Source organism: Embiotoca jacksoni, unplaced genomic scaffold (assembly GCF_022577435.1).
Source record: "Embiotoca jacksoni isolate LCO1_2020_lvr unplaced genomic scaffold, fEmbJac1.0.p SCAF_4, whole genome shotgun sequence".
Lineage (NCBI taxonomy): Eukaryota > Metazoa > Chordata > Actinopteri > Embiotocidae > Embiotoca > Embiotoca jacksoni.
Genome location: NW_027185392.1, coordinates 19,363,329 through 19,432,500, shown reverse-complemented (window position 1 = coordinate 19,432,500; position 69,172 = coordinate 19,363,329). Strand labels below are relative to the sequence as shown.

Here is a 69,172-nt window from a genome sequence, read left to right as displayed (position 1 = left end):
CTATACTTATCAGTTGAAGATGGTTTGAAGTTGTGCTCTCAGTGTCAGCAGCTGCTCAAACTGAAAATACATATGATGACACATACCAGGAGGTTCTGATGTTGTAATTTAGGGTGAAAACGACAATCCAACAATCACACCAGCATTTAACAGTCACCAGCTACGTATGCAGAGACTCAAATTGAAGGAAGGATTTGAAACTATCTCTCGAGCTGTCTTTTTTTTTATTTTTCACACTGCTGTGATCACAATTTGTGTATAAAACTAAAAGCAATAACCTGCATGTCTCTGAGCTGTGTGGCTATTTGAAACTGGTATTGCAAGCACGTGTGTTGTGATAGTGTTGCATTTTAATGAAGTCTAAGTTCTTGTGAAAGGCTGATTTAAAGAAGAATCTGTGTGGAAGAATAGGTTTAATTGGATCTTGCAAGTCACAAAATTTAATTGGATCTTGCAAATCACAAAATGCAAATGTACTTTTGTTGGACCCCCTCCCCCCATACAGGTAAATGGCCACACCTTTCAAATTCAACACTTCAAATCAAACAATTATACATTTTAAATTTCTGGGTGGTGACCCACTGGTTTGTGAACTCCCGATTGAAGCCTTTCTGACTTTTTGCTGTCACCATCTTGGTTTCTTGAAGCCAGAAGTAACCATATTTAAGCTCGGTATAAGATATACTGATAGCATTGCAGATTTTGCCTGCCAGTAGGATGTCATTGTATCATTTTGTGCTAACGAGAACTTATACAACAATAATAATAAACTTTATTTGTATAGCACCTTTCATCCAAGCAATACAGCTCTAAGTGCTTCGCAACAAGAGAATGACATGCAGTGTTTCACATAAAAGCAGATATAAAGGAACATTTAAAATTATAGAAAAGAAATGAGATGCATAAGAAAAGATAAAATGCATAGAACAGATAAAATGCATAAAATTGAACAAATAGAATTAAAATATAAAATAAGCAATATGCATTTTAAAGGCGCAGCAGTTAAAGTGCAGGCAAGTGCAATAGACAACAACCAATACATTAACCATTTAATAGTTTTATCTGAAATCACTCCATATTTATGGAAATTTATTTATGACATTGGGCCTTACAATGTACAACTCTGTAGCAAAAAGAAGCAGTATTCAAGGCATGTCCTCTGTACATATTCTATAGGTGCAGAAAGATGTTTGTGTGACTCTAAAGTTGTCAATAATGTGATTGCTGACAATCCATAAGCATCTGAAATATAGATTCACTGCTCACTGGAAGCTATTTAAAAGCATTGTTAGGGAGTGCTGCATGAGTAAATGAGGGGGTGATTTGACACAGCTAGTGATTGTAGTGCCAATTGCAAATTTTGAGCAGAATTTCTTTTGTCTCAAACAACTATCAACATTTAAAGTGGCAAGATTCTCCAAACATGTTGGCATTGAAGACAAAGTAGGTGAAAAACTTATAGGTGGAATCGGCAGTCATACAGTAATTATTTAGGACATGCAGACATTTACAGTCTTATACTTAAGGTAAATTTATATTCAACAAATGTTTCACATTGGCAATGGCAACATGTATTTCCAGATTTACCTTGTCGGATCTCTTCCTGACTGCAAAGCTCTTCCAAAAGCAATTTGGATCACAGAATAATGTGTTTTTGGAGATAGTAATCTCCAAAACAACGGCAGAGAAAAACAGCCACAGCAGGAGCAGTAACTTATTAGATTTGATTTAACTACCCATTGTGCTAGGCATCTACTGGAAGTGGAACACTGTTATTCCACTTAGTGAATATTTATATTACTGGAGTTGCCAAACAAGAGAAATAACGTGAGGAGAAGGTGAAAGGAAGGTCAGGAAGGTAAAAAAAGAAGAAGGAAATGGGAGGGTGGAGCATCACACAGGAAACAGGGTGGGAAAATGAACACCAACCACCAACAACATGTTGGTTAAAGGATGAATCCCCCTACATTCGCCTATTTCACTAAGGGAGGTGAACAACAACCACTTTATCTAATCTTTCTGTCCAGGGAGTCTCAACCAAAGTTTCCATCAACCATTCCCAAACTCAGTCTGCTCCATCACCAGAGTCTACACTCCCGGCTGGTCCTGCCCTATTGCTCATTTGGGGCATGGCTCTATGAAACCTAGTCTCACGGTTGTAGTCTCAAAGTCACATTTTTTTTTACTCCCAAATGTCCCCTCATTATTGTTGCTGTTGATGGTCCAAAACCTTTTTCTCCGGCACCATCAAAATTCCGCCAAAATTTCAATATGTCCAACACTTGGGTTTACGACCTGCTATTAATAAAAATTAGACAGTCAGCCCAAGTTGTACTTATTTAAATGTTAGCATGATAACACATGAATCTAAGGTAGTGGTAAACAGCTACCCTCCAAATAAAAGCATTATAAGCACTGGCCTTGCGAGCATGGTAGTATTAGCAGTTAGCTCCCAGAACAGATTGGCCCAAGTTGTCACGATGTGTGGTGTGAGCGGACCCAAGTGCAGCACGGACAACAGCAGAACTTCAGGTAAGGATGTTTATTTCCCAAACACAGGTTATCAGGCAGGCTGGACCGTATGGTCCTCTAGACTGGAACAGCACGTCAGGCAGGACCGACTGTGGGGCGCCCGTGGCCAGCAACAGGACAGCAACTGGATCAACTGTGTGGCACCCGAGGTCCGACAAAGGACAGCAGGCAGGATCACAAGATCACAAGATCACAGGCACGCTGGTAGGAACTGCTGCAGTCAGAAAACATACAGGGAGTCAGAACCGGAATTGTAAATATGCAACCAACCTACAAAACCGCAGCGTAGTACCAGGTGAAGGTATTGTATGGACTGACAGAGGTGGAGTGCAGGACCAGGGTTCATATACTGCCAGGACAAAAACAGAGACAGACAGGAACTCCTGACACAAATAGCCTTACAGCGCTGCTAACAGCATATTAATCTATTTTTCTCCATCTCTCCATTTTCTGTCTCCTCTAATTGTAAAAATCACATTATGTCTTTGTACAAAGAACTTGGTGGTTAGTAGTATTCCAACAGTGAAATCTTCATTTTCCCTCCTAACTAAACCTTTGCCAGATGTTTCCTTCGTAGATAAGAATTTGAGAATATTATTCATTGCTGCCTACTGTACCTGTCTTAAATATGAATGTTATCTGGCTCACTTTTATTCAAAGTGGATGTACAACGTGATTTTCAAACACAAACTAGCAAGTGCTTCAAGGTCGTGCAAATAGGTAAAGTGGTCTTTCGGAGTACTTCTATCACAGAGGGACCACACTAGGGGAAGAGTTTTCAGATTCCCTGCCTCACACTGATGGTAGGACAATTCATTGAGACATCTTTGCCTGCTGCCAGCCTTTCTGACCTGCCACCTGCAATTTCCTGCCTTCCTGCCCTTCCTGCCTCGGCCCCTTTGGATTTCTTTGACTTCTGTCCCTGAACAACCTGTGACTGTACAATAGGGCCAAGTATGGACTCAGCAGACCCAGTGTGTCCATAGAAGATGTGACTCAATTAACCTGCTACGTTGAGTGACTCTATATTTAGGTTAAGAGAGGATTGAGCAGCTCCAGCAGATAAGAGTAAGGTCCTTATCATTGGTTCAGACAGTATGGCTTCCAGGGTTTCTCAGACTTGGGTATGTTTCTTGAACTGTGCGGTCCAATCTCAGAAATCTAGGTTACATATTTAATCATGCAATGTACTTTGATCAACGTATAAAATCACTGACCCATACATCTTTCTTACATTTAAGAAACATGATCAAACTCAAGTCTTTTGTATTACAACCTGAGCTTTTACATGCTCCTGGCTAAACTACTATAATTCCCTTTTCAACGGCCTCATGAAGTCAGAACTGAACTGTATACAAATGGTTCAGTTTGCCTGTGCAAGGCTGTTAACCACATCCTTCAAAACAACTCACATTAGACCCATCTTATCTTCTTTATACTGGCTTACCAGCTTCTAGTCCTCACATGTAGAGCTCTGTATGATCAAGCATCTGTCTGTGACCTGCTCCATCCTTACATCATGAACAGGTCACTTAGGTCTTCTGACCAGGATTTACTTATTACTTATTCCTGCTTTGTGCTGTCTAGTATTTATACATTTTGTGTATTTTAGAAATTTTTACTTTTGTGACCTTCCGCTCTAAAAGGTGCGACAGAATATCCAACCCGGTATCACAACAAAGCATGTAATACACCCCCTGTCCATTAAGGGGAAGCATGTCTTTAAAGGTTTCTGTCGGTTACCCATGGTTCTGTTTTCCTAATGCATGTGACACTAAGGCCGGAGATATACTCGCTTTAAACTACGCGTTTGAATGACGGCCGCTTCGCTTATCCCGTGTCTGTTTGGAGCGTTGGTTGTGCACGTCTTCAGAAATTAACCGAACGACTACGCAAGATGCAATATGCACATGAAGGGTAAGGTAGGGGCAGTATGAAGATGTGACAGAGTCAAAGACCCAGAAAACTAAATGGATGCGAGTCCGATACCGTTACGTCCGGAAAATGCTGAAAAATCAGAGTGGGGATGGAGCCGACGACATGTTTTATCCCGTCATACTTGAATCCCCATAGTAGTGACCCCCTCGATTGCCACCATGTTTATTGTTTACAACAGGCAGATCAGGATGTTCTAATGGTATCATTGTTTCACTGGTGTGCCCTCTGGTGGAGTCCTCCAGTAACACGTGTAGTACATAGACAAGTATATAAACAAATATGTTCACCACGCAAACAGTTGTCAACGCGAGCGTGTGGTTCAACAGGTTCACTGGGTTCAACAGGTTCAATGGGTTCAACAGGTTCGGTGCCATGAAACTGAACACTCCAAGTCTCTCCCAGGAAAACCGCCCTTTCCGTGAGCTGCTGCAATCTGCACCAGCAACATGTCACCTGCCTCACAGCTAGCTGGCTTCCTGGCTGTGTCCTCACAACCGCTGTGGCCCTTTTCACTGACTGCCAAACCCCGGTGTATCAGATTCCTCAACACACTTTCCCACATGTCACACTGTCACTGCTTGCTGCTCAACTTGACAGATCTTAGGTGAACCAGTCCGACACCCTGAGTACCGGTTCAGTTCATACTAAGTCTAAATATGTTACAATAACAAACCAGCTGATGTCCAACCATCGACAACATCCCTCTGCTGAGACCTCAAGCAAACCCGCTGATTCTGAATTGCTCTATAATTCATAGCATATAGGAAATAAGTCAAATTGCAAAATGACATATCCTTCCTTTATTTTAAACTCTGCTACTTTGACTCATGGCACCTGTCTGATTCTCAGACTGACATGACTTTGGGCCTTATAATATTCATTATGAGCTTAATTAGATGTAAAACAGGCCGATATGGCAGCAAAGAAGAATGTTCATAATTAAATTGTGGGCAAAGGTTGATTGGATAACATGCTGCGGTTCTGAGGTGCAGAGACACAACAGTGAAAGTGACAGAGTGTCAAACACAGCAGAGCGGGCACATTGACAGACAAATACAAAATGTTCTTCAACAGATAATGCACTTCCTCAAGTTTCCACACAGCGTGCTATACTTATCTGAATATCTCTCTGCTCATCCAGAGAAACCCAACAACCCCAACTCTGACCTGCTACTTTTCCCATCAGTATCCTTGAGCAAGGCTTTAAGCCTCGTCTGGGTTTCCCTGGATGAGAGCACCATCTCAGTGAAAGTGGGAAACGTGTCGGCAGAGGGCTCTTCTTTTTATCAAAGCAAAAACAACGCAGTGAGAGAAGCAGTCCCAGCTCCCATGAGCTAAAAGCATGTCGAACATGATTGTGCTCACGAGACATTGCTGCCTTTTGAGTGGCACCACCAAGTAGCACATTTTTTTCAATCCAGCTTTGCCAAGGTAAAACCAATGACACTGTGTTTTTTAATCACTGAAAAGGAGGAAGGTAATGTTCAAAGCTATCAAACCTGCTTTATCAGGACCATGTGCTTTTTATCCATTTAATTGCCACAGTACTATGTTATGCACTTTGATAAATCAAAGTGTGTGTGTGTGTATTTCCTCGTGTCTATCTCAGTGTAATTGCATTGTTACCTTGCAGCTAAGTTCTATTCTTTCTAATTATTTCAGCCCACAATTTTTTGTTGCCACTTTAAAGCTTACCTGCGCAGGTGCAACACAATATGATCACGTCGGGTCATACCCTCAAAGACAGCTGATTGGAAAAAAAAATATTTATTTGTGAAGTCAGAGAGGAGTCTCTAAAATCCCACAAACAAAGACAGTGATGTTTACAAAATACAAGCAGCGTGTAAAATACAAGTTGACCTGTTTGTATATAAATGTAACAACATTCAAATATCTTTTTGATGAAAATTACGAATACTTTTAAAAGGATATATTTACAGATTTCAATTAATATACATTTGAATCAAGAAATAGTTGTGTGTACTTCAGAAAAAAATTGTGAACCTCATTTTTATATAAAACAAAAACAAGCTTGTGTACATTGAAAAACATTTTTTTGGAGAGTCATTTATATATTAATTCTCCAAGTATATTTGTGCATTCACTCATTATGACACTGATCTGACCCCATATGCAAACATCAGTTAAAGTTTTGCGCACAACAAAACCCTCCAACATAATGTTAGAGAGTGAATTACAGTGTGAGGGATTCATGTCAGTGCCTTGCAGGAAAATGTATGTGTCCCAGAGGAAAAGATCATCACAAAAAAGCTCATTCACACCTGAAAAATCACCATTTACACTTCCATGTGTCCAGAGATTTCAGCTGTATTTTTGGATAGTAAGCTAACAGCATTGTAGTGGTTCCAAAATAACTGTTGTTTTGGATACTGATCTAAAACAAGTTGGATTTCTCCCCAAACTGACAATGAAATGTCTCTTCTCAATATTAACAAAAAAAGCAAAAAAAAGATTCAAATTGGCTGTCAACTCTAATCCATCACTGAATTAACATGCATTTTTTTGGGGTCATTTTTCTAATAATGCATGAGTCCTAGAAAAAAACAAAACAACAACAATATATACACCTAAATACTCAAGAGAATATGGGTGTTTACAATTATGGGCAGGTATCAGTCGCCTACGGTGAGATAAGCAACTTTTAAAGATTCATAACTTCCACAGTTCCCGGGAGAGATTGTTAAAAAGGAATATGAGGGGAATGACTTTGCATTAAAGATGAGGAAAAACTGTCCTGCCAGCAAAGGCAATATCTGAATGTCCTGAGGTTAGTGTGAATGAAATGCAGACACATGAACAAAATGTCAATGCATGGTGGGGACCTGACCGAACCGTGGAGGAGACAGCTGTGCTTTTTAAACCCCACAAACAAAAATGAAAACTCAAAATACATCTTCGTTACCACTTATTGATCCAGTTTAACTTCATAACAAGCTGAAACTGATGCTTTGCATCCAAATGTTGTTCATGAAGAAAAGAAAAAGTTAAAAATTATATGCAAATTCAAAACTTTCCAAACATGACACAATTATTCATGTTGGTGAAATTTATATAAATAGATGAACAAATCATTTGGAATAAAATAAACTTTGGTCTTGGGTTTTGAATAAAGAGTTGGAAAACAATGATACTGTCAGACAGTAAAGAACAAGATGTCTTTTACGTCCTTGAAGGGAAAGGGATATGTTAAGCAGTTAAGTAAATATGTTCTCCTAATGCACCCAATTACCATTAAATATCTCTGATTGGTTAACAGTGCTGATAAATACCCATTGATATTCATTAATTTTGGAAAATTCAGGCTTTGTTCCCCACTCACCGATTTAAAAGAGCACAGAACGATGACAAAAAGACAAGAAGCAGCCAGACAGATAAAGTGTAAACTCTGCTGGGTTTCTGCAGAGAGAAAAGTTGAGCGATACGTTATTTTTCTTATCTCGAGTGAGGTATTCTTGCTCAGCATTGCAAACACACATCGGTGGTGACTACACTAAACACGAAGTGAACCGTACTTAACGCCACCTGCATGAGCTTTCATTTTGAAAAGAAAACGACTCAAACTTTAGGAATAACAATGTAAAACTAATTAAATTGACCTTGCTTTTACATTTTTATTCTTACAACCATTTTTGAATATTGATTACATTTTTTTAATGTTATTTTTGCCAACTAATTGATGAATCCATTTTTATCTATAGTGTCAGATTTTGGAAAAATAACCCGGAACCAAAGGCCACATCTTCAATTTGCTTGTAAAATATACATTTGTCAATATAAAATCCTCACATTAGAGAACAAACACATTCTCAGCTATTTAGTTGAATGAATTAAAGTTATTATTAGAGCTAAATTATTTGTGAGCATGTAGGGAGTGGTGAGACATTTATTCCATTGATGTATGCATACAGACATCTCTAAATGTCCGTAACATTTGGACATGCGTATACACAATAAATCGTTAAAACACCCTTTCATTCCTGAATGCAAAACGTACACGTTCAGCATCAGCAACTTGAATAAGAGTCACTGTCAGATTTAAGGTCTGCATATCTTTCTTGTTTTTTCACATATGCTGCACTGCTGTCGTGTCTGACACCTGTAAATGTGTCAGGTGATCTGTCCCTTAAGGTTTTCTTTGACCTGAAATGAGACCCCAGATTATAACGCAGCACATTTGAGGCTGTGTGGAGCTGTAATGTTCTTCCAGTTACTATTAGCAAAACCTTCAAACAAGAAAAAAAGAAAGCAAGCAAAAATACAAACATGTTATTTCATTAGTTTATTGCTCAGTAAAATATATTGGCCATTTACAGAAAGGCTTTGAATCAATGTACCAACATCAGCAACAATACTCATTTGATGTTCAATTGTCTGAAATAAGAATACAAAATATTTTTAAATATCTCTCTCCACTCTCTCCCTTTTCTCTCAGGGGCTGGTGTTATAAACAGAGAAGTCAGAGGTCATGGTCACAATCAGTTCCCACGGAAACTGATTGACAGGTCTCTTGATTTTGCCTTGCTGACCTTTGGCCTGCTTGATCATCAGCTGCACGCTCTCGTCGTCAAGAATACGGATTAGGTCACCCTCGGCATCGCGGTAGTTCAGGGCAAAATCCTCCACCTTGAAGACGTCGCTGAGAGAGACGAGAAGAGGAGAGTTAGGCGTCGGAGTCATGTCTTCAGATATTTTAAAAACTCAGAGATTAGGCTAAACCATAAAAATTAAGAATTTCCAAAATATAAAGAACATTCAGAAGAAAAATAATAACATTAACATTTAATTTTAATAAACAATCATCACATTCATTCTGAGATAAAATGATTGTAAATACATGATGAACATATGTTTGAAACTTCTATATAAAAATATTACATTACGCTTTGATTAAAATGTTGCTGTATAAATACCAAGACAACAGATATAGTTTAGCTTAAAGAATATGAATCATTTCTGTGCTTTTTGTAGCAATGTAACAAAAGCTGTGGTCAAAAGGTGCAAGTTTTAACTGAATAAAATAATGACACCTATTTGCATCAGGCACTAAACAATTGTTGTTTTTTTTTTTTAATTGCTAAGCCAAAGAGTGCCCCACAAACATGGTTCTGATGTTGACAGATTCTACACAATCTCATCTACACAACTATGAAAAGACATTTCTACTCACAGTATTCTCTGGTGAGATACAAGTCAAAACAAAACAATTTCACAAGACAAAATGTTTTTTTTTTCCTTGATAAAAAGACTAATATGAAAATTATTATCAAATCAAATGATGTAAGATTTGGATATTTTAGACTGTTCTGCTAAAACACAAGATATAGCACGAATGGTTAACCCCTATAATGACCAATATCTTAGCTTAAACGTGAAGGTATTGAAATTACCCTAAAAATGGTATGTTTCATAGTGTTAAAGTAGCTGCAAATCATCATCTTCATTTACTACATTATCTAGTTCTGTTAGTTTAGAAATATTTGTAGATGCTCCACTCCTCCCCAGTTTAATAATCTTTCTCTCCTGAGTTAAGCCATATTAAAACTCAAGACGAGGGTCTCATCCATCCTACTCCAGGGCACAATAGGCCTGAGCACAGAAAAACAATAATGAGCAGATAAGCGGCGGAAATGAACTGATTATGAATGGGGAGGGTTAATCATCTTAGTGCTCAACCAATCTAAATTACCAGATAATGAGAGAAAGGGGGAGAGGCAGAGTGAAAGGCAAAAAGACACAAGAACAGATATGATATTGTAATGAGCATATGGATCCGGTGACGGTGGTGCTGTGGGACGGGGAGGATGGAGGGGAGAGTTGGAGGAGTTGGAGGTCCCACGGGAACTAATTTGAAGACTGGTGACGATTGGCAACTGGAAATGTGCAGGTTTGCAGTGCACGACAACTGAATATGCTGGCCTTCAGGGAAGGCTGGTGAATTAATGATTTTCTACTCAGCCATGTTTATTGTGAAATTTCATTGCAACCTCACATTCAAAATACTGAGCCAGTAAAATGCTGAAAATATGCTGACAAAGGTTGGCAATCAGCTTAGTTCATCAGTACATATCAGGAGGACACATTAGATATGGAAATCTATTGTGCTGTGCATGAACTGGACAACAAAAGCTTTGATTTGTGATTTAAATTGCCATCTTTTAAAGTCTAATTTATAAAAATGGATTGAATTAAACATGTTAAACCCTTGTGACACATAGCAGATGTCAAAATTAACCAGTGAATTATTTTTTCATCAGGAAGATTGGAAATTTTGGATTTGAAATATATAAGTAGGGTCATGTGAGTGGTGAATGTACAGGGGTGCAGGAATTTGGGGATTTACATGCAAAGTTCAAAAATGTAAGGTATGCATTAAGTCATTCTCTCAAATGTTGACACTGTCCAGTGTAAAACACTTCGTACTTACGCCTGTGATCCTAAACCGAAAAAACTCCTTTAAATGGGGGAAAATAGAAGAAAATGGAGGAAGAGCAACTATGGAGGAATATGGCAGACATGCATTAGATGTTGTGTGCAGGATAACAAATGAGATTACAAGATGAAAGAATGTAAACTAATGTTAAACAGGATCCGCTGGGATGTTAAGCAACCTGCAGGTGTTGCTAAACAGACAAGAGGAGGCTTTGTTCTTAAGGTTGTTCAGTTGCTTGTTGGAGTTGTTCAATCACATATTTCAGCTTTGGGTTCAAACACATTGCAGATCTAAGAAGTTGAAATTCTGAGTAAAGAACTGGGAAAATATGTGAATGTTTGTTATATGTTTGTTTTCATAGCATCTGTAATGAAAAGTGGAGATTTCAGAAGATGACCAATCAGAACAGAGCGACCAGGAGGGAGGAGCCTTAAAGAGACAGTAAATGGAATCTTTGCTTTGTTTGAGGAACCGATTTAAAATAAAAAAAAATAATTTGGCCTTAAAGGAAAAGCTTGTTCTATCCCACAGTACAGCTGTGCAGCAATCTGAGCTGAGTGGGCAGGTGGGCTCTTGACAACTACTTTGATAATGAAATCCTGCACTCTGCGTCAATGAATAATGAGGAGGATTCAAACACAGAGTACCCTGGACAGCTCCCGCAGTCATGGTCGTCGCATGATCAGCCCTTCGACAGCAGTTGCGACACTTTATAGATCAAAGTTATTAAAAAGCTCCACCAGTTTAAAATGTACTCTGTACAATTAACTCCATAATCTCTACACATGGTCCTAAAGAGGTCTGTTAATGATACATATCGTCACTGCTCTGTCTTCACGTGTGTGCGTTATGTTAATAGGTCAGTAGAAGATAAATAAGGAGTTTGATGACCTGTACATCAGGCAAATATATAACTCTAACTGTGCACGATGAGCCCGCTTTAAATTTTCCTCACTCCAGGCTTTCGTCAAATATGTCATTATCACATTTTTTTGAAGGTGTGGTAATTGGCTCTCAATTGTGAGGTTGCACATTATAATTTACCACTCCACAACTAAACAACGGTCAGCTGTTAACACCTATGTTAATGTTTCCCATATGGGACTCTGCAAAAGGAAAAAAAAAAAAAAAAACAGGGCATAAAACACACATTAAAGTGTCCATCTATTCTTGTGTCTCTTTCTTAAAATCAGTCTGCAGCACTACAAAACAGGGAAAGCAGATTACAGAGAGGTCAGTTTTTATTTATTTTATTTTTTTTTACCTCATCCGAGACAGCAGGTCCTTGTACGTCGGCTGGATGGTGAGGTCCTCTTGTACACACACATCTCTGTGTAAGAAGGAACACACAATCCTCTGATTGAAGCACATTTATGTAATTGAGAATCAGGTTGCTAGCCTGACAGACACTTTATGTAATACTCATTGGGATAGCAGTGTAATTAGCAGAGAGATGGAACAATAAATTAATTGCTGCAAAGTTTCCTGTTTGATTTCATTACATCTAAAAATATACATGTGGATGAAGGGAATTAAAGTCCTTCCACAAAGTAGAACTGTTGTGTTCAAAGTAGTCATAAAACCTAGGTTTAAAAACCTACGAGTCTGTTGGTCCTAGACCCAAAACCTAACCACTAAATACTCAATTTATGATGCTCTATCAGAGGAGTAAAGGCCACATTTCAGTCTAATGTCAGACTTGTCAATCTAAAGCCCTCAAATTTCACAAAAGTCTCCCAACCAATTTGATGTTCGTTCCGACCCTCAAATACGACCCACAGAAGTGTTTCCTGAAATGGAACCACTGACCAGGTTTAGGAACAAAAACACTTGGTGAGGTAAAGATCATGGTTTGGGTTGAAATGATGACATGCACCGTATTGTGCTTTAAAGTTCCCAACTTCTTTAAACTTATGAAGCCTTTGTCGTCATGGCAACAGTAAATGTGGTTTTAAAAAAAAAAAAACTGTCCCAGCTAGTTGGAAACAGGAAGTGAGCACCATACTCCTGCAGCTAGAGCCATGCACCCTGTTGTCACGACAACAGTAACGCTGTTGTATGAGACCACCCACCCAACCCTTCTCCTCCTGAAAAATAAAACTCACATCATATATGCATCATCTGAACTGCGCTTTCTACATGATTACAAAATATTGCTTAACTTGAGGATAGTCTCAGGATTTCTGCATTAACATATTGTTTTCCAAATGTTATGTCCCACCTTTAGACATCTGACAACAGGAAACACCCCGCTGACCCATTTAACCTAAGACAGACCTGGTTTCGATTCCAGAAGGGGTGAGCAGGCAGCAGCGGAGGCAGCTGTACGTGTGACCTCCACCTTCACCTTCGGAGTCACACTCTGGGAGGGGCTTAATGATCTTCACAAAGGATTCTGGGAAAATACCTGTCCGATTGTTCACTGTGCCCTGAAGAAAAGAAGATGAAGAAGAAAAAGAAGAAGGATAAAGATGTGATGAGAGAACAAATGAATAGCGTCTCAGAGGAGGGAGAGATGAGAGACCGATGATGAGATGAGTTGGTGATTTAAAGGGAAGAAACAAGAAAAAAAGCAGCTCAGAGAATCATCTAGAGAGACGTTTTCTTGACTAATTAGCCTGTTCATAATGCTGCTGATGTTAGAAGCACTCAGCACAATCATACAGTCTTTTTACAACACCCGCGGTGTCTGAGTGTGTTCGTGTGCAGAAACACATGCAGAGACTATTTCATCCAGCACTTTCACACATTTACAGCAGAACAAGGCAGCAGTTTGTCAAAAGACTTTCACTTTAGAAAAAAATAAATTTTACAGTAGATTACAGTTCAACATCCTATAGAGGTTGTGTCTGTAACCAGACCACCTATATTTAAAAAACTCAACAAAAGATGCATCAATAAAAATTGTATAAAAATGTATCCTACCAAATTAATGGATCAAAAAAATCTGACAATTAAAAGCAGACTATTAAATATGAGATCTCTCTGGTCTGAATCTCTGTTAGTAAATGACTTGATAACTGATCATCAGATTGATTTACTCTGTCTCACAGAGACCTGGCTACAACAGGAAGAATATGTTAGTATTAATGAAGCAACTCCTCCCAGTCATATTAATTATCATATTCCTGGAGATTCAGGCCGATGAGGAGGAGGAGGAGGAGGAGGAGTGGCAGCAATCTTCCACTCAAGTTTATCAATTAATCCAAAGCCTAAACTTAGCTATAATTCATTTGAGAGTCTGACTCTTTGTCTCTCACACCCAAACTGGAAAGCAGAGAAACCGATTATATTTGTTGTTGTTGTTTACCTCCCACCTGGTCTTTATTCAGAGTTTCTAACTGAATTCTGACTTTTTATCAGATTTAGTGCTGAGTTCAGATAAAGTGATGACAGTGGGAGACTTTAACATTCATGTTGACGTGGACAACGACAGCCTCAGTTCTACTTTTAGCTCATTATGAGATTTTATAGGCTTTTCTCAGAATATAAATAAGCCCCATCACCGTGGTAACCACACCCTCCATCTGGTTCTGTTGTATTGAAACTGAACATTTAATTGTATTTCCTCAAAACCCTGTTTTGTCGGACCACTTCTTATTAACATTTGAAGTTACAATAATGGACTACACAGCATGTGGGAATAAATCCCACGACAGTAGATGTCTGTCAGATAATGCCGTGGCCAAGTTTAAGGAAGCAGTTACATGCTTATCCTCTTCGATGCCGTGTGTTAAAGCAGTGGAAGACATCTACGTTGATCTTAGTCCCACACAAGTGGATCATCTGGTAGAAAACACTGCAGCATCTCTGCTACAACTCCAGATGATTTCGCCCTTCTGAAGAAGAGAGTAATGAACCAGAGGAAGTTGTCTCTGTGGTACAACTCACAGGTGAAATTCTTCTAAATTAGAGCGCTAGGCAGGCGACTAGAAAGCTGGAAAGGAAGTAGCGTTCCACTAATTTAGAAGAATTTCACCTGGACTGGAAGGATCGTCTAATAATATATAAGAAAGCTCTTTGTAAGGCCAGAACTTTATATTATTCATCATTAATAGAGGACAAGAACAACCCCAGGTTTCTTTTCAGCACTGTAGTAGGCTGACGGAGAGTCACAGCTCTATTCCTTCAGCTTTCAGCAGTAATAACTTCATTAACTTATTTACTAATAAAATTCTTACTATTAGGGAGAGAATCGGGCCGACCCTTCCTGACACCATCACTGATGTGATGTTAAGCACAGCAGCCCTGAAAGCAACTGTAGGACCAGATGTAAACTTGGAAAATGTCTCTCCTGTTGAGCTCTCTGAGTTAACTAGAATCATTTCTTCATCTGGATCCTCTAGCTGTCTGTTAGATCTCATCCCAACTAAACTTTTTAAGGAAGTCTTTCCTTTAATTAATACTTCCATATTAGATCAGATCAACCTATCTATTGTAACCGGCTATGTACCGCAGGCTTTTAAAGTGGCTGTAATTAAACCTTTACTTAAAAAGCCGACTCTTGATCCAGCTGTTTTAGGAAACTACAGACCAATTTCCAACCTGACGTTTATTTCTAAAATCCTTGAAAAAGTTGTTGCAAATCAACTTTTTGATCATTTACAAAGGAATGATCTGTTTGAAGATTTTCAGTTCGGCTTTAGAGTTCATCATAGCACAGAAACAGCTCTGGTGAAAGTTACTAACAACCTTTTGTTAGCCTCAGATAATGGACTCGTCTCTGTACTTGTTCTTCTGGACCTCAGTGCTGCTTTTAATACAATTGATCATATGATCTTATTACAGAGATTAGAAGACGTTACGAGGATTAAAGGAACTGCATTAGACTGGTTCAAATCCTACTTATCAGATAGATTCCAGACAAACAAGAGTTAGTTATGGAGTTTCACAAGGCTCAGTGTTTGGCCCAATACTTTTTACTTTGTACATGCTTCCATTAGGAGATGTCATCAGGAAGCACTGCATAAACTTCCATTATATGCAGATGACACTCAGCTATATCTTTCTATAAAACCAGATGAAACTAATCAGTTAGTAAAACTGTAATAAAATCAGGAAAATCCTTCCTCACCGTGACGCAGAAAAACTCAATTTGTTACTTCCAGGCTAGATTATTGTAATTCCTTGCTGTTAGGATGTCCAAATTACTCATTAAAAACCTTGCATCTGATCCAAAATACTGCAGCAAGAGTACTGACGGGATTTAGCAAGAGAGATCATATTTCTCCTGTTTTAGCTTCTCTTCAATGGCTTCCTGTTAAATCAAGAATATAATTTAAATTTCTCTTGATTACAAAGCCCGACATGACCAGGCTCCATCATGTTTATCAGCCCTCAAAATCTAGGAAGTTGTAAATCTGCAACAGAGACCCTAGAAATACTTGAGAAAGTCTACAACAACAAAGTAGTGAGCTGGACATGGTGTTGTGAGTGACATTTGTGTTTTAGACAAGACCGAAAACATGCATTAGGTCAGGAGCACCATCAGGTGGGTTTTCTCTGGCTTTTGCAGGGTTATGCACGGTATATTGACTGAGTGGCATCTGATTGTCAACACAGAGTTCTACTGTGACGCTCTGAGGCGACCAGAACTGTGGCACAATGTTACTTAGGTTCTCCTACATGACAACCGGCCCACTCAGAGCGGATTACACACACAACCTCCACAATAATTGCCCCCCCACCACCGCTACTCACTGGATTTGGCTCCCTGCATGTACAAGTGCTCACAAAAACACAGGTGCAGATGTTGATCAAGTAATTTGGATTACTTGCCCACGGAAGTTACAGCTCCCCCCGCTCTTTGTGCTTTACTGTGCTGCATTTTGTCCATGTTCAACAGTAACAACCTCTGAACATTTTGATTGCCCCTTGTATGTGGGTGTTTAGTATGTAGTATGGATCATTTTGTCTTATTTCCTCTATACCCGTCATGCACAGACAATGTCCACCTCTTGTGCATGCCTTTAAGATATCCTCTCTATTATGAATTAGTGCATCAAGTTCTCAGATGATCTCATATGAACATTTTTGAGTCATGTTCTTCGACCTGACGAAGCTCCTGCAGAGAAGACATTATTCACTGTGTTCAAATTTGAGTGGTTCTCCGCCAACAAGAGAACCGACTTTGAGCTCCCTTTAAAGGCACAGTGGAAGAAAAGCCTGAGCAGAGAGGCTGATTTCTCTGCACCAACACTTCCCAGCAGCTCACTTCAATCGTTCCCTTTACTGTTGGCCACTGAGCAGCATCACTGCAGTAACTGGTGACAAAGTCTGTTTCTCACTGGCAGCTTTGCAGCCGCTGTATTCCTCCATTTCTGTGGGACTCAAACTGCTACTTTGTTGCTTCACTTTGGTGTGTTTGAAACATTTACCTTGATGCACCAGTATGCCAGTTGGATTGGTCACGTTTTCCACCCACAGCCGCTCTGTCCACTGACTAAATCAGAGGCACTCAGTCAACTTTTCACAAGTTGTAAGTGTTGCATTAACCTCACCCACACCCCCCCCCCCCCCAAAAAAAAAAAAAAAAACACAAAAAAAATGCTTGCTACTAGCATGGAAGCCAAAAAAGAACAAAAAGCATAGCATTTTTCAGTGTTGCATAAGCATTAATAGATAATGTTTGCTGTTAGAATTTTTGGATCTCTCTAGAAAGCCAGGGGCAGGTTAAGTGCATCCTCCTCCTCCATGTTGATTCTCACTCTCTACCTCTCCCACCACATCAGCTTCCACCTCCTTTCTCTCTCTCCCTCCCACTCACCCACTCCCAGCTTCTACAGTATCTCACATTTTTACTGAACACGTTTCCTGACCTTACTTTAAGTACACTGTGACAAAGCAGAATTTCAATGACAAATATTTGCTAACACTCCTATTCAGGTGCTGCATTTTTACATTGATCACCTGGTTAAAATGTCAGTTTTCGGACTGCTTACATGTGACACCTGCAGAATGTAACCAGGACACTTTAATCATTAAGTAATTGTTCCTGTCAACGAAACTAGAGCAAAGCACGGCAGTGAAGGTACTCTGTGGTCACTGTAGTAGGCCGTGTGCCAAGATGGGATGACACCACCCGTCTTTTTTTTCTTTTTATATCTGTATTGGATTCTATAATTAACTCGACTGCTCCAACATGTAAATGTACTATTTGTGTATTTCATCTGCCAATTTAAAACAATTTGGAATGCTAAAAATATCCAATACATTATATTAAAAATAAATTAAATACATTATAAATAAAGTAAAATGAAAATGTACAAGACACTCAATGCCAAAAAGTATGTGGACAGATCAAGATCAAATCCATAATATTTTTTGATTATGTCAGTTTGAAAACCATGAGCATTTATTTGCAGTCAAGAAGATACACAACTGTTCCTGTTGTGAATGTATGGAGAGGAGCGGAGTAATGTGCATGGAGCAGGATGAAGCAATAACCTTTGTGAGTAAGCATTACATGTTACATCGCTATCAGTAACTGAGTTATTCACGAGTTTTTGAACGGTGATACGTGCACATTTGGAATTTAACCATGGACCTGAAGCTTGAGCAAAGTGCTCACATCAAATTCTCTGTTGAACTCAGGAGATTGGCAACAAAGAACCTATGGCAATGAAGAAATGAGCCAGGCGAGGTTTACATTTCATTAGGGGCAGAACGTCACTGTCCAAGAGTGAAGAGGGTGCAACCCGGTGGGTTTTCTTTCTAATGCTCTTCACTATGGCAGAAAAAGATTTAGTATGTCCCAATATGTAGTATGCGAAATGTAGTATGCCAATAATACCACAATTGTGCACAACGATTGTATTTTGCAGTATGCATGTTAGCATGCTTCTCTGGCTATTCTCCTCTGCGCAGTGGAAGATACGTCACATCGACTAAGGAGCCGAGAGAGTTGGTGGCGCTAATGCTCCGCCCACAAAAGGAAGAAGAAGAAGAAGAAGAAGAAGAAGAAGAAGAAGAGGAAGATGAAGAGGCATTAAATAGAAGTGTACTCATTCCAAATTGCATCCGTTTTCTTTTTGCTCCTAATGTCGAGCTACGGATCGCGACAGATATGACTGAGAGGGTCAAAGTTCAAGGTACATTTTTATGATGAGGTAGTATGTCCCAATTGCATACATACTCCATGCAACAGTAATATTTTGTAAGAGTAGCTGCAAAAGTGTACAATTTGGAACGCAGCTTACATTATTCGCATGGTTGTGCACCGAGAGATCATCCCCCAGGATGAGACTGTTAACACCGATACTGTGACGTTGCGAGGCGTCTGAGGGAAAAGTGCAAACGAGCTGAACTGTGGCACGATGGCAGTTGGTTTCTCCAACATGACAATGTGCTTACTTTGTGTGTTGAAATTGCACAAATTTTAGTGCTGATGGGAAGTGACTCACAGTTGCCGATCCAGTTCATCCCACAGGTGTCGGAGTGGGTTGAGGTCAGAGCTCAAATTCTTTCACGCCTAACCAAAAATGGACTTTCTTTACCATTTAACATAACTGACCATAACGCCAGATCAAAAGTGCATCTATGCAGACACAGTCTGACATGCATGTGGTTCTGGTTACAGTTGTGTGTGTGTGTGTGTGTGTGTGTGTGTGTGTGTGTGTGTGTGTGCGCACTGATGTCCTTATACCTTTATTGGCACATGCATTCTGTGCAAAACCTCCGTGGTTATACATTTTAGGTTGCATGAGGACATTTAATGGACATGGGCAAATGACAAAATTTACATCATGTTGACCCTCAATGGAGAACCTGATCTAAACATAAAATATCTATGTCCATGTACTTTTGTCCATATTTCCGAAGAGATGTTGGAAAGCGGATGTGAATGCACTCATTCAGGTTTCATCAAAACCTCCCTCTATTCTTATTTTGTTTAATTTCTCTTTACAGCCTTTCATATCTTCCTCTTCTTCCTTTCCATTTTCCTCCTTCATCCCTGAGTCTCTCCTCTTTCTCTCCCCTTTCCGTGAGAGGATTTTTACATCTCTCACATCATCTTTCCCTCCCTGACTGTTGTGTCTCTCCTTCACCATCATTTTCTCCATCTTTTGCTATCATCTTGTCTCTTACTCCATCACTCTTCTGTTTTTTTTTTCTTCTCTTCACTCCTCCAACGTCCTGATCAAAATACCTCCTTCTCTCTATCTCTTTCTATTTTTTCTCTTCTTGTTTTACATCTCTTCTCCCCCTCCACCTCTTCTATATTTTTTCCCATCCCTCCCTCTCACTCTGCATCCATATTTCTCTTCCTTCCACTCTCCCACTCTTTCCCTGCCTCTCTGCTGCTCTATCTCCCCCCCTCCTCCCTCTCCTGCTCTCCTTCTCTCTCTCCGTTCTTACCTCCAGCCAGTCGGCGTTGACTCGTCGCAGCAGGAAGATCAACTCTCCCGTCTTCAGGTTCAACTCCATCTTGTTGTTGCCGCGAAAGTCAAACATCGCCTGAGACACACATACGCAAGACACACACAGTCACACAGAAGAAAGACGCACACACACACACACACACACACACACACACACACACACACACACAGGACAAAGTCAGTGAGAAGAGAGGAACAAGAGAAGAAAGTGACGGACGGCGTCAACAAAAAGAGTGAGCGATGACGGGTAAGACTTCACACACTTTTTTTTTTAATGGAGAATAATGTGCATAAAAGCCAGAGAGGCTGGCAGAGAGAATGAAGTGATGCTCAAAAGATTATTTTAGGCGGGATGTAGCAAATATATTTTAACAAAAGATAGTTGATGCAAAAAGAAGTGACATTTGAAGCTTTGGAAGACCTGCATGTGTGTGAGAGAGAGGGACAGAGAGAAATGAAGCGAGGGAATGAGGAAAGAAGGTATGCAGGGAAATGATTACTTCATGTGTTCAGTTACAGAGATGTATGCTGATATTGGTGGACCCATGTAAGTGTGTTAAAGTCTGTCTGTATGTATGAGCAAGCTGCAAGTAATGACTATTTCCGTTATCAATTGTGGATCATTTTATGACGTGTTGAAAACAAGAGAGAAAATGCTAAAGTCCAAGGTTACATCGTTTTAGTTTTTTTTGCTCAAAGATGTTAAATTTACAATGATACAAGACACAGAAAAGCAGCTTATCTTTACCTCAGTAATGTTTACTTACTGTATTGTTGACTTAACTGATTGAACAATTACTGAATCTCAGTTGTTGATGTTGATTAACTGTACAAAACACTTGTGCATGCGACTTTTCGGGGTGTAAATACAACAGATGGTGGACCGTGTGTGCTGATACTACAGTATTTGTGCATCTAAGTGAAAGTGTGTGAGAGCGAATGGTAGGTAGGAGAACGTTATAAAAGTCAAAAGTCGCACAGCCTGAGGAGGCGCCGCGCTGCAGTGCTAAAGTGCGTGTGTGTGTGTGTGTGTGTGTGTGTGTGTGTGTGTGTGTGTGTGTGTGTGTGTGTGTGTGTGAGTGTGTGTGTGTGTGTGTGCATTTGAAGGGGTGGTTGGATACTTGACCGTACTGGTTAGCATCAGTGCGTCTGGAATAAAAGCCTGCCAGAGCTTTGATTTGCATTTAAAGTAGAACTCAGTAGAGTCATTAGTGATGCTTTAAACCTTTTCCTGTCCTTTTGTTGAAGAGTCTCCTCGAACAGAAGACAAACAGTCTACTACTCCTACACACACACACACACACACACACACACACACACACACGTAAATGCATACATACACACACACAATAGATAATGCACAACTATTCAAACACTCAAGCTACAATAATCTTTTCAACATACTAATACTGCATAAATCTAAAGTGCACATCCAAAGGCAAATGTATGTCCACAAACTTCCCAGAAAGAAAGAAAGAAAGAGAAAGACAGACAGGAAGAAAGAAAGAAAGAAAGAAAGAAAGAAAGAAAGAAAGAAAGAAAGAAAGAAAGAAAGAAAGAAAGAAAGAAAGAAAGAAAGAAAGAAAGATAGAAAGAAAGAAAGAATAATTGGAGAGAGAATTACAACCAGAGTAAAAAAGCCTTCACAAGAGTCAGTGAAACTAAAAGAGAGTTGGAGAATCAGAGGTGCAGCGTGACCAAAAAAAGAACGGTTAAAGCAGTGGGAGGGAGGTGAAGAAGAGGAGGAGGAGGAGGAGGAGGAGGTGGAAGAAGAGGAGGAAATAAGAAAAGTTAAAGTTAAGCAGAAGTAGAGGGCTGCAGAGAGTTGAGAGATCACTGTTGTCTTTGTGTTGGTTGCTTAACAGTGAGTGACTGTGTGGTCGTCCTTACAGGATTATGAGACCGTGAAAATCTTTCTAAATTCATGACTGTGACAACAGGTGAGATCCATTTAGTGAAAGTTGCTCTCATCAATGTGTTTGACCATGACTCGATGGAAGGCGAGGACCTTTGACCAACATGTAATATCTCAACAACTGCTGCATGAATCACAGAATGACCTACGGGAAAGACATTTTGGTGTTCCCCACATTTTTACATCTTGCACCACAATGAGGTTGACATTAACGGCTCCGAGTCTAATTTCTCCACACTTATAAAATGGATTGTCATGGAAATGTGTACACACTTTAACATCCCTCTCTGGATAAACTATAATCTCACTGATGATCCATTAACTTTTCTTGTAACGCCATCATCAGGTCCAAATTTCCAAATTAGCCTTTGACTAATGTAAGTTTCTGACTCAATACCTTTTAAAACGAATGAGCCTCTGCAGCACTTTGCAATTGAGCAATTAGCAAGACTTGCTAACCTAAAATCATGAACACAGTAAATATAATACCAGTTTAGCCAAACGATATTAGCATTGTTACATGCTGGTATAAAAGAAGTAAGATCATTTCATTTTGCCGTTATGTTTTTACATCCAGGACTTTGCATGTAACGCAGTGATCACAGTTTGGGGGTGATAAGTGCCGTAGATATTTTCCCTTGCTGATACTAGAAATCAAACCAGTGATCCATCAGTCCCAAGTCCTGCTTCTCAAACTGCAGGCCTCTGCACCACCAGCATTTACCAGAAACAGCATTGTACCAAAATACAGTCTCACAACAGCACTTTGGACAACAGTATGTTGTTTTTATATAAACAATGAAAAAAAATCGATCAGGTGGTCATTATGGAGCATTAATCCAGATATTTCTCTTAGAATGGACAGTGAATACATCCACCAGCTTTCCCTGGCTTCCTGACTATAATAACACCCAAGTGCAGCATCTGAGCCTTTATAGCTTCAATATAAAATGTGTTTTACCAATGTTTGGTCATAATTTTTTTTTATAGCATACAGTGCATTTTTAAATTAACATTTTAATGCTAATAATCCCAAATTATAAAAAAAAAAAAGTATATCGTTTTTCATCGAATAACTGCCCACCACTAGCACAAGCTCTCCAAAACCCTCGGAAATACATGTTCATCTGTGTCTGATGGATGCGCAACTACTTGCTGGCATGTTAATTTCAACAGCTTCATAATATCTCTGTTGGGAGTTTAACAGTTTTTGCGATGCCTCAATTGGTCAAAAAATATCAGTGAATGAAGATTGAGGATTTCTGTCGAGGTCGATTTGGTTCTGTGGCAAATACATGTGTACTTGAATGATATAGATTTCAGTGATCCATTTGAAATAACATATATCAACCACTGGGGGCAGCAAACACACCAACAGCCGTTAACAATGGTTAAGTACATACAGCGACAGCTACAAACTGGGAATATATTGGATGACTGTTGCTGAATAGATGCTATAGACCGACGGGATCAGAAACTGGATTTGACATGATGAACATCTTCAAGATTATATGTTCAAGTGTGTGTGTGTGTGTGTGTGTGTGTGTGTGTGTGTGTGTGTGTGTGTGTGTGTGTGTGTGTGTGTGTGTGTGTGCCTCCACATAAAATGAGACACAGACTGGTGGCAGATTAATGAAGCTGGGGAGAGAGGGAGCTGGCTGGATTAACAATCCACTGAGATTACCCTGACCCCGAGGACGGAAACACACTCTCACACACACACACGCAACCCCCCCCCCCCCCCCCCCCCCCCCCCCCCCCACACACTTTGAATCCAGGGCTGCTATTTTTAACACATTATTCCAAACACTTTTATTATAGTGTTGACCCGCTGCTGGCTGTAATTTATAGATGATGTGAAAATGTGTTGGAGGTGATAAGATAGTATCTCCAACACAAACACCAAATATGATGTGACAAAGCAATTCTCCCCCTCTCACCATCTTTGTTCCACCTCTTTATCTTTATATATATACTTGTCGTTTCCCCTTTGTCTTTCTTTCAGTCTGTTTCCTCCAAATACTTCTTTTTTTTGTTTACGTCTCACTCTGTGTCTCCGCTAATGATTTAGCCAACTAATCAGGTGACACTTGACCATTCAACCATTCAAACAGTAAGGAAGTTGACATTTTTGGCCATTTTTGCCAAAAACAACAGGCAGCGGACAAATTGACCCGAACAGACCAGCTCAAACAAATAAACCATCAAACACTTGAGGTGTTTTTATTCATCTCACTTCTCTCTTTGAACACCAGCTGTTCATCCGTTTTTCAGCAATAAAGTTCTGAGCTGCTCAAAATACTTTAAGTGGGTTCAAACTTGAAGACCACACCTGCATCTTAAGGTGCTGTTAAACAAAATAAATGTCCCCTTAGGACTGCAATATTCAGTGGTCCATGCCATTGTAAAAAAAATGTTTTAATAAAATCATGTGTATATGTGATGATCATGTGTATGTGTGTTCTTGTGTTTTAGCTGGCAAAAAAAAATTATGTTTTCCTTGAGGATTATCCTGAAAGGTGTACAAGAGGAAATTAAAATGGTTCATCTCAACCCTCCAAGCACCCATTAGCAGGGCTGAACTGATCTCAGTAGGATCATGTAATACCAACCAACTCAACAAGACTGTTTCCTCGACACAATCATTACAAAAGGAGAAGCTGACTCTTTGTGTAGCCAGTCTAATATATTTTGGAAATTATGTTACATTACTGATAAGGGAGTCAGCTATGATTCGATCTCGACCAAATTCATTCTGGATCATCTTCTGTAAACTAAACATATTGATCTCAAATTTGATGACAATCAGGGGAGATGTTGAGATCTGTAGCTCTTTAGCAAACAAACTACTGCATCCTCAGGCCACTATACTCTCAAAAAATGAAATTGATCAATATAAAAGAACAAAATAAGTTCCAATTTCTCCCCCAACAGCAGCATCAATAAGCCAGGACTGAATGCAGCCAAAGCTTCCGTCCTTATAAATCTGTCTTCCTTACTGTGTCAGGTATCATAGCCTCTTCCTCCAGTAACATTTCTGGGAATTTGACCAGCCATGCAAAGAAAACAAAAAGATCATTCTGTATCCTCTCACTACACGCTGTATTTATCCAGGTCAGGTGTTTGGTGTTGATGTACTCTGGGTGCACAGCTAAAGGCCGGTCTCTAAATGGAGCCACACAACCCTTGGGTTCAGACAGCCACAGGAGCAATCATCCAGTACAATTAGTCTCGCACTGACCCCGCCTTAATGAGCTTGTTAAACCCTCAGCTCGTTAGTCTGGCAATAGGGAGGCGGAGATGAGAATTGAAGGGGTTTTCTTTTTTTTCTTTTTTTTTTCTTCCTGACATTTAATGAAAGTGTATTTTTTTTAAAGTAGATGGCCCATTTCCTAGAAGGCCTGGAGTGAAGGATCGTCGGCGAAAATGTGTATCTTTATGTGTATAAGTATGGGCACAGGTTGAGGAGTTTGTGTGTGCAGGTCATTCCTGCATTTCAGCTGATCACAAAGAGCAAAATCAGAGTTTATTTAGGTATTAGAAAATCTCATCCTGTGCATGAATTAAAAATATTCAATGTCTGCGTTTGACTTAAAGACCTGCCTTCAAATTGTATACATGTTTATTTATTGCCAGCTTATTAACTGAAAACATCAGTAGGTGCAAAACAAAAACAGACGAAGACGAGTGTAAATTCCAGAAGCGATAAAAACACCAATATTACTACCATGTTTTCCATTTGTTTGCCTAAATAAAAGCAGCATTGATTGATTGGACACTATTAAGTCAATATGGCTGTCGTGCTAGCAAACGATTGCCATTTCTGTTAACAGATCAAGTAGGCCGTTACCATTTTTGGGGGGATTTATCAGCAAGTTTTGTTCCTTCACTATTTTCATCAGCTACTTGCTGTATGTCTGACATTTGGTGCTGGGTAGGTAGTGCAGAGTGCGTTTATAGTTCAACGGCCTGTTACTCTTGAAAAGTGGTGTGATGGGAGTGATGAGGCCGAACTACAAAATAAATGTGCTGTGGTGTCTAAAAAGCTACGTGGAGTAGTTGAGTCTATGTAAACCCAGTTAGGAAGAAACACAAAGACAAAGCTCAGTTAACTAATTGACACATGAATCTATCATCTTTTATTTATACACCAAACTACATGTACTTACTGTATATTACTCCACTGGTCTTTAACCCTCTTCTAACCTCTGTTATCAATCTACGGTTATTTTCAACCCGTTCTCATCCCAACACGTCAAATTCGGCCGTTTAATCAAAGCTTACTGGTGTTAAAGATATACACATAAGGTGCCTCACATTTAGGTACCAAAACCACATGGGAAGGTTTAAAAGAAGGTCCTGGTTTGGGTTTAAATAAGTATTACTTACGTTAGTAATGTTACATATGTAAATTGAGTTATGTTACTTACATTACAAAAGTTAAATACATTATATATGTTAAAATAAACATTGACTTATTGGTTTTTCCAACACCTGTTTACAGAGTGAAAATACTTTGTTTGGACCATCCAACCACCTCTGCCCTACACAGACTTTGTTGCCCTTCATACTCCATCATCAGACATCTTGGTTTGAATCGGGTTGTCATGGCACTGACACCGACACCAAGAGACGCCTTGGCGCTTTTCTGTGACGTTTTGACAAAGCAGCAGATTTGACGCTGTGGTGATGAGAACGGGCTGTTCTTTCATCACAATACCTCACATCTATACGCACCAATAGGTTTTATACAGCACAATTTCATTTCACAACACAGGTAAAAATGAATGTTCATATTTCTTTGTGGTCAGGATAATTGTTTTACTCAGACAGATCTTCATTTAAAGATCCAATTTCTGCGTGAATGGCTCTCACTGCAAAGAAGCACAGAGCCTTGGTCCTTTAGAGTAAGCTTGATTTTCAATTTTTAAATTCTATGGATTTCTTTCTCCTCTTCGCCTCTCACATACGCTCTGCCTCTTTCCTGTCCTCCATCTATTCCTGCTTCTTTGTCCTCCAAAATGTTCACATCAGACAAAGCGTCCCTGCAGCTTGTGCATCCTTAAAATCATGCTAACTGAGAGCAGCCTGTCCCATTGACCTTGTTTGAAGCTCATAATGCATCAGCTAACAACAATTAGTCATCGCACTGTTTGGGGCTAAGCCTGAGCTAATACTAGGTGGAGTAGAAAAAAAGCGTTGCAGCGTAAATGCTTAACGCTTTGTAGCAGCTCTTCTGTGACAAATGGCTGTGCTTTCCTCTTATCCATCAATGGCCGGTCTCATTGATCAGTGTTTGGACAGAGTTTAACTGTAACCTTCCTGCGCTTAAAAACACACACAGCAGGACATTCACAAACAAACATTAACACACATAGGAAGACTAATTTTTCAAGAGAGAAAAAGAGAGCGGGCTAAAATAGATGTTGAGTAGGCTGGCAGCTTCATGAGTAGAGCACACCAGTGTTTTACTTCTGTGTGGGAGGGAGGGGAGGAAGAGCGAGAGAGGAGGGAATAACGTGGAGTAGTTTCTCTTAGTTTGATAATAAAAGACCACCGGAGTGTGCAGAGAGAAGGACGATGTGTGTGTGTGACTTTGTGTGTTTGTATGTAACAGATGTAACCTATTTTTTTGTGTAAAGCAGGGTTAGGAAAAGTCAAATGCTTTTGCATGGGGATGAAGCACGTAGTTCAGGAAGTGAAAAAAAAAATACTTCACCTGCAGACATGCACTCATGTCACAGGCTGTGTACTCTGCAGGCAGACACTTACACTACTGAGCTAAGGTACATCACACATACACACAAACACTCACAATGAAAAAAACATCTCCAGGCCATCAAGTTATTGCAGACTTCAAATTATTTCTAAATCTATTTTTTTCTTCAGTCCGAAGAGTACAATATGATGTCATTAAATGCCTTGAGTTGTCCAACCAACAGTCCAAAACCAAACTATATTCATCTTACTATAATTAAATAACAGAGAAAAGGAGTTAAGTGTCTCATTTGAGACAATTATTTGCCTTCCAAATAGCAACAACCAAGCGTTTATTATATCAATGTTCTGCCAGTCGACTGAACCATTCATCACTGCAGCTCTAGTATGAATATTTCAAACGTGTTTCAACATATTTTCAGAAATGAATGAAAGCATAAGGAACAATTCTGCATTACAATTGGGAACAATCATATTAGATTTTCAAAAATATGTTGATGGATTTTGAAAAGGGGGTTCAAATACTCATTTTTTTTTAAGTTGTTTTGAAGCTACCAAACAGTAAAAGCACATCTGAATATTTGATCAGAAGCACAAAGAATATAGTAAAAGCAACTTATCCGTTCATTCTAACATAATTTACAGGGTTAAACTGATGATCCACACGGGTTGAATCAGGTATATTGACCTCCTCACTCATATCACGAATACGTGCATGTAACCATGTAATATCACTAAACCAATCTTTCTGGAATCACCACTTCAGTGTGTGGCCATTCTCTGTAAATGTATTAACATGTTTGTGAAAGAAATTTAATCAATATTATTATAAAAGGACAAAATTACAGACACACGTTACCTGATAATCAGATTTTTGTCATCCAGGTACGCACACAATTACTACTGGGACTGGAGATATTTTTACTCACTATAATGCAAACAAACAGAAAATGACAATAGACACGCTGTCAACCATCAGCAACATTAATACTCCCACACAAATATTATTACACACAGTTCCTACTAGACACTATTAATTCATTTAAAAAAATAGACATTTAGGGTTATTGTGGAGCTTTTGCACGTTTGTTCTCTATCTTTGTGAGGATCTTTTTGTAGTTTTAGACCTTAAAAGTGAAGATTATTTGGGAAAGAGGGGACCTCTCATCACTGTTCAAAGGTTGAGACCTTGTTTGAGTTGAAGAGTAGGGAAAGCTGAGACTTCAGGGTCAGGGTTAGGAAAAGGCTTTTCGAGGTAATTGTTAAAGTTAGGGTTAGAGAAGGGGTTAATAAAGGGCTCTTACAAGTTCAAGTATAAATGTGCGTATGTGTGCTCAAAGGCCAGTCTAGGATTGTGCTGACCGTACAAAGAATAAAAGAAATGGTTTGCCTCCACGGAGAGTTTAATTGGCAGGTCGTTACCATTTGATCCTCTGACCCGACTGTATCCACCTGCACACCTGCACCACAGCAGCTACACAACCTCAACAATACACAGCTTCACGGTAAAACGGCTGCAGAGTATAAACACTGTGTCTCTTTCTCTTCTTCTCTTACAGCATCGGGGAGGAGGGCGTGAATAGAATAAAAATGAGAGGATGTGAAAGAGAAGAGGAGGCGGCAGAGAGGGATGAGAGATAGTTGCAACCTTGGAAAGAGACAGAGGGAGGGGAGGGGGAGAGGACAAAACTTAAAAGATGTGTAAGGGGAGGGGTAAGGAAGGAAGGAGAGGGGAGGGGAGGGGGGGGAGGGAGGCTAATAAGAAAAGAGAGATGGATACAGAAATTAAAAAAGGAAGTGAAGCGAGGCAGAAACTATTGATGGGGTCAAAAGAGGCACAGGACAGAGGGAGGAGAAAATGACGAGTGAAACCAACAATAATGATTTGTCACATCCATCAACATGCTTGTGTACGTTTTCTCTTGTTAGTGTGTATGCATTTATGCACATAGTTTGTGAGTCTCGCAAAGTAATGCAGTTTAGCAGGCAGGACTCTATAAAGTTGTGTGTGTGTGCGTGTGCGTGTGCACGTGTGTGTGTGTGTGTGTGTGTGTGTGTGTGTGTGTGTGTGTGTGTGTGTGTGTGTGTGTGTGTGTGTGTGTGCGTGCGTCATGAGATGCAGTCAAGGCAAGGCTCCTAACAGGATCATATGGTATATCTCGGGGTGATGAAGTGCACTCTGCGTGGTTGTTTGACTAAAAGGTTGTTACTCTGTGGGTGGCCGTGGCGATTGTTACCAAAGCAACAACAACCAAAATGAAAGTACACATGCAGTACCTCAGCCCTGGGGGAGGAGAAGAGGTCCATCTTTGGTGGTTTGACTGTCTTCCTAGAACACATACAGAGGCAGAAACATGTCATAAAAGTGAACATTGTTTGACGGTGTGATCAATAACAAGATGTATCATCCCTGTCAGAACTAATCGGTGTATTTTTGGTCATGCTGGCAGCGCAGCTCTAAAAGCAGCAATGTTGGTCTGTCATTGATCCACTTTGGTCAAGACTGAAATATCTCATCAGCTTCTAGATTAATTGTTGTGACATTTTTTTAGACATTTCTGGTTCCCAGAGGATAGACCTCTGACTTCGTCCAGAGCTATCATGCGTTTAGAGTGAACATGGGTCTGGTCATCTTCCATAGAGAATCGTTTGCAGTCGTTCCTACTGGGCGTAGACCTCGGGTTAATTTGAACCAATCAGCATTCGTCGAAACCGGCCACCAAAGTGTTTTTTCCTGAGCACAGCATATTTTTAATCTTGTTTTAATGAACATCAGCAGCTTGACAAGGTGCTGAGCATTTATTCAGATTGTTTGGCGATTTTTTTTTTTCTGGTAACATTTATTTTCAGAAAAACGTTAACGCTGCGCTCATCGCTGTCTCCAGCTGTCCAATCACAGTGAAGGAGGTTCTGGACAAACGGCCAACCACCATCGCTGATTGGTCCGCCCTTCAGAGTGACTGTGCAAACGGCAATACGAGTCAAGATACCAGACTCTATTTACAGCAAAGAAAACTGAAGCTGTGAGCCAGGCTAGGATTAACACACATGTTGGCACAGACATTAAGGATTACAATTGTGAGCTTTCTGGATTTCCCCTCTGTCCAAGAGGAAATCAGTCATATCAATGAATCTATACATAAAAACACTGCAGGCTTTTTCCTGCTGAGCCGACATGAAAACTGCTTTCATCCAGTAAACTCCGACTGACAGTCAGCCGGGTGAAGACAGTTTGTCCAGCTGCTTTGCTTTCAGCTCCACTGTGCTGCTGACTGACAGCTAGCCCTGATGATGGTTACGCTCAATGAATGCTTCAGCACCTTTCTCTTTAATGCGGAGTCCCAATTAGTTTTGTTTAAAAGCCCCAAAGAAAAACCAAAATGCACCACCTTCACACCTTATGAAAATAAGTGCAGATTGTTCTGAGAAAACACATTCAACAAATGTTATTTTTCTTTTGCAACAACAAAGAACGTATGACAAACACTTACTTCAGGTAAAGATTTTACTAAAGCTTAACCATATGCAAGTAAATAACTATGGGAAATTAAAATGAAACTCTTAATAGCAAGAAAGTCGAGCTAATAGTTTAATAGTGCAAGAAAATGCTTACCGAGATACAATAAAGCTCCTTCTAATCTTATTTACTGTAGTTTAGAGAAACTTTGCGACAACTGGTCTCAGAGACAACGACAGGATCAAATATGAGGCAATATTCAAGAGAGTAAATGTTTACTCACATATTTCCAACACCTAAACTGATCATAGTCCATGCAAATAAAGGCAGGTTAGATGCAAGAGCAGAAGAAGTAATGAGAATTTCACCTTTGCATAATTTCCTGTTGAGACAATCAGTTCTTTACCACATCTGCTGCTGGTGTAAGGAGACTATGGGGAAATGGGCCAATCAGAAGCTAGAATAGTCGTTATGAATGAGGAAGTAAAAAAGGGTAAAAAAAAAATAAATCCCTTTGGTCTTTTCTCAATGCCAAATTTATGTAAACTCGCCTCCGTCACATCCTGCCTACTTAACTCCATTAAATGTATGATGTGAGGCATTCAGGCAGCACCTATGTGCCAACCGCGATGTCATAACTCAGGAAAGCCTCGTCATGATTCAACATCAAATATTGAAGACTTGTTGCACAGCAGTATCACCCGTCACTGAGCTAAAAGGTGACTGTTCTGTATTTTAGGTCCTTGATTTACGATTGACAATGACAACTGTACAAGTTTATGTCGTTATACATCGTGGAAAAGTTGTTCTGATAAAAGGCCCATGGTGCTTTGGGGTATTTCAGGGACACCACTGAAGTTGTGTTAACTCTCGCTGACTGTATTAAGGTGCATCATTCAAGCACAGTGACTCGTTCCTCAGCTGTTCGGCTACCAGCTGACGAGCAGACGTCCCATTATATTCATGCAATTTTACACGGCGTCCGTTACAACCCGCCACCTCAAACTGATCATGTCTTCATACCGACAGTTTTCTGCAGCACCATTAAGATATAATATTCATGTATGTTCTTTTGGGGAGGACTTTGTTCTTAGAGCAGACTCCATGTTACTGATGGGATTCTTTGAAAGCTCCCTCACAGTGCTGAGACTTTTCTGCTATAACTAGCTGTAAAACCAGTTGCTACAAATGGTCAATTGACTGACTTGTGTTTCTGAGTAATAGCACATGAGATATATGAACGCACTGGATCAATGCGACAGTCGCCTCTGTCTGGCAGGTTCGACGCTCCTTGTCTCAGAGTCAGAGGAGCATTTTGTCACTTTCAGAAACCCTCATAAATATGATGAATTTTGAACAGTGTCTGATAAAAAAAATGTTTGCCGTCCGTGAAGATGATGCAGGGCATCCTCACAAAAGCTACATAGGACTAAAGCTTGGTCATGTGAGGAAACAGCAAGTTGATTGTGCCTGTGATTTAAGATTACTCCCAATAACTACTTGATCAGGTGTTCGCTTTAACAGCTAATGTGCCCCTCAATACCCAAGTTTCCTGTCACTCATCCACTCTTCAGCTTTGTGATTTTAGACTTGTGTGTGGGCTAAATGTCTAATAATTTAGTGTTCTGAAGGAAATAAATGCTTGCGTAAGTAAAAACAGACGCTGTGTACATGTGTTCAGCTGACAGTGAACTCCTACATGCACACAACCTTTTCTTCTCGCTGTGAACAATTAGTGTGTCCGAACCATGTTTCAGTCAAAGATAACCGCCACTTCAATTAAGCACTAGCTCAGTTCTAACAGTAATTTTTGCTTGTGTTAAATGTGTTACACATTATTCAAACATGCACTACCTGACCCATACTGTACCATAACTTCACTGGCAACATTGAAAATGATAAGTACCAAATAGTCCTTCTTGTTCAATTCAAATGATTTCTTGTGTAACTAATTTGAAGTCTGAATGACCTTCAGTATTCAATATACAGAGCTGATAACAGTCACCCAGTTAAAAAGCTTTATCTTCCACAAGGACTTAAATGAGCCAAGGCTGAGTGTCATTAGACGTTTAGAGATGACAGCAGAGAAATATAATGTAGAATACAATAGATAAGCTGTATCATAAAATTAATACAGGTTGTACTTGCTTCTATGACTCTTAACTGGGAGACACTGACGTGCTTTTACCTTTATGTTGGAGCAACCACTTTATATATTCGTGATAATCTGCACCCCTGGGTTCATGCATTTTGAGGAAAATTCATTATTTCCCATCATTTCCTTCTTCTGAGGGATAAACCATGTTGTTGGAGCCACGTCTTCCTCCTACCAACCCTCCTCATTCACACAAAACCAGCCTCCTATCTGCTACAAATACTTTAATTCTAAAACCATGATATCAGATAAGGACACCTGCTCCTAAAAGACCCAACGGTACTGTTAATTTTAAAAGATAAATGAGGCAGTTTTCCTTCTTCTTCTGATATTTCAAAGAGTAAAATCAAAGTTTAAGCATGCAGGGGTTTTTTATTTTAATTAAAAAAACAAAACATATTTAAATTTATTTGTGGCACAAAGAAGCACTCAAGTCCAACAATTAACCTGCATTATCCTTATTTACAGGTGCTTCAGCTTTAAACCTGATTCACTAATGCTGCCACCTCTGTACCCTCCGGTTACTTCTTAATAGTGACATCTGACCTGGTGCTGAAGGAGTTGAACTGCCTGTCGAGCTTAAAATTATTCAGACTCCGTTTTTGGGCTTGTTACCAGGGCATGCTGTGGGGCTTACACTTTGCGGGTGGGTGGGCGGAGACGCCTGAGGGCGCGGGGTTGGTGCTGACTGTCCTGGTCCATCTGGTAGAAAAACATCCTGGGAGCCTCGTCAAGCAGCAGCCATGTTGGCAGACCCAGCAACTTCTGAAATGAGAGAGAGAGAGAGAGAGAGAGTGTGAGGGTGAATGAGGTAAGGATGGAGAGAAACAGAATGGGATGAAAGAGAAAGATGCTGCGTTGGAAGTGGAAGACGGGGAAGAAAGGTGGAGACGAAGGAGTGAGGTGGAGAGAAGGGAAGACAGGGTGGATGACTTTGACAAGAGGGGTGTAAAGAGAGTGGGAGTTTGATGGAAGAGGAGAGGGAGAAGTAGAGTGGTGGGAGAGTCGAGCTAAAGGGGTGGAAGGAGTGGATAAAAAGAGAGGAGATAAAGCGAGAAACACTACAAGTGTAAGGCGAGCGAAGGCGAGAGAGTGTGGCAAAGCGAGCCATGTAGGTTGCGGGAAAAAAAGGAGCAAAGCAGAAAAGAGAAGTGAGTGAGTGGGTGAAAGAGAACCTGATCATGTTTTTAGCGATGGAGCAACAGTGAAACATGTCAAAAGTCCCACAACTACAGTCAGTCAGACGTGATGTGGGCACAGGGCAGAGCAAAGAGAAGAGAGCAGCAACGCCTACATGTTGAGCTCCATCTGCAAACTACTGCTGAAATATCCGAGTCAGTGCTTATCCACCTACAGCATCGCTCAGCCCACTAAGTTGTAGGCTACTGCACTGCACGCTGCAGAAGATGGCAAGCATGCCAAGAATTATTTTCCTCTTTACAAAAGAAAAGGAGTGCGTTGTGCGTGAAATGAAACATGATTACCTTCATGTACGTGTTGAGTTCAGGGATTCTGCTCTCTGCAATCTCTTTCTTGTTTCCAATGTAGACTTTCCCTGAATAGAAGCACATTTAAACAATGAAAAAGGTGTAGAAAGTGGTCACTGAGCAAGCAAAGAGGGGACAGATGCATAAACAATGGATATACATGAAAAACAAGCATACTGTATGTGATTTAACACAGTATACAAACAGTATACACTGGTATTTAAAAGGGAGTGTAAGCAGGTGTTGTATATAGCAAGTTTGATGATAATGTGTGATGGTTCCTCCTGTGTTATTTGAATTTCACTCATGTTTTGAGGTCCACACACCAAGGAATTGGAAATGATCATGGTCAAATGTGCATCATGACTGTTATTTTGAAGACTCCGATTCATTTTTTTTTAACCACTTCTGTTTTCCCTGTTTCATATTTTGCTGATTTGATGCCCTTTTCATTTTAGCATTAACTGTGAGAAACACGCATTGATGCAGCGGCTTGCTCACAGGCTCCCAGTGAAAATGATAGATGAGTAGCCAGTACAATGTTCACCATGCTCTCCATATTGGTTTAACATGTGAGCATGCTAACACTGTAAACTATGGCAAAAAGAAATCCAGCATTTTAAGTTAATTTCTTTCTATTTGCAGCCAGCAGACATTTCTGTGGTCATCTGTCTTAGTGACACAGCAATCCCTGGAGCACGACTATAAACAGAACTATGTGTACGCACAGATTCATAAATGTGAACAAGATGTAGTATAATTCTGCATTAATCTTTGAGGAAACCTTTAGTCTTGGATCTGCACAGATATTTATGGAACTGCCACGTCTGGTGTCACGTCTTAATTCTACAATAACACAAATGCAGTATTGTAACAGCATTTACGTATATATATATATATTGGTACACATTTATCTTGTTCCAAACAAGGCAAAAACTCATAGAAAACACTTTCTTCTAAAGACTATAGACATATTACCCTTCATCCCTAATATCACACAAGTCCAGTCAAAAATGAGGAGGCACAGCGCAGACTCCTAACTCCTTAAATCAGACTCCACAATTCATCCAAAGCCATCTAACACTGCTGTTAAAATTTAGCACTGTCCTAATGACCCTCAGCCTCAATACTGAGCCCTCGATCCTCTCCGTCTCTATCATCTCAGTCACTCTGGAGGACGACAACTCACTCAATCACTCGCAGACACAAATTCACTCATTTACTCACTTCCTGCTCAATTACTCACTCCACTCACTCGCTCACCTCTCTTCATCTCCTGCAGACTTATTGAGTTGAGAATTGAGAATGATATTTTGACCTTGGATATATTGTAAGATCCATTATGCGTGAATCAAAAATGATCATGTAAGAGACAATAAGAAAAATAGCACATATTCTATGAGTGAGTTGATGACAAAGAAAAATAAACAAGCACTGACATTATGATATTTTCCTTTGTTTACTTGTCATTAACTACAATAGATTAATTTGATCGGCTAGACTAATATTCTTTTCAATATATATATTCTGCTCATACACATCATCCTTACCCATCCTCCCCTGTCTCCCTCCACTCTCCCCCCCTGTCTGTCTTTTTCCCTTTCCATCCTGATGAGATCTGGCACTGCAATTAAACCCATCAGATCTAATATTATCCAGCAGACTCCTCAGTGGCAGTTGCTAAATCAGAGTTTGTAGAAAAGTAGAACTTTCCCAATATAGCAAGCCACAATGACAGATACAGCCTGAAGCTCTATAAAGAATGTTAGGTTACACATTTCACAAGAAAAGCTTTGATTCTTGGGTTAGAGTCTAAATTGTGTTGCTGTCAAAGAATAAATTATAGTGACCTAAATGAAAAAGTTGAACCTGTAAATTGTGGTTAGTTATGTTTTTAAAGGTTACAGAATACACTATATGACAGACTGCACATGTAACAGTGTTGATTAAAAAGAGAAAGAGGAGAGAAACACATGAAAACTGTTGCATTAGTGATCTGTTGGAAGAAGTGGTTCTCTGTGATGTCACAACAAATAAGGTTGTGTTTAGCTGGTTTTGCCATTCAAACCCTTTTGTATGACTGCTGGCATACATCCACCGTGGCAGAACCTACTCTGCCAGGAGGTGGTAGGTTTATAAGCATTTATAGCTTCATCCCGTGTCTGTCACACAACACAGGTACAAAAGAAGGAAATCAGACAGCAGCAGCCTTGTTTAATTTGCTTTGAAAAGCTCTTCAGCCATTTGACAACACCTCTGGAATCCACTGGTTTCGAATGTGTTGTTAATGAAGACTCCTCTTTCCCATGTATAAATATTCCACAAATCAAAAAGATGTAGTCGGGCCATAATGTCAGAGTGTAAACAAGGGATTGCTGGTGTCATGGGAAAAACAAGCCACTGCTTCTTTTTTTAGCCACACTAGCAGTTGTAGGGAGAGCAATGTCTGCAATACAGCATCTCAATGACTTTAAAGGATTGCCATGAAATTCTGTACATACATGCACATCCTATGAGTTGTGGTGATCCTTGACCTCTAGAGCTATCAGCAGGTCAAAATGTACACTGATTCAGAGAAGTATTTTTACATTTCTAGGATGGATTGGTGGATAGTTTGGTACAAACATTGATGACATCATACCCAGTTTGTACTTTCAGTTTTGCGCTAATTAGCTAATATTTATATATTTCCACACAACACTAAAACGATGAACATGATTACACCTGCTTACCATGAGCATTTTTTGCATTGTCAGTTTGAGCATGTTAGTATGCTAACGATAGCACTTAGCTTCAAGCACAGCTAGGCCTACATACAGCCCATGGAGCCGTAGTCTCAGGATTTAGGTGTGTGCTGAATTTCTACAGATTTGGGTCATAAAGTCTCACTTTCAATGGTAAGAAAACAAAATGTATCATGTTTAAGAAACAATGAGCTTTGCATAAATTACAGTACTTTTATAATGTAAATTGAAAAAGCAATGAACTCATCGCACCTATAATGACTTTAGGTAGCAGTTGTGATGATGCAGTCACCATTCTTGCAATCAGATGACAGTGCTTCTACTGCAGAGATTCTGTAGGCCCTATAACATACACTAAATGTGACACTGAGCACAAAATCAAATGTCACATTTAATCTGTTAAACAATTATAACAAGAGAATAGCTAAACTACAGCCTTTTACTCAGAAAAACTGTATAGGACTTATGTGTGATTACAGTGGAGCACTATTTGATTCTCCATCTATATGTAATCTACACACAGAGAGACACCTCACCCTGTCCTCATCTCTCCTAAATCAATGGTCCAAACTACCCATTTAAAGCCTTCAGGTTTTTATTGGTGCAGATGTTGGTTTCCAGCCTCCAATTATCAATACAGACACTGACGGCGCCTCCCAGGCAGACAGATTTATGGGAAAACAATGAGCTGAATGAAACGAGAGCCACCAAGCAGATGAGGACAAGAGGACAAACACAATCACACAGCAGCACAGCCAGTGACTGAGGTCAGAATATGTGTGGTCAAGTGAACATTTTGTTTCTCAAATCTCAAAGTTCATTATACTTTATCCAAGTTTCAAAGATTAGATTATTTTCTGTAGGCTGAGAAGAGAATAATACATACTAATAAACTAAATGGAAATATGTAGGAGTAGTAGCATGCATATTTTTTTTCATCAGTGCTATGAATAAAGACCTTCATAACAACAACACAACAACTGTATTTGGAAATTAGTTGAGTTTGTGAGTGGAGATGCAGGCCTCGGTCTGCTCGGCCCGACTTGGAGCTTTAACAAGAAGTCTTCAGTATTTGTCTCATTATTGCACTCACTGACTTTCCCTAATTTAAAGTTTCTGTTTGATTGTGGCTGATTCAGGCATTTCTTCCAAGAGCTTAATCTTCTTTAACAGAATCTAATTTGTATTGGCCAGTGACTTCTCTACCCTGGACCTTAGATTGTTAAATGTCGAGACATGCTCTGTTGATTGTACGACTTCTCTCGTTTTTTGCCTCTTTCTTATTTCTTCTTATAAAACTCAGCTCCTTGTCATCTTATAAATGTATACTACAATGCTGTTCCCAGTGGCTTTTGCAGCCAACAATAAGTGATACAATACCCCCAGTGGGTGTCATGGTATATAAATAGCTTACAGTGCTGGATTTTCTACAAACAATAAATATACTTTAGAAAAAACAAGGAGTCAAAACGTTATACTGTTTAATTGCCTTATCCTTAAAACTTCATTAGCAAAGGAGCATGGCCCTGAGTTGAATCTGATGTCAAAAGTTATGACCGTGAACAGCAGGCGGACAGCAGCAGGCTCTGCAGTATGTTGAACAGCTGCTCTCATGTTGGAAACACTGCAAATTTCCTGTACAATTGTTCACTTTCTATAAAACGGTTACACTAGAGTGGGCTGGAGAGGCTATACGAGGGTCGATCAAAAAGTTCAGAGACTGCTCTAGTTGCGTGTGAAGTACCAGCATGATGTGAGAGGGAACTATAACCTTTAGGTATCTCAAGTTTTGGCACTTGATCATCAACTAAGTCACACACATGTATGTGAGCGCTGGTATGGGTACACATCGTTTTTTTTTCCATTAACATGACCAGAGGGCGCACAACAATTTGTTTTGGTCAAACTCAGGAAATCTGCAATGGAGACCTTTGAAATGCTTTAGAAATCCTACAATGAAGCAATGAACTTGGAGAGGTGTTTTGGGAGACATTTGTGTTTCAAGAGGGGCAGAACGTCACTGTTGAACACCAAACAAGGCACCTTAGGTCAGGAACGCAACCAAATGAGTTTTATTTGACCTTCGTGGGGTTGTGCACTGTTAATTTCTCCCACACGGTCATACTGTTGCCACTGAGTTCCACTGTAAATTTCTGAGATCTCCGAGCGTAAATATTCGGCCAAATGACCTGAACTGTGGCAGAATGACACTTTGGCTCTCCATTATGAAACTGCACTTGCTCAACACCTGTTGAAAGCAAGTGAGGTTCTTGCACCCCCGCTACTTACCGGATTTGGCACCATGCTTCTTCACAAATTTTACACACACTTTGATGTGCGTGCTCCGCTTTACTTAAGGTTGTGCGGTGAAATCATCGTGGAATCAAAACCACGTGGAATCAAAACGTGGAATACTTCCTCACAAAGGTCATAGCTTCTGCGTGACCTTTGTGAGGAAGTATTCCACGTTTTGTCACTTGACCAACATCAGCGCCACAGTTACACACAGTTTTGTTAGGGCTAGTGCGTGTTCACGATGATTTCGCCGCACAACCTTAAGTAAAGTGGAGCACACACATCAAAGTGTGTGTAAAATTTGCTCACAAAGGTCACGCACTAGCCCTAACAAAAATGTGTGTAACTGTGGCGCTGATGTTGGTCAAGTGACGAAACATGGAATACTTCCTCACAAAGGTCATAGCTTCTCCCTGCTCCGTCCACAGCATGGTGCTCAGTAATGTTCACGTGCAATAGGAGCAGTCTTTTAACTTTTTGATCGACCCTTGTAAAATGCAGTCAGCTTTAAAGCAATGACTTTCATAATAAAAAAAAAACGATCTAAAATGGTTTCCTACAATGAAAATGTGTATGATGAAGTTGTCCACACCTATTTCAGGGTATATACTGACTGAAAGGTAAAACAAGCTGTCTGAGGTGCAGCAACCAGCAGCTTGCCATGAGAAGTCAGCAGCTGAACCCAGTGTGCTCATTGACAGAAACATGTAGTGCCAAGAAGCTGACCTACCAAGCAGATGGATAGTCACCATGTTGCCATTCACATTTATAAAAAAGCAAATTCAGATTATTATTATCATCTGTGTTCAGGTAATGATGATAATGATGGAGAAAAAAAGAAGGATTATGATAGAAGTTTGAAAAGATTTCAACGGGAACAGAAGGATGTTGTTGATCATAGACACCAAACATACAACTCATAAACTGTCATTGCGACCAAGGTGAATTGTTTAAGTAAAGGCTTGGAGAATAGTCAGCCAAGATAAGTTGCATCTGTTCATCAGTGATTCTGAAGAACCTGGTATCAACTTTTCAGCCCAGTAAAGCGCGTTGTACACTTGTTAGTCCATTAGAGGATACCATCAGTGTCACACTTCCACAGTTTGAAAAGCACATGCACGATTAACCAGGAATGAAGGAGATCATGTGATGAAGAACAAAAGTGCTGATGTCTGGGAGTATATTAGGGGGTGGTTGGATGGATCAAACCCAGGTCTTCCACCCAGGAGTCCAGGTTTAGTCTGTGAGAAAGTGACGTGGATTTCTTTGAGGAAATCATTTTCTAACTCTAACCAAGTATTGTTGGTGTCAAACCCTAACCACGTGGTTTTTAACACTAAGGCAAGGCAACTGGTGACACTGACACAGTATGGTGTAGTGGACTGATGGGTGTATCGCACGCTTTGATGTGATACTGGGTTGAAATTTTCAGCTACCTCGTGCTGAAACCAGCCAACTACGATGCTAAGGTGGGTAAGTATCTTTCTGCCTCAGTTTAGATGTGTTTTTAGATGTGTAAAAAAAAAGCGGGCACGATGGAGAGCTTAAATCTCCGATTTGGTCACTGGTTACTCTGGAAAAAGGAGTTCGGGTTCTCATCTCCTTCTGTTGCCATCTGTACCCAGCCAGGATCAGCCCTTGCAAATGAAAAGATAGATGAATCTCCCATCTCTCCCTTAAAGCCTTCCACTTCAATATGGCACTTTTACTTCCACTAAGTCTCTGTATTTTCCCTGTGGCACTCATCTGTCCTTCAATCCATCTGCTCCTTCCTGACTATTCTGAATGTCAGTCACTGTGGATTATACTTACTTATTACAGTCTTCAGATATTAAGCTTTACACTGACCTTGTAGCTTATACTATTCAGTGGCACTATGATGCCTGGTGTAAGTTTGTAAGGCAGAATTTTTGACATTTAGCCAGAAAACATGACACTCGGTAACAGTTGTGTCAAAAGATACAGGTGCTGTTCTTAAAAACATTATGAGAAGAGAAATAAGGGTCATTGGGTTCAGCAGAATACAAGTTTTAGTCAGTCTGAATTCAGCTGAATGAGAGTAGATGCCACTGTTCAGCTGTCAGATATGTCAAAGGAGAACCAGGCTTATAATTTAGCATTTTCATGCTAAAGCTTCATATTATTATGCAGGAACGGATGTTATCAGAACAGCCTTGTGGCTTAAATAGAATTGGATGTGCATAGAAGAGAGTTCACACCCAACTTGGGCTAAATCGTAATCAAATCTGTGAGGGCCACAACAGTAATTATTCTTTGCAATATCCATTCCAGCTAATGTGTTTTAAAAAATCCAATCATGCCTCAGTCCACTCCGAATACTTTGAGACAAAAGCAAATCCTTGTCCAACACAGGAGATGTTGATGCTTTTGAAACCATCTTCCAATGGGTTTCAGCTCTTGCAGCCAATGGGGAGGAAAACTCAACCAGCTGTCACAATAAACTCAGTCTGCTGCTCTCAATATGCATGAAGCAGAGCAGGACGGGTATGCATTTGAAGGTGAAGGTTACAGGGTGGCGAGAGGGAGGATGCAGTAACGTACAGAGTTCTCACTGTATTCAGTCAGCAGCAGAGCCCCGACACAGCAAACTAGTAATTACAGTAGACCTGGCAATTGTACTCTCTTTTCCCGAAACAAAAAAACATACCAACATTATTAGAATAAATGCTGTCATTATAGTGAAGCATCCAAAGTATGATTGTTGTTGTTGGACGTGTGGCACATGTAGAACTACAATTTTGACAACCAACAGGGGACATTTGAAAAAAAAAAACTGTAGGTCGGGTATAATTTCCTGATCAATACTTCTTTTGATGCCAGTTTTACAAAATCTATTTCAAGCAAAATAAATTACACGTAGCTACAAGTAACATATGTCCCCTCACACGCTATCAGTAGATGCTAGCTTGCCGGCTGCAAACAGAGAAGTTCACTGTGCTGAGTGGAAAAATTGATTTCTTTTTACTTATGTTAGCATTACTACAATCGCCATGTCAACAGGCAGCGATGAGATTGTTTTTTTTATCAGGCATGGTCTTTCTAGAAAAATAAACAATTTAGCATTTGCTGTTCATTTTTTGCTGCCTAATTTTCCTGGGTGTTACTTCTCTGACCTTTGACCTTACCACTGGTAATTGCTCACTTTACTGTTGCAGCTCTTGTCCTCAATTTGAAATGCACCAAATAAAAAAATCATTCAGAACACAGTGATCAAGACAAGATAAATGATTCCCACTAAACAGAAATCATTGTGCCATTTGTGTCTTTGGTTGACAAGTTATAAAACAAATAGACATATTCTTAATGATTGCTAATAACATCCTTATTTACCACAACATGTGATGTAGCTTTAACACAAACACTCCTTGTTTTATGATAATATTCTGCACTTTTGGGATGTGTGCTGAACCCAATACACAATATAATTGACCTTAAAAAATTGGATTAACTCACTTCTATGAATCATCCAAACAACCGCAGGGTTATGTGACACTCTTCTGACCAAAACATGCTGCGTTTGAGGGGGCGTGCCGCAGGTATCAATGTGAAGGAAAAGAGGTTAAATAAGAACAGGAAGTCCAGCAGGATCGATACATCCATGAGTTTTATCTACATACCCAAACACCGCGCAGCAGAACAATACTGCACCGTCGACATTTCAAAGTGATCTGGCAGGAATGTGCATTTGCAGGTAATTAACTCAGTTTATTAACAGATGGCACCGCAGGAGCTGAGCCGTATTGAAGGAATACAAACCACCATATTCAAATGTACTTCTCTTCTAGGTTAGCTTTTTGTGTTTATTGTGATCACACAATATTCATGTTGCCAGGAAAAGCAACTCAACCAAATTGGAAATCAGAGGCTGTGACTGTTTGCATAGTTCGGGTCAGAGATTTCCTCCCGCCTGTCAGGCGTGAAAAGATTCACATTAGAAATTAAAGATTGGAATGAATTGTGTGTTGAGCTGTAGGCCTCTGGCAAATTCAGATCTTATCAGTCAGAAATCGGACACCGCCGTGAATTTGGTGTCTGCATACCGCTGCAGATGTCAGTGCTGTGAACACACTCACCTGGAAGAGAAGGGAGGACGCAGGTGTTGGGACCTGGTTTCTCTTGGTCTCCAGGAGAGTATTTAGCCTCGAGGGTCTGATGGAGGTTGGAAAATTGTCGGTACCTCCTGTAGATGAGGTACTTACTGTGTCCTTTAGTCTTCACCTCAATCACAAACTTCTGGGAGAGAAAACAGATGCAGATTGAAGTTTAGTGTATGAAAGGCTCAGTTAAAAGTTTGAGGTCGTTTTTATTATACTTACAAAGTAGTCAATGAAGCCTTTGTTTTCCTCGATGTCAGCGATGGTGGCGCTGACAGGAATGTTGTCTGGAAGCTGCTCAAAGTCACTAAGTAACAGAGAGAGATTGCAGGTCTGATATTTTATAAACAGAAACTTCCTGTACTAAAAAAAAAGAAAAGGCTACCGTCAAAATTATGTAACAACGTGATAACAGTGAGAAATGTCTGACTTCCACCTGAGGCTGCTACACCTGCACGTTTAGGCTTTTTTTTTTTTTTTTTTTTTTTTTTTTTTTTACTCATTCTTGAGTGTGCAAGATGTCAAATAAAAGGCTGTTAATGCTGCGTGATTTGCGTCGATGACAGCAAAAACAAACCTAAAATATCCTAAACTTCATTATGTAACAAAACCTCAGCGCCTATGCAAAAGAAAAAAAAAAGTCCGCGTCTGGTTTCATTACCGTGTTATGACTCCACAGTAAAGCCACAGAAAAGGTGAACCTTGATGTAACTTGATGTAACATTTATATTTATATTTATATTTATATGGTGATATGAAACAGTATATGTAAAATAAATCTAAAACATCAGTGCAGGGATATTTTATTAGCCGTAATAAACACGCTGCGGATAATACAACTCCAGATTGACGCACGGTTATTGATACAAACTTGGAGAAGAGGGTTTTTACCGATATCCTGTCAAACACTCACCTTTCGTCTCGTATGTGCTGCATGATGTTGCGCACAGAGGACAGCTGCAGACAGGCGGAGAAACTTTGAACTTTTGAGCTGAGGAAAGCACCTCTCGCAGACTTGTTGGTGAGGACTTGACGTACAAACACACCCACACACACACACACACACACACACACACACCGCGCGTTAAACCGACTGACTGCGTCTGAAAATGCCTGAGAGCGCAACAGTGCAGAAACGGCCAACAGGAAGCGAAAGTTCCCTAAAAGAGATCAGAGGCTCGCTCATTTGGCTCAGTGAGGCAAGAGCGGGGAGGTCTTACTAAACCAGATCTCTAATAATCAGGTGATGACTGAATCTGTGCAATAGCTTTAATGATGTGTTTTTGCCCTGCAAATAGCTAGTTCATCCAAACCTATCCCCAGAAAAATGCCCATCAAAAGCGCAGCTTGGGTTTATTTGCTGATGGCCTACAATATGGAGCAACTGGACTTTTGTCTTTGATTCTCAAAACACTGAAAAATGGCATTTGTTTTACTGTAGGGAGCCACTCACTTTTCATAAACTAGTTTTAAAAGCAGATTTAAAAAATAGAAACCTCTAGTTCACATTAAATCTCAACACCTCCGAAGCACTTCACAAGGTTTTGACCTTTCACTGATCATTTTTCAAACATTTCTCCAAGTTCACTGAGTATGTGCACACCAGCGCTGCCACATCCACCCTCCCAAACTTATAACAAATAACTCCCACATTCGACTTGACTGTGAACAGGTTAGATGGCTGTTGATCGAGGCAGCCTCTTCCAGCCTCCTGCATTTCACAATGTAGGACTGTTAAATTACATCACAAACAAAGGGCACAGCCGTGCTGCAGTGCTGAAAGCAGTGATTACTCATGCAACATCAAGTAAACACCATACTGCAGCGCTCCTTGTGACCTTTACTAAAAGGACGTATTATGATGCTTCTCTTTTCAAGAAACACAAATCAAACCTTTTCTGGTGAAACCTTTTAAACAGCACAGCTCTCCTTTGTCAGTGCTTCAGATGAATGAGACACCTGAACAGAGACATAGTAAATCACGTTCATTATCACCAGCTGACGAAGTACATCAGCTCTTCGACTTTGTCCACCTTCCACAGGTTCCACAGGCTGTTGCAGCGTACATCTCGGTTGTAACTTTGTAAAACCAAAGCGGCACCATTGGAATACAAACACTGAACTGTGCTGTGGAGTTTCTGCTGTGTTCACTTTTGGTGAGAAGTGCTGCTAACGACAGAAACCTGGAACAATCAAGGTGTTGACTTTTTATCGATTTCTTACCTTTGATGCAGCCACCTTCACCTTACTAAAGACAAAACACAACAGAAGTGATTGATCAATTATCACTGAATTATTGATATGTTCATGAACAAACATGCTAGCTGCCATGTGACCACAGTCTTTATTTCATCTTTATTTAAAGGGTATAGTATGTTTCTGTCACCACTCAGTCATGGACATGTCTCTCTTCAGTGGTACACTGGATGACATGTTCACCTTTGCGACAATGTTCACATTAAAGTGGATTTATAGTTAAGTTGTAGTAAGTTTTTGCCAGATTCTGTGTGAGGTTGTTGTTGTTGATGCTCTTTGTCCAAAGCAAACTCCCTCAGTGGCAATAAAGGTTCCATTCATTCATCCATCTTAACACTTGAACATGAGAGCTACTTTAGTAACTCTGATTCACACTTGTCTGGAGGAATGTGGAGTGAGCCATCACTCACCATCAACAATGGATGTCTCTCCTCTGTTCACTGAACAGAAACTGCAGAACCTTAAATATCTTCAATTCTTTGCCGTCCTTCTTCTGTTCTTCAAACTTGAGGATGTTCTTCTCTCTGCGCGGCGAGGTCATGTGAGCGCAGGCTGGAGGAGTCCGCGTATGACACCTGAAGCCCATAGGATAAATGAGAGAGCAGAATGCAGAGCTGATCATTGAGAAGGACACTTATACTCACTCCTTTCCTCTCCATGAAGCTCATAAACATGAGGTACATTACAGGCAACAGCAACAATGGACAAATGGTAATAATGGTGTCAATTAAGCATTAGAAGTTATTGTTATGCACTCAGATGCAGCATAATAAGCTGAAAACAGCACTGATATATAATTGCCCTATAAAGCTGTTTTTAATTTGATGTATTTCCACATGCAACACAGAGTAACAATAATATTCATTTGGATTGTTTCAGGCAACATAACGATTGTTAGTCCAACATTATTCTACTTTTAGCTATGAGGAAACTATCTGGCTTTTTAGCAGCTAAAATGCTCCACCGTGTTCACCATCAATTCACAAGCGTTACCTCTCTGGTGTTTTGTGCTGCAGGTATCAGAAGTTTTTTGCTGAAAACAGCTGTTGATTCTACACGTGGTTGTAAGACTGAATCAGTGCAGAAGTGCAAAGTGGCCTATCGTTTTCTGTGGTGTCTTCACTAAGAGTGGCACCTGTTCATGTAAAAATAGTGATCAGAGGAGCATTGAATAAAAGTGACCATTTATAAAACTCTTAAACACTTGAAATCAGGAAATCATTATTCAGATGACAACATTTTAAAATGATTCCACCTTAAGTGTGCGACTCCAGAGAGTCTATCTGGCCTTGTTTGTCCAACTGAATTCATCATGGCTACTTTAAGCCTCAGACTTTAGATCATGATTTAAGGTGCCACATTACTGAGCTTTAGGCACGTAAAGTGTATTAATTCATCAAAAATGCATCCCAGAATAAGTTAGTGATAATAATAACAATTGCTGTTCTCAAGGTTTTCAAAGCTCATGGTCACTGTCCTTTAAGCCGCGTCCTGTCTGCTGCCGAGCTTTTTCCTGGAGCGTGTGCTGACATTATTTCTTTTCTCTCACTTCTCATTTTATCTGAAGCATAAATTACGCATTTTCCAAATCACTAACATTACTGCACGCATACCCTGACACAAACACATCAGTGTTGACCTCGCACACTTCTTCTGCTGTTGACGCAGAATGTATCTGACTGGAAATAACTGTGGATTCAAATCTGGGGACACAGTTTCAATTTTACATCTCGGGTGCTTACAACTTCTAACACTAGATGTCAGTGAAGTTGTTGGTGTGTTGGGGTTGAGTGTGTGAGAGAAGGAGAAAGAACAACCTTGATTTATGGTATAATATAACATAGGTGCTCGAGACAACATGAAAGTTGCTGATTGTGTTTCTCTATTTCAATATTTTTTCTGTATGTGATGTAAGTTCTGCCTCAGAATTTCGACATGTTGCCAACAAGGAGGGATTTTTATTTATGTTAACATATCACACAATATCAAGGCGCAGCAAATCACACTTCCAGCTTCCACACTGAACAGAGGTTTGTTTTGTAATGACAACAGAAGAATCCCATCAGTGAAAAGCACAGACTGACGAAGCTTAAAGGGAAAAAGAAAACAGGAGTAAGATGCTTCAGTAAATCGGCTGTGTTGAAGGTGTTACATGACTTTCTGTTTTCAATGAGATAAGTGTGTCCACACATGTTTGCACACAGCGACATGTCGGGTTACACTCAAATCATCAGTGTGTGAACAACAAAAACGTTCAGCTTCAAGAAAAGAGAGAGAGAATGTAAAAGTGTGTATGAGGAGGAACTGTGAATATTTGCTTAAGTGAAAGTGGTGTGTGTGTGTGTGTGTGTGTGTGTGTGTGTGTGTGTGTGTGTGTGTGTGTGTGTGTGTGTGTGTGCGTGTGTGTGTGTGTGCGTGTGTGTGAGAAAAAGACAAACAAAGAACAAAGAACTGTGTGCAAGTGCAGCACATATTGACTTCATATCTATTTTCACACAGGCTGAGATGGATCCTGTGAAACGCTGCTCATGTAACAGACCATCGCCAGCCATGAATTGCAGAAACATTTTTTCAAGGGTGTATTTATCTTCAAGGTCGGGCCAGCTGCTGGATTTTGTGTTGCCTGTGTGAGTGTGTGTGTGCGTGGAAGAGAACGTGTGGATTGTGTGTATACGTGTGAAAGGAGCTGTGTGTGTGTGTGTGTGTGTGTGTGTGTGTGTGTGTGTGTGTGTGTGTGTGTGTGTGTGTGTGTGTGTGTGTGTGTGTGTGCGTGTGTGTGTGTGTGTATTATAATTTGGAAACAGAAGTACACTGTCAAAAGTATACTGATGAAATATAATAAGCCATTAATCTGACAGGTACCGACACCAGCAGGTCCCAAACACACACACACACACACACACACACACACACACACACACACACACACACACACACACACACACACACACACACAAACACACGGAAACAGAAGAAGTGAGACTGATAGAGTCTCAACAAACACACGGTTCGTTTACCATGTTGACAGCCTGTTACCATGGCGACATCAAGAGGGAAGTAGAAAGAGGAAGGGCTGAAGCAGAGCAGTAATCTGAGCACTGAGCCTTTGTGTTGTGTAATGCTTTAAGTTGAACGCGATAGGAAAACATCAAATCAACATCTGAAATTCACTGCTTGAAAAACACAACACCCACCACGCGAAGATGACTGCAATGAATCCAGTGTCAAACACAGGATAGAGGCTCAGCATGGTTAGCAAAGCATCCACACTGTTACACACAACACTCATACGGTATATTGTGTAGATAATGAACAACAGATTACAGTTTTACCCCCAGAATGAAAAAAAAAAAAATAGTACATTATGTGACCTGCAGGAGTCACCAGGTCAAAAGACATCAAAAAGGGTTTTAGAAGGTAAACCTACATGGTGCGGTGGAAATATAGCCACTGATATGTTGTTGAAACATTTAACCCAAATGTCTTGCAAACCATTCAAACAAATATAAATTCAAATTCTTCGATCCGGAAAGGAAAGTTCTTCTTACTGGGGACATAAAAGGACAACAAGGTACTCTTGCCTGGTTGATTTGAGCGTTATATACAGTATATATTTATTGTTTGCACAGACAATGACATCCGGTCACATCTGATGAGATTTTAACCATGAATATTCTCTGTTTTCAGTAATACTTGTTTTAATCACATGTAAGTAAGCAATGATTCAATCAATCGACTGATTGAAAGAGCAGAATCACTGAGCAACATGGTCCCCATATACTTTACAATTATAAATAAACTAAGACCAGAACATACGATAGGCGAAATAAAGTCATAAAGGTTAGTGAGACAATCACATTGAAACATCAATCTTCTTCTGAATATAGATATATTTCTAGTTACCCACTGTCCCTAAACATAGCACATATGAAACCATCAGCATGATGAGAATTTGCCAGATAACATGGAGAATTTGGTATCTCATTATTTAACAGGTTCGCTGCGTAACAGGCTAAACGCCCCACAACTTGGTGCATTCCTTTAAAAACTCACCATCTCCCACACACTCCCACACACACCAGCCGTAACGTTAGGACTAAATATAAGACTCGAATCGGTGCACGTGGTGCATATTTGGAAAAATGTGGGGCTTCCTTCTCCCACTCTGTGCAGCATTTTGGCCTGAGCTGAACTGGTGAGGTTGTGAGCGCTGCTGCAGTCGAGTCATTAAATCGAGCAGGTGCGAACAAAGATTTGAAACCCTTACTGTCAAAAATGAGTCAGTTTCCAAGTCAAGCATTAGAGCCCTTCATATTTTAGATTAAGTCTAACAGGTAGTCAAACTGGTAGTTTACGCCACACTTAACCTACATTATTTGATTTGTAGTACACTAGGGGGCAGCAGAAAGCAGCAGCAACAATGAACTATTATCTAGTTGAGAACGTGTTCGCAAACAGTCACTTACTGTCTTTACATATCCCATGCAGAAACAGAGCAGCAGTAACATTAAATGTTAAGTCCATTATTAAACATCCTCGTAACTATAAGCTGATAGACTCCTGAAATGAATGTTTGGTTCTTTAGCTGCTAAATGTCCCGGTATGTTCACCAGTTAGGCGCTTCCTTTGTTTGTCTGCTGACTTTTGCAGTGAAGGTCATGTGTAGTTATCAGTTTAATGAAAACACTAGCCTGCTACTGCTGGAAACATAGTTAATCACAGTGAATCAGAAAAAGGTATTATGAGCCGAGGAGAACCACAGAGTAATGTAATATTTATCAGGGCTGGGAATTTCAAGAAAAAACATTATTCAATATCCTCTGGGAATATTATTCAAAGACCGCCCTGCCGTTTTGTCAAAGCTGTTGAGATCAGAGAGATACGCACAAGGAGTCCTTTGGCATCGTGACCATCCAGGCAAAAGAAGGAGGTCATGTGACAGAGTCGACAGAGTGAGGAAATCCATGCAAGGGAAAGGTTGGATGGAACAAACACACGACCTACAACGTGTTGGAGTCCGTGAGAAAGCAAAAGTCATCGTGGATTCATTTTATGTAAGTTACTTAACGTACGAGAATAAACTCATGTGACATAAGTCACGTTACTCGTGAAAAAGCACTTATATTAACTGAAACTCTCTTTTCGTAACCCTAACCGAGCGTTTTTTTGGACCTAATCCTTAAAGACACTGCAACCATGTCACATTTAACACAAACCATAATGTTTCCCAACCCAAACCACAGAGATTTGGTACCAAAAGCTATGATACCTTGCATGTATCTCTGTACCAGAACGGCAGTATTTAAAACCCTGGGAATAAGCACGAGGCCATCGGATCCACTGATGATATAGAAATACTCACTATAGCAGTTTTAAGTATTCAAATGACAACACTTCAACGTGCCACTGCTCCTTCAGTAGTTGTGTTGCAAGAAATATTTTTCACAGTTCTGTCTACATGTGTGAGTTTTAACTGTTAACAAACCAGATCAGTGAGAAGTTGAGTCGTCACTGTACAATCACACATCTGATGCTCCACAGAGCTTCGTATCAGTACACACACTGGGTTCCCCTGTGTTTATTTTTAGGGTCAATATCTGTTAATCTTTGGGTGAGTGAACAAGGGACATCCCAGTGACATCAATCCACCTCGCACACACACATAGACACACACACACACACACACACACACACACACACACACACACACACACACACACACACACGCACACACACCTTCACATCCACAGCTGTGGCTTGTAGCTGCTCCTTCCATGACTTAATGCAGCACCTGTTGCTGAATAGCAAGTTGGTCATTAAAAACACATTTAAATCATCTCACTCTCTTCCTGTCTGTCATTGTCTTTCTCACTTCCTCTCTATTTTCAGTTTGATCTGTGAGCACGCTGTACATCTTTCATCTGTTTATGTATCTGTTTTACTCTATGGGATTATCAGTCAGTTTGTTTTTACATTGTCTCTTTTATATTTTCACTTCAGTGCTTTAGATCATTTGCTAATTTAAAATTGTTTGTCTTTTATGTTCACTGAGTTTATTCTCCTCTCCCCGGTGCGTGTCAATCACACTCCTTTATTATCGCCATTATTTGTCTTCAGGTCTTCAGTGTTACCAAACTCTTGACACGGCTGTTGTCATTCATTGTAGCACTTTATTTACATGATCTCATCCATATGTATCTCTGCTTTCTTCTCTATCTTACCTACTTGACCGACCCCCCCCCAACCCCCCCCCCCCCCCCCCATTTTCATTCTTCAACAATGCAGGAAAGTGCTGATGAGGAGTAATTCAATAAAGAGGAGGAGACTAAGAGTGTCTCAGGACAGGATGGTGAGAGAACAGAGGGTCAGTGCACGGCCTGAAGAGACAGAGACATGCATTTCATTTTGCTTTTTTTTAAGCTCTCTACAGTTGAGCAACGCAGGTTGAAATCTACAGATATATACTCTTTAAAATGTAGTTTAATTGTGTCTCTGTTTTATCCATCCAGTGTGTGAAGCGGTAGTTAGAGGGACAGTAGGGCATTTCAATATTTCAAATACTTTAAAATAAGCTACATTTTCTTTATATGTGACTGTAAGAAAATGTACTGTTCTCTCTGAAGAGCACAGGTACAGATATAATGATATTACTGTGGTGCCTGCGTGGGTAGTTGGGCAGATTTATGTCGGTATTTTACACCCCAGGTTACATTGCGCCTCTCTGACTTACAGTCAACATTAAAAATCGAAACATAGAGGAGTTAGATCAGAAAACTCTGCAGTTAGTATGCCAGTATAAAAAGCTAAAAGTGAGCTGGGATTTTCAGCTCCCTAAACAAAGTTTGGAGACGGTGAATATTTGATGTTGAATAACTAATACCTATTACCCGTTGTCAACCCACTCTCTGTCTGTTTTTCTCTCATACATGCGCAGTAAATAAATTCTTCTATTGACCTTGACTAAGTGGCAACAAGATGCTCTCCCGACAAAAGTTGAGTGAATGAGAGAGAGAGAGAGAAAAAAAGCGGGTGAGAGGAGGAGATCAAGAGTTATACAAACTACAAAGAGATTGATGAGCGAATAAGGAGAGGGTACAGGAAGATATGAAGGGGAGGAGACATAAAACAGAGATTAGGAAAGTGTGGAGATGAAAGCAGAGATAGTGGGAGACAGGAAAAGATGAGGAGAGGTTGTTTGGGGTAAAAGAGTGAAAGAACGAACAGCTTCTTCCGCATTACTTTGCCTCGTAGCAGTCACGAATCCTAGCAGCGAGTCAAAATCAGGGATCAAGATGTCCATAGAGCACAGTTCAAAGTATAGCAATCATTCATAACTGAGAGGGAAAGAACAACAAAATAGAAATCAAACAGCCTGTTGGATGTCTGCAATTTAGTGTCATATAGTAAATAGACAAAGCTGCCATATTTATTCATTATTAATAATATCAATCTCAAATATGGATATATATACACCATTGAGACAGCACCTGGGCTCACGCAGGACTACATGGATTAAAAAGCTGTAAACACGCTGTGGCAGCCATGAAAGACTTCACATCAATTTTAACAGCTGCAGAATGAACAGTAATCAAGTCAGAAGAACCTCCATGGGGTCTCGCTTCCTTTTCTGAAAAGCTGGAAACACAAAGCAGTAGATTTCAACCTGTTGATCGATTGCAGCTTTGAGGCCGACCTGGTAAAAGAGCAGTCCAATAACAGCATGTTTACTCTGTATCATGTTGAGATGAATTATTTCTAAGCTCATAGAAAGCAGTTCTGATGATCAATAATAACACTCAGGCTGCGCTGGTTACAGCAATCATTACGCATTACTCCTCAGAACATTTCTGATGAAAAAAAAACATTTTCTTTCTTAATAAAAGCTGAGGTGCAAGCTCAGTGTAAGACAGAAGTGTGTGTGTGTGTGTGTGTGTGTGTGTGTGTGTGTGTGTGTGTGTGTGTGTGTGTGTGTGTGTGTGTGTGTGGCTTTTGCTGTGTTGGAGTTTTGTATGTTACAAGATGGTCATTCATTATTTTCTATAAATAAAGTTGAGAAATTACTATCCCTTTTTCCATTTCTACATTTCCATAACGCCTTTTAACTCGATATCACGTCAGACCATGTGATACCGTGTCATTGTCATGTTTTGCCTCGCCTGGACGTGAAAAGAAATGTGCTTTAGGCTCAGGCATCGAAAACCAGGTGTTTAGGGTTTGGAAAAGATCATAGTTTGGCTTAAAATAAGGTATTTTATGTAAGTATTTTATGTTAAGTAACATTACGTACATCATGCAAGTTACTTGACGTATAAGTACGTTAAATATATCACACAATGAAAGTAACTTATTTGCTTAAGAAATCCATGTGGACTTTTACTTTCTCTCGACCTCAAACACCCGTCCTGTGTCCTGTGTTTGTTTCGTCCAACCACTCGTCACGTGACCTTCGTCTTCGGCCCTGGTCATACATGCGTGTACTTTTCAAGCCTAGGCCAGGAAAAACGTGACACTGATACGATATCCTCTATTGGACTAATGCATGTATTGCACACTGTGGCGTGATACCAGGCCGTGCCTCTCCATCTTTAACTAATTTGAATTAACGGGGAAAAAAAGTTAAATATAACATAATATTAAATCAAATATTTCTATTTTAGTGTGTTCTAGAGGGACAGGACAACGTCTAATGCACAGGATTTCTACTATTTGTCTGTATTTATACTCAGTATTATTTGTTCACTGGAACATTAGAAAACTGTCAAACTGCAGTTTAAGTGCTCTTCTTTTATCTCAAATCTCCATCTGACATTTTTCAAAATAAAAGCAAGTGTGGCAGTGAGACAACGCAAGTTGCATAACACAAAGAAAAGAGATGAGATCACAGCAGATAAGAGCTTAAAGGACAGATGTGTGCAGAAACAAAAGAAGAAGCGAGATGAGGTCCGACGGCTGTCTGATAAAGTGGGATTATTTATAGGTCTGCGTGTGGTTTGTTAGTACTGCAGAGAAAGAGATCACACAAACAGTGTTTGCGTCATGCCTTTACAACCCCCCCTTTCTCAAAATAGAGGGAATACTGAGAGGTGGGGATGCGGTTGGTGCGTGGGCGTGTACGGGGTGAGTGTGTGTGTTTGGAGGCAATTATAAAAGTCTTATTGTGTTCTCCCCCTCAATTTGCTCATCTTACCTCCATCTCCAACCCTTCTCTCTTCTTCAGTCTCCCTCCATCACCTTTCCTTTTTCCTCTCAGCTGCATTCATCCACCACTTCATTCAGGTAAGATGAAACAGAACAATTAGTGGCTGTAGCAGAAAAAAGCTGTTTGAAAAAAAAAGTACAAAGAACAATCAGGTCGTGCGATGATTTCTGGGAATATCTGTGACAAGCAGATATGTTGCAACTGAATGAAATACGTTTTTTTAGGAGTATAAATAATGAAGCTAGATTGACACAAAGTAATAAAATATTCTGTAGCTGCAGAGTTGATAGCATTAGTTCTTCTGTGTGGTACTCTGGGTGAATGCTGTGCTACAAACTCAACTGGCTCAGAAAATCTATCACAAGCATCATTGATTTAGATTTGTAAGATTTGTATATGTAAAAAAAAAAAACTAAAAAAAAAACCCCTTAAAAACAAACAATTATGTACTCAATAAATAAAAATGTACTGAATATAACAAAATAAAATATTCAGACATTGTCAACACATCATAAAAAAATCTTATTGCCAGTATTCTTATGTATTCAAGGGGTTTCTGTGAATCCATATAATCTTACTTAATTAAGTAAATGGAGGTTGGGACCAGCAATAACAACTTCTAAAGTCACAAATAGTGAAGTCGAATCTCTTTCTGACAACAACTTAAAGCAGTTTCGTACTTCTTTCAAACACAGAACTGTTCTGGGTGCAATTTGGGATTCATTTTCTGACATTAGTTTGTTTCTATGTTGACTCTCCATACTTTGCTGTGTTGTCACCCTGTCATTCTTTTCAGCTCTGCGGTCACTTGTATCAAATAAAAGGTAATGTGAGGAGCAGGTGTTGGTCTAATGGGTATTTTCTTGGCTCATGGATCACCAACAACAGGTGTCTATGCACAACATCGTGGCACGGTAGCAATGACTTTAAGAACAGTAGTTAATGCATGTTTGAGATGTTCTTCATTGTTGTTGCTATTTTGACTGGGCTGTTTCTGAAAAGGAGGCACTGACTACTGTTAATAAGATATACTTTGTGATTAATACACCTGCTGTGCTCTGAATTACTACGATCGTAATCTTTTCCTTGTGGAGGTTTTTTTGAGCTTTGAGGGAATATAGGTGACTGGATTTCACAGCCAGTGTTGACCTGCTCTTCAAATTATTAACTGATGCCTTCTTCAGGAAAAAAAAAAATAGACTACAAGTGTTGAAGCTACTTTTCTCACAACTCATTGTTTAACATCCAACTTGTAGTGTTTATTTATAGCTCACTTTCAGGCAGGAATTGGCTTTCAATCCCCAGTGAAAGTCTGTCATTTGATGGATAGGCATGCTAAAATATATCCTTACTTATCCATCACGGAGGCTGGAGTCTTCACTGCAGGATTAATAGCAGAGTCATCCTGTCTGCATTGCTTTTTCTTTTACTTTTTGGGCTACAGTGAGGGGACTGTAGGGGACATGATGCAGGAGAAATGATGAAAATGATGATAAGCGCACTTATCGTCTACAAACCTCAGTCAAAGAAAAAGCCTGTGAACTTCCCATCAGGCTATAGGAAGGTTGTCAATCACTGCCAGGGATGACTGAGATGCATGTCATGCTGTCTGTGAAATTTTTACCTTTGTTTTTTTTTTACCTTTACAGACACTGGAACTGTCACTCATAGTTTACTGTTGAATAAACTGAAGATGAAATTAGGAATCAAACCCTTTCTGTGTTAAACAAACCAAAAGACCGGAGACATCTGAAGCTGATGACATCAGGGCTTTCTATTTGTGAGACACTATCTCAGAGATGGAAAAGAAAAAAAAATCACACATCTCAAGACATCTCAAAACCCACAAATAGATGCTCACTAATTGTCTTTTGCTGCCAAAAGTCAGATGCATAACAGGTGTCGAGAAAGTTGAGAAGAAGTAGACTGGACAGGAAGAAAGAAGACGACTGTGAATTTCTGTTTTCACTCTGTCCTTTGGTCGGGGAGGTGGAGTATTTAGTTGGGGTCAAGATGGTGCAACCCTGAAGAGGGACCGTTGAAATGATCCCCCTGGGGTTCTGCAAGCCTCATGCACACATATCCTCACCGAGGCACGATGGGTGAGACACGCTCCTACATACTAATGGGAGCTCGGTTGTCTCACAGACACAAAACACATCCAACATCTGTCTCGACAACTCAACACTTGTTCCCTGAGCTCTAAACAGTCAAACCAGGAGACCGGGATCCTTCAGCTCGGTGGTGACACTTACTGACATCTCCAGGCTACTGCCATGTACTGCAACTAACAGAACTAACAGGAGGGTTTTTTTTTTTTAATAAAAGAAGGAAAGAGTCACCAACATGCAGTTACATCTTTCACATTTGTACTGGACAATCACAATCTTGTTGAGTATTTTTACTGGTAAGATTTATGGGTCAAATACCTCACACCGTGTGTCTTCCATTTATATAAATACTTTAGTTTTATATTTTGGATTAATGGACATTGAACGCCTTTATAAAATCTAAACAAAAGTCCAGCGTCTAAACATTCACAGAGCATCAACTGAGCTGCACTTGTTGTGACTCTGTGCCCAATGAAGTGTGATAACTTGGAATCCAAAACATTTTGGAGAAGAAATGAACCTTTTCCTTCAAATTGTGTTAGATTGTTACGTATTACAATTCTAATCTCTCATTTTCTGGAAGACTGTACATCTGTCATGTCTCAGTAATGTTGTAAGGACATCACTGTCTCTTTTGTCTTCTTGTCATACAGATGGAATCTGTAGTCAAAGACAAATATTGTGGACACACAGTGGACAACGCATGACTGTATATTGTGTGTGAACACAGTCTGGCTGATGCAACCCTCCGGTCAGATGCACCAGTGCTGTAGCGTCTTGTGTTTGTGCAGACACAAAGTTATAAACGTATGAAGAGTCCTGTGATGAATTTAGAACAGTTTGGGTTCTTATCTGAGTTTATGCTAATAATACATCAAATGGTTAGATGTTGTGGTTGTGTGTGTGTCTTAAATTCATAACTATGACCATCTCTTGAATGCCTTAAGGTTTTTCTACCAGGCACAACGGGGTCAAAATTCTCCGTGTGTTCGTTTGTTTGCATCATCTCCAACCAACAAACATATTCATTTGCCTTCTTTTACTGTAGTTATAGTTTATGTCTGAGCTGGAGCTCCAGTTTGTTTTCTAACAACCAACACACTTTTCACTGACAACGTTAGGAGTTTGAAGGTTTTATCTTTTGTATCAATCTTTCACTCCGTTTGTCAACACTCACCTCTTGGAAATATGATCCCATTACTCACGTTTACTTTTTCTGTCCCCCTCTCCAGCTGGCAAAATGTCAATGACAGATCTGTTAAAAGCTGAGGAGATCAAGAAAGCTCTTGATGCCTTTGCAGGTCAGTAACCGTCGTAGAGTCACTACGTTATTATCGGTAGCAGCAGACCTACAAAGTACCAGAAGTTAGCCTTGAACACTGACAGTATATTTCACACACATTTTCATCGTTTTAATAGATTTGTGAATCGAGTTGTTAAGTGTTAAAAAAAAAAACTTGCTCTGTATCTGTAGAAGAATTTCTGGTTCAACAATTTATGATGCCCTCTGATGTCAAGTATGTACCTTTTGCTTTGTCTTTTGTAGGAGAGACATTTGACCCTAAAAAGTTCTTTGAAATGGTGGGAATGAAGGCCATGTCAGCTGAAAACGTCAAGATGGTCTTCAGGGTTCTGGATGTGGATGGTAGTGGATTCATAGAGGAGGAGGAGCTCAAGTAAGGGACTCACAGAGGCACAAAAACACACAGAAAGCAGGCTTGGTGAGAAGGTCGATGTTCTGCACGCCGGTATGTGTTTCTTAACACTGTGACGCCCTGTACTTTTCTCAGGTTTGTACTAAAGGGCTTTGCCAAGGAGGGCAGAGATCTGACTGACTCTGAGACAAGAGCATTCCTCAAAGCCGCAGACAAAGATGGAGATGGAAAGATCGGCATTGACGGTGAGAGAAAGGAGAAACATTACACAGTGTAACAGAAGGGAGAGAAGGATGCGGGTGGAGTGGAAGGGAGGGTGAAGGTTAAAAGTGGGTTTCAGTAGCTCCATTCATCACACGAGTGACAAATTGGTCCTGGGTCTCAAATGCTGTTTGGGATTTTTCTTTTTTTTTTATAAACTTCTCGTACCATCTGTCTAATCCCTGCTGCTGCTGGTTGTAAAGAGGATGTTGCATACTGTTTACCTGAAACTGCATCGAATACAAGAAATGTATCCTGAGGTTTGAAGCTACAAAGAAACAATTCAACTTCAGCAGTGGAAGCTGGGCTCAATATTACATAAAAAAAAAAAAAGAAGAAGTCAAAGCTGGCTCATTTGTTTTTAGTTCACAATCACACAAATACAATTTCTGATGTGGTAGCAGTGCTGTTCAGCCGTCCTGGTATTTACAGGATGTTACGTTTTTAAAGTGCGGGCCACATACATGAACTAATTTGACTTAAAATGACGAGAGACATTATTTCATAGTTTTCATATTCAGCAAATTTCTTTAAAAAACTAGAATCAACAATAGATTTGTCCGATTATCAATATCTCTCAACTTAGCCCTGAGCCCATTTTAGTTTATTCAATATGATAAAATCTTTAAAACAGGTCACATGGCGAAATAGATTCCTAAAAAAGGTGGGAACTGTAGAAACATTACTTAAATGGAAGTAAATACCATTTGTTGGGAGCTTCTTTAAGGCAATATTCACTATGGCACTTTAGGTAATATTTACAGTGTACAGTGGGTATAGGACTGATATAAAAACCCACTGCAATGTGTGGTCATGATTATGTAGGAGTATGTCACCCAGGGCAACGGTGTGGCTCTCTGAAGTATTTCTAACAGTTTTTTTTTTTTTTTTTCAATAATTGAACTCAATATCAGACTATGGGAACACAGATGATGTCATACAGTTGGATCAGGTAATTTAATTGATGAGGAATAATGTCAGCTTTATCATTTGTAGGTCTGTAGAGTTTGTCTCATCATTTGTGCACTTTTTCATTCTTGTTCTGTCGTCGTTATTTTTTCCAGAGTTTGAGACCTTGGTGCATGAGTAGGGGACAGACGAACATCCCCTTTCTTCTTCCTCCTCCTCTTCACCCCTGCATTCATATTTTGTAACTGCCACCTTCAAACTCTTCTTACCTCCCTGTGGACCCACATTTGGAGTCAGACCAGGCCTGCTCTCTGCAAAACAGGCCAGCGGGGAGTCACCATGAGGAGGAACATACAGGCATCACAGGCACAAGTTTCATTTTTCTTTTTTTTTCTTTTTTTATATATATTTAACCACACATGCTGTATGGAATTCAGAATCATTCTTAATGAGTTCATGAGGATAGTCTGTGGTCTAAAAACAGGTGGTACTAGTGCTGTAGATGGTGTAGATGTTTTACAGACTCCTTAAATCTTAATTTCCTTCCTCTGTGTATTTCAGGTTGTGCATTTTGTCTTGATTGGTTTTTATTTCTGGATGTTCAGTGCACTCTCTGCCCACTCCTCTTCCTCATCCACCTTCCCTTCCCTCACCTCCCTCACCTCACCTCCTCTCCTCTACCCCCCTCCCCCCCCCCTCAGTCAATGCCTCTGATCAGATGATGTAGTGACTAAAATCATATATAAGGAGAGCTGTGAAGAGAGAAAAGATATCAGTAAGAAATGATAATAAAGAAAAACTTGAGTAACTGTCTCTTTACTTATTGATACTCACAGCGAACACAAAACATTGAACTCACAAAACATACACGCACTGAACATTGCAAAACATGTCTACCACAGGACGGTAAAGAAAGTTACAAATTTAACTTCAACTTTTTTGAGAAATATGTCTACTAGCTTTGCTTGCTTATATCTTAATGAGAAGATCAATGCAACTCTCATGTATGGACACTAAAAAGGATGCTAGAGCAAGCAGCAAGGTGGCTTAGCATGAGGAATAAAATCAGGGGAAAAGAGCGAGCCTGGCGTGTTTCAACAGGACGGAGCTACTAGTTCTCCCCTGTTTCCAGTCTTTATGCTAAGCTATTTAGACGACAGAGCAGCACTGATCTTCTAACTTCTTTATTTTCAGCATAAAAGACAAAAACCTACGAAAATAAAAACATAAATACTGTACAGAATTGTTAAAACAACTATTTTATTTTTATTAATTTCTTAGATGCACTACGGTATAATGTTTTTGCTTTTGGTAAAGACATAGCTCCTACTATCTAACACTGTACAAACCCCCCCCCCCAGCCTCTTCTGGCCATCTGCCTCAGATCCTTCACATTTCAGAGATGTCACTACATTCTCCTGAAACAAAAATGCATATCCTGCCTCTACGACCTGATCTGGCGGCGTCAGTTACGAACCCCGCCGGCACGAGTGCTGACAGATCAGGGGATCCGAGGAGCAGATCTGTCGTTGGTCGTCGTGGGGCGAAGCTTTACAGTGGCAAATGGGTTTGTGCCTCTGAAACGAGAGGATGATGGAAAATGTCACACAATACCCCACATGCTCAACCAACCTTCTGCCAAGACAAATAAACCACATACACAACACATGCACACACTCCAGGTCAGGAAACTGACACCAGATCGCAGCGTGAGGATGGTGCACTTTGACTGTGGCAGTGAGCATGCTTCACAGCTCATTTTTCAAACATTTCACAGTGATTTACTGTTTTAAAAAGTTGTGGTTGAAATTGGGATTCAACCTGGGTGCATCGTCATCACCAAAACGTATAAAGTGCATTTACAAAATACACGCACCTGCCCTTTAAACATGACCCAGTATTTAAGAGTTATGTTTTTGATCATTTTCATGCCAAGAAAGATAATTCCCAAAATGTATTTAGCTGTATTCTTATTGAACAAAACTGTGACAAGCACACTCCCATTACTCCTCATACTCCTAATACATACATTCAGGTACTGTATATGTGTATTGAAAGGGGATCACTTGAGACAAAGGGTTTCCAAGACTCAAAGACTCGGGTACTGAAAGTAATTATACACTCAATCCAAGCAATACAAATTTTTAGTTTTTCCTGTCAGCCCATACACACCGAGAATTACCTGGGAAACAACGGGTTTTCAGGTGGTGACAATGCCTACCAAAAGAGAGGTTTGTCAGTGTAAACAACCAAAAAACATTCAATTAGCACAATAGCACTTCTTTAAATAGCGCAAGTCGTTTTCTGGGAGGCCATTCTCCACATAATTAAATGTGTAGTACCTGGACGTCAGATGGTGACTCCCCCTTCCTCTCAGGGAGAGGAGAGATTGGTCGAACGTCTACTGAGCCCCTTCTCAGATTCTGACTGGGTGGAGGAGGCGGCGGTGGAGGAGGAGGTGGAGGTTGGTGTTCGGTGAAGCTGTTTGTTTGACTCGGCTTCGTCTCCATCGCCGCTTCTGCCTTCTTCTCAGGCAGCGGAGAGATCGGCCGGAAGTCCACAGAGGCTCTGCGGATGGGTGTGGCCGGGGGCGGGATAGCACCATAACTCTTGCTCTCTGATTGGTCAGTGAAGGTGTCAGTGGAGTCCAGCAGATTGTTCATACTGTGGCTTCTTAGAGAACCCCCACTGTGGGAGTAAAACAGGAAAATAAAGGACATTTTTGTGATTCATAACCGGACAATGATCTGGACTGTTTTGCTGAAAAATAACATAATATTAAATCTCTTTTCCCACTTTTCTTTTCTTACCGAGCAGCAACCTAAATATAGATTTATACTACAGACGTACTGGGGTGTGATTCCTGTGAGTCAACAGTCTTTTCTTATGGTGTCAGGACAAAGACAGAAATGTTGGCCACTATACTTGTGGAGGTCAGTTTCTTTCATCTAAAATTCTGTAAATAAATTCCTACCTTGTAGATAAAGTGTTGGAGAGCTCCTCAATAGGGGCCACATATGCAGCAGGGAACCAGCCCTGACTGGAGGAAATAAAACAGTCACAGATTACACAACAGAAAGCTTCGACTATCCTCTTGCTCTTCTACGAGGACTACAAACTGTAAAATATTCTATCAAACAATCAACACTTTTATAGAAATTAATGTACAGGTGCACTCATAAGCTCAACACATAATGTTTCTGCCCTACTTTATCAAACTTTCGTTTTACTGCACCTCTTCTGTCAATGCCAAACAAATACCTACGTAAAAATACATTTCAAGCTTCATCTCAGTTTAAAGTGGTGAAAATTAATAACTTTACGGCCTGATTGCAAAAAACGACGTGTGGGTTTGCTGAACTGCTGATCAATACCGTGACTCAGCTGTTACATAGGCTCTGACATTTCGCTTTTCAAAACACTCTTGACTATTTTCAACTTTCCAAGGCCATCAACCTACTGCCTCAGCGAGTGAGTAATCAGCATTGAGAGACATCTGGTTCTCGGGATAAATGAACAGTATTGTTTCCATTATGTCGAATATCTTATTAATCCCTGTGAATAACTTCACTGTCATTGTCAATAACAAGGAGGAGAGAGAAGGTTGTACAGCGAAGGTTGTGGCAGTCACAGAAGAAAAACTTGCAGTTCTTTCTTCTGATGTAGGCTCAGATCATTTCAGTTTAAAATGGGGGAGAAACATCATAAAACTGTCTTCTTCACCTCCATGTAAGCACAGAAATCTTGTATTTTAGCCACCCACCGCAGGCTGCTGTCAGTGCGTCCGTACAGCCAGCCGTTACGTGGCTCCTGGACCAGTACGGTGATAGTCTCTCCCCTGTTGAACGGTAGAAGCTTTGGGTTGGATGAGGAGGGGTGAGACACCAGAGCTCTCATGGCTCTCCCTCCTCCCAGACCCAGAGACTCCCCCACTGAGCTGGAGCGAGAGCGGTTGGGGATGGGAGACGGTGCTGGGGTGAGAGGAGACATGAAGGAGGAAAGAGGAGAGGAAAAGGTGAATATACAAGCAAAAACTAATAATCTTCTTTGGATTCAAAGTATTACATACAGTTTTAATACACAGCAATTGCAATTTGTGCGTCTATCTCCCACCTCTAGAGGGCACTCTGCCCAGCGCCTGCTGCTCCCGTCTGGCCCAGGACATGTCTTCATCTCTGGCTACCGTCTGCAGCAGGGAGCTCACTGAACCTCGCAGCTGAGCAGACACAACATACAGATCATAAATGAACTTTTATTTGAAATGTGGCGGAACAAGATTTTCTTTCAGTGGGAAGATGAAGTTAATAGCAGCTGATGAAACCACAAGCAAGCTGCTGTTGGTGCTGGATTGAGTTGGAAGATCTGTACAGAGCCACACAGTCTGCTGTCGAAAAAACTGCACGCCATCGTCCATGATCCATGATCATAACGTGCACTAAACATGCACTTCACAAAAAACAGTTCAAATTAAGGAATTATTTAATTCTTTAAAAATAAAATCGTATAAATTCAACACTTCCTGTTGATGTTTTACTCTGAAAGTACTTTAACTGCCACTGGACCAGAGTATCAAACACATGGACGAATTATTATATATATTATATTATATTATATTATATTATATTATATTATATTATATTATATTATTTAAATAAATAAATTTCAAATAAGGGACTAATCTGTAATCTGATCATTTGTAGCACCTTGAACACAGCAGGGTGTGCAGTATGAGGCTCCATACAGACATCAATGAAGTAACCACAGTCTTTTAAAGTTCTGTAGTGCATTGAATACTAATTCACTAAAGTGTTATGCTCCCATTGGATATAAACAAATGACTAAACCCGATGAAGCGTTAGTACCTGCGCCTCTTGGTCCAAATGGGTGGGAGTTCGAGATACGGATCCTCTGGTCTCGTTCACTTTCTCCTTCCATCCGTCTGCCTTCTGCTGGAGAGACGCACCGGTCTGAAAACAGATGGAAGAGGTGAACACCTCATTAAATCTCAACTCTGGTCCGGCAGCAACAACATTAACACATACGCCTCAGTAGATGAGATAATGGACACTGAGACGCGAGTTTCATCAGATAATCAAGCAATTAACATGCTATCACATGGATGGAATAATAATACTGGGCAGCTCAGCGTCTCAGTGTGGCATTAAGAACACTTACCTTCACTACACCCTCACCTGGTGATGGATCACAGACTCAAGTGTAGTAAAAACTGAGCTCAGTATCATCAAGTGCATCAACAGTCATATGTCACAGCGAGATCTTGTATTAATCAGTATGTTTATTTACTATGTACTGTACAACATTTCGTTATTGCAAAAGGTCACTTTAACTGAATAGTCCCACCTTTTTTTCCACAAAAATTCCCTTCATTTAATGTCATAACAATATAAGAGATCTTATTTTTTTTCTGGTGTACAGAAAGTGCATATTAACCCAAATGTATCATTTCTAAATGATGAAACTAACCTTGCTGAGTAATATTGTGCTCAAATTGCATGAACCTTGATCTGTTACTTTTACAGCAGGTTAGGAAAGAGACTGAACTATTTCAAACTGAGGCAGCATCTTAACACATAAAGGCAAAAGCTCTTTGGTTCGCTGTCGTTGGGTGTTGCTGGCAAGTGTGTGTGTACCTTGTTTATTAGGAACAGTAGTGACTGAGTGAGGCCGCAGTGTTTCTCTGCCAAGAAGCGATGCCTCCTCTCCTCCTCCTTCAGGATCTCCTGCTGACTCTGCCTCAGGTACAACATGTACTCACTGTTCTCCTAAAAACACACAAAGGGATGACATAGGCAAAAAAGAAATGACATGACATGCATACATTGGTACAGTATTGCTCCTGAGCTGTGTGCGTGGATGTATATTATGTCCATTAGACCGTATGTGCTTGAGTGTGTAAGCGTATGTATGAAGCTGTATGTGTTTGAGTGACTACCAAAGAGTCTCTGAAGGTTCCTCGTCTGAGCTGTTTCTCCAGAGCCTCGGCCTGGTTCCTCACCTCCAGCTCATACACTCTGCGGCTACCCTGCAGCACACAAAAAGTTCAATTTAAGACAGACACATTTTCCTGAATTTTCTTGTAAGAGGTGCAGCGGAAAATATTTTTGCTGTTACTGATCAGCTGTTCTCTCTCCCTCTCTCCTCTCACCCGCTTCTGCTGTCGGTGAGGCAGCGTGCCCAAGCTCACCAGCTCACCAGCTCACCAGCTCACCTTGCCTTATTCCTAATCTACTCTGAAGTCAACATTCCTGACGAACGAACCAGAAGCTCCAAGGTTCAGGTCGTAGCGCTGACGGTTTTAATCCCACAAAAAGGCCAGTCCGGCTTTGTTTTAAAAGTGATTTATAATGTTTTAAAGTGCTGGCTATTGTGCTATCAGTGAATTTACAAATACATCTTAAGAAATCATATGACTGGTGTCTGAGGTGCCCTGCTCAGTTATGTTAGGCTGTGGTTTTAATCGGTTACATGTTACAACAAGCATTTAACTTCTAGTTGTTACCTGGAAACCAAACTTTAAAGTTCCCAAATGTCAGAGACACAAACATGAGGTTTTCCCCTCCTGAAAACTCACCTCAATGTACTCCTCATCCAGCTTGATATTCTTCTCCATCGCTTGCAACACTTCTATCTGGAACCATCGGAACTGTAGCAGGAAGAAAGACAGTGCAGCCAAACAAGTGTGGAAACTCTCCCATTATTCAAACAGTACTTTTCATTGTCAGATTGATTGTCTTGTTTGACTAAAATCTGTATCTATGTGATCCTTCCACAGGCCAACTTTTTAATCTTTTTTTTTTTTTTAATCCACCACAGTTATGCACAAAGGCTTAAGCAGCAGAATGGATTTCAAACAAGAAATGAAATGCAAGGACAATCTCCTGAAAGCTTTGCGTGAGTCTCAGCTCTGGTTCACCAGTTTGTAACAAGTGAAAAGGGATTATATCAGAATCCAACATTAACTGAACTCCCAAATTAAAATGTAATCATTAAAACAACTGAAAAGATTTTTCGACATTGACCGTTTCTGTTAACCTGTTTGATGCAATTAAATTCTAGATTTAATGAGCATTTTGAAGACTGCAGAAATTGTGTTTATTGCGGAAATGTACTGACCACTCCCTCCATCTCTGCCGTGAGTCTCCTCTGTGTCTCTGATATCTGGATCAGGACGTCCCCTGTTTAAAGAAAAAAAAATAGACTAATGTCCGACACAAGGTCAGATCATCACATTTTTAAAAACAGTGATGCATCAGAAGTTCTGAATAGTTTATAATAGTATGTTGTACTGTTTTTTCAGCACAGTGAAATAGCCATTTGTAGAAAGTGATATGTTATTTTTCTAAATCTCAAAGATCAGTTTGCCCACTGGTGTCATGCTCTCACTCATTTTGTGTGAATTTACATAAATGAATATGTTAGTTTGACGTTAGTAATTTGATATAGTATGACTTTAACACAATTCAACACTGGAGTCATCAAGAGATTCTTTTGATTGAAGTTGCTGGACTGCTGAGATGGTGGACAGTTAGCCAAGCCTTTATATCATGGGTGCCTCGGGCCTTGTCTAATGTCATGCATTGTGGTTGAGCTAATGAGTTGAGTGCAGCTGAAAGACTGTCCTCATCGATAATTCAAGGGACGCCACTCAATAGGGCCTCGGGTCACACCGTGGCTCCCTGACCTTCTCGGTTAGCCAACCTCCCAGGAGCACGTGTGTCGTGCTCTGCGAGCACTGACGTACGAGCCCACGCACTCTTAATGGGGGGGCGCGTTAGCATAATGCTAAGTGCCGCTAACAATGCTATCACACATCCCCGGGGTCAGAGGGAAAGTGAAGCTGGTGGAAAATGTGTGCTCATGCATGCACTAGTAGGCGACTGTGCACAATGAGAAGGCGCGCGCACACGCACACGCACACACACACACACACACACACAACATGTGAACACACAACAACGGTGGGGGCGCAATATTTTAAGGTTACTGATTGCATGTGGTATTTTATAATGTAGCCTGCATGATTGGGCTTGACATGAACTTGATAGAGCACTTGGCCACCGAGGACATACAAATATACACAAACGCGCTGACACACACTCCTACCGAGGGAGCGAGATGAAAGCGTGTGAAGTGCCTGGTCACCCATTTTAGCAACAGCGCTGAAGTAGGCCTCGCTGCAAACAGCTAAAGCTGCAGAACACAAACACACACACACACATATGCAGATTCTCAGATTACATGTTGAAGAGACACGACATTATGAATCTATAAGCCAGTAAACAGCCAGTAAAACCACTCCTAATTTGGTGGATTTATTCTTCCCTATGAACACCAGCCTTGCAGTGCCGACATGTGATATGTGATTTTTGTCCAGGAATAGCACCATGCCAGTGGGTATAGTTTTTCCCCCGCTGCCCTGTTGCCCTGTGACTGACGGCCTGTTCTTGTTTTATCGGGCAGGGAGGTTCATTAATGATGCATGATGCTCACCCAATTACCAAAGTAACACATATGATAAAGATAAGGGAAACGTAGGCGGGAGAGATTACAGAAATCAGACAAGCAAACGCAAT

General features: G+C 40.2%; 3 protein-coding genes across 3 annotated transcripts; 1 reads left to right on the top strand and 2 right to left on the bottom strand.

Annotated features, from left to right (window-relative positions):
• Window positions 1–8,765: 8,765 nt before the first annotated feature.
• On the bottom strand, window positions 8,766–45,216 carry ncf4 (neutrophil cytosolic factor 4). Its single transcript, XM_069166906.1, has 10 exons — window positions 45,101–45,216; window positions 44,410–44,494; window positions 44,167–44,326; window positions 35,031–35,101; window positions 34,184–34,311; window positions 30,212–30,263; window positions 20,279–20,377; window positions 13,199–13,350; window positions 12,186–12,251; window positions 8,766–9,127 (listed from the first exon to the last, which is right to left on the bottom strand). The coding sequence occupies exons 1-10, from the start codon at window positions 45,121–45,123 to the stop codon at window positions 8,920–8,922; spliced, it is 1,044 nt and encodes a 347-aa protein (XP_069023007.1). The 5' UTR covers window positions 45,124–45,216; the 3' UTR covers window positions 8,766–8,919.
• pvalb7 (parvalbumin 7) lies at window positions 20,370–61,386 on the top strand. The gene is made up of 5 exons (XM_069166907.1): window positions 20,370–20,548; window positions 58,986–59,054; window positions 59,300–59,429; window positions 59,544–59,653; window positions 60,734–61,386. The coding sequence occupies exons 1-5, from the start codon at window positions 20,542–20,544 to the stop codon at window positions 60,757–60,759; spliced, it is 342 nt and encodes a 113-aa protein (XP_069023008.1). The 5' UTR covers window positions 20,370–20,541; the 3' UTR covers window positions 60,760–61,386.
• A 553-nt stretch (window positions 61,387–61,939) lies between these two features.
• Window positions 61,940–68,759, bottom strand: baiap2l2b (BAR/IMD domain containing adaptor protein 2 like 2b). Its single transcript, XM_069166905.1, has 12 exons — window positions 68,703–68,759; window positions 67,713–67,774; window positions 67,171–67,242; window positions 66,532–66,621; window positions 66,230–66,361; window positions 65,441–65,545; window positions 64,692–64,794; window positions 64,342–64,549; window positions 63,553–63,618; window positions 62,921–63,266; window positions 62,761–62,795; window positions 61,940–62,155 (listed from the first exon to the last, which is right to left on the bottom strand). The coding sequence occupies exons 1-12, from the start codon at window positions 68,743–68,745 to the stop codon at window positions 62,080–62,082; spliced, it is 1,338 nt and encodes a 445-aa protein (XP_069023006.1). The 5' UTR covers window positions 68,746–68,759; the 3' UTR covers window positions 61,940–62,079.
• Between the last annotated feature and the right edge of the window lie 413 nt (window positions 68,760–69,172).

Coding starts and splice junctions, on each gene's coding strand:
- baiap2l2b (XM_069166905.1), bottom strand. CDS start 68,745: ATGGGTGACCAGGCACTTCACACGCTTTCATCTCGCTCCCTCG. Junction 65,546..66,229: donor TACTGTTCCTAATAAACAAG/GTACACACACAC, acceptor ATCTGTTTTCAG/ACCGGTGCGTCTCTCCAGCA. Junction 62,156..62,760: donor GAAAACCCGTTGTTTCCCAG/GTAATTCTCGGT, acceptor CTCTCGTTTCAG/AGGCACAAACCCATTTGCCA.
- pvalb7 (XM_069166907.1), top strand. Junction 59,430..59,543: donor ATAGAGGAGGAGGAGCTCAA/GTAAGGGACTCA, acceptor TACTTTTCTCAG/GTTTGTACTAAAGGGCTTTG. Junction 59,654..60,733: donor TGGAAAGATCGGCATTGACG/GTGAGAGAAAGG, acceptor TATTTTTTCCAG/AGTTTGAGACCTTGGTGCAT.
- ncf4 (XM_069166906.1), bottom strand. CDS start 45,123: ATGCAGCACATACGAGACGAAAG. Junction 34,312..35,030: donor AACTCAACACGTACATGAAG/GTAATCATGTTT, acceptor CTCTCATTTCAG/AAGTTGCTGGGTCTGCCAAC. Junction 20,378..30,211: donor TCTCCTCCCCCAGGGCTGAG/GTACTGCATGTG, acceptor TGTGTGTCTCAG/GCGATGTTTGACTTTCGCGG.